The 72,089-nt window shown below is 36.5% G+C and overlaps 1 pseudogene; it reads left to right on the forward strand.

The window, feature by feature from the left end:
- Positions 1–38,099: 38,099 nt before the first annotated feature.
- Positions 38,100–38,809, forward strand: LOC144250716 (serine/threonine-protein phosphatase PGAM5, mitochondrial pseudogene; annotated as a pseudogene).
- Positions 38,810–72,089: the final 33,280 nt, after the last annotated feature.

The following is a 72,089-nucleotide window of genomic DNA, read 5'->3' on the forward strand; positions in this document are numbered from 1 at the left end:
TGAGTTACTGTCTTCATGGTTTTAAGATACTGGCTAAAATACTAATTTCTTTTGTGCTAATTGTTTATAAAAAGTATATAATGCTGCCAAGCATGAGAGTATACTCCTGTAATCCCAGCAGCTCAGGAGTCTGAGGCAGGAAGATCAGGAATTCAAAGCCAGCCTCAGCAATTTAAGGCACTAAGCAATTTAGCGAGACCCTGTCTCTAAATAAAATATTAAAAAGGGCTGGGAATGTGGCTCAGTGGTTCAGTGTCCCCGGGCTCAATCCCCAGTACTCCCTCTCAAAATATATATAAATATAAATATATATATATTTATATTTATAACATATATTTATACATGTGAATACAAATAGCTATATATATATTATAAATACACTTATTTGTCCTTTTTCTAAAAAAAGAAATACTAATTACCATTATATGATCATTATACATTGTATACATGTATCAAAGTACCACACTGTACCCCAAAATATATACATTTATGAATCAATTAGAAATAAATAAAGTATAGTTATCTTCTTTCCTGCATAGCATGAAATGTCCATGATTATAGTGACTTCTTTGAATGAAACAATAAGAATGGGCATTGCTTCAAATGGTTCCAATTAACATATATACCCATTCATTCCTTCAAATAAGAACCATTCATTGAACATGTCCTGTGTTCCTGAAACAATGTATTACACTTAGAATACCAAGAGTAATTTTAGAAAAATAGACATAAATAATCAGATGTGATGGCTCCTGTCTGTGATTCCAGCTACTTGGGGAGCTGAGGCAGGAAGGTCATAAGTTCAAGGCCAGCCTAGCCAACTTGGGGAGACCCTGACTCAAAATATGAAAAAGGTCTGGGGATGGGGATAGAGATGGGGATGGGGATGTGGCTCAGTAGTTAAACACCCCTGGGTTCAATCCCTGCTACCAAAATAAAAAGAAAGAAAAGTAAAAGAAAAAAAAGGGACAGGGTGTAGTTCAGTGGTAGAGTGTTTGCCTATCATGACTAGATTCGACTCAAATCGGTACTGAAAAGAAAAAGAAGACATAAATAGTTGGACATTAGGATTTACATATCTGATCAGAAACATACAATGAAAGTATATTTTTTAAAGGGGGAGGCAAGGGTTCATGGCAGTGAGGGGGGTCACATTAACAGTAATACAGATTCCACTGGCTCTTACTTCCATATGCTCATCAAAAATTTTATATTCCTGTCAAGTATGCTTTGAACATCTCTGGAAGTCCCAGTGGAGCATCTGGCATGTACTCATGAAGATATGCACTCTGACCAAGGACCATTGTGTCTTGGTGGACTGGAGTTCTCATGGGAGCTGCTCACTAGTATAGCCCATCTCTGTTTTCAAATTTTGGGTTTTCTATTATCTTATAGGATATTTGGGGATTCCGTTTTTAGTTACTCTACAAACCCTCTGCTCCCTATGAGTGTAATACTAATGCAAGAGACTAATCCAAATGACTACCACCATGCTATTCTTAAAATCCTAGTGTCTTTTTGTAATACCTAATCTATTACTTACTGAGCCAACTTTATTGGGCCTGTTTCCTTCTTCCTTTAAGGTTACCTGGGTCACACGAGGGCCTCCCCTCCAGCTGGCAAGTCAAGATCAGGAATATCTACAAAGTTCTAAGACTCAAACTAAGACATTTGCTACTCTCAAAATATTTAAACAGGCTGAGCACAGTGGTACACAGCTGCAATCCCAGCAATTTGGGAGGCACAGGCAGGAGGTTCACAAATTCCAGACCAGCCTCAGCAATTTGGTGAGGCCCTAAGCAACTTAGTGAGATTCTGTCTCAAAATAAAAATGTAAAAAATGGCTGGGGATGTGGCTCAGTGGTAAAGCAGCTCTGGGTTCAACCCTTAGTACCAGTCTGAATCGTACAATCTAGGGGAAGAAGCAGAGAAAGTTTCCTATAAGAAGTCACATCCAGGCTACGAACTAAAGGGTGAATCAAGAAGTTTCCCAGTAAAGATAAGAAGTAATCATGCCAGCAATAAGGCAAAGTTCTACATTTCACTTTAACTATTGCATCATAAAAGCTATCATTGTTCTGTAGTACATATGAGTCTCATTTCTAGATAGTGTTACATTATCAAACCACCAATCTAATTGGCGCCAATAAGTTGATTCAGTTTGAATGTACCAATTATGATGCTTATTTGAATACTTCATGCAGACAGTACAAGTTATAGTGATATCTATGTAATTCATAATTGTTAATGAAATTAAAATACTTTTAATGATAATACAATTAAATTATTTTTCTAGTTGCAGAAAAAAAGTCTGGGTGATTTTTTAAGTACTAAGTGAATGTATTTATCTGATTTAAAATTGAGAGGAAATGCAAAACTGATTCTATAATGACAAGAGGAAAGAAACAAATTGGAAGAAGGTATGTCACAAATTTCATGATGAATGATAATTGCAATTTGCTGCAGCAGAGCAAAATGAAAAAGGTCTTCATGCATAAAATATTTTAGAATATAATAAAGTGAACAATATTGAGATGTTTTCAGCAAGTATGACATTTTCAGCAAGCATATAGTAAATATGATAAAAATTTTGATATAATAGTCAAAAAGGAATAAATGGAATTGGCCACTTGAAATCAGAAAAAAATATCTAACAAAATTTGTTAGATGATTTATAACTTTGGGCAGTGTGTAATAACTTGAACTCCTGCATAGAAAAGAAAATCAATTTTAGATGGAGAAATGGTAAAATATTTATTATTTGAATTGCAGAAATTATATTAGAGAGTTGGAAGGAAAAGAATTAAAATAATATAAAAAGATTGTCAATTATACTACCAAACAGTTTCCCATGGAATACCAAGACCATTCTAACAAATATCAAAGATCATTTGATTAAAAAATTTTAAAACTGCATGTACTTTCCTGTAGCTTTAGATGAGTCATGAAATATAAGTGATATTACTCAATTAATATTTTGGGAACATTTTGTCTCAAAGGACTTATAAATTCACAAGGAAATGGTGTCAATTAGTGGCCTAAAAATCAAATTTATGGCATAGATATTTTTTAATATTTTACATGTGTCAAAGAAGAATTTCATCTAGATAAGAACAAATAGTTTCTATCATAACAGATGATGCTCCAAATATGTTAGCTTCAAAAATATGGATTTATTGAATTTTTAAACAAAAGACTGATGTTTCCCTTATTGCTTTGTTTCACTGTATCATATATACTGAAAATATTTGTGCTCAGTTTTCTGAAGCAAACCTAGGAAAAGTGTGATGGATACGGTTATTAAGATGTTTCTGTACACATGCAAATGCTATGAATCATCACCAGTTTATGGAACTGTTGACAGAAATAGAAGACAATGATCTTCTGTTCTTTGCCAATGCTTATTGGCTAAATTGTGGAAGAGCTTTGCAAGGATTTATTGTACAGTACTTTAAAATCAAGTGCAAGATATTCTTAAAGTAAAAGAAATACTTGCCAAATATCCAGTAATCAAAGACAAAAATGGCAGTGGCATTTATATTTTTTCACTGACATCACACTGTATGAATAAACTAAACTTTTCACACTGACTTTTTAGAGTTGTAATTCACATAACATATAATTCACCCATTCAAGTGGCTTTTTAGTATATTTACGGAATCGTGTAGTCATTCCACAATCTAATTTTAGAATATTGTGATCACCCTAAAGGAAACCCCATACCCATTAGTGTTCACTTTGTATTTTCCCCCAGCTTCCCTCTCTCTACAGATTCTGGGATCCACAAGGTTATTTTATGTCCCTGTGGATTTACCCATTCTAGATGTTTTGTATAATTGGAATCATATAGTATGTGGTACTTTGTTATAGGTTTCTTTCAATTATCTTAATGTTCTTCAGGTTCATTCATATTGTAGCATTTTTTCAGTCCCTCATCCCTTTATTGCTGAATACTATTCCATTGTATGGATGAACCCATAGAACTTGTATTGTTTCCATTTGGGGGGCTATAAACATTCATGTACAAGTCTTTTGTTTAGAACTGTTGTCATTTATTACGTCTATTCTAGGAGTAGAATTGCTGGGTAATATGGTAATTCGATGTTTAACTTTGTGAGAAGCTGTAAATCTCTTTTCCAAAGTGGCTGCACCATTTTATATTATTACAGCAGTTTATGTGGGTTCCAGTTTCTCCATATCCTTGCCAAAACTGTTATTATTTGTCTTTTTTAGTATAGCCATCCTAGTGGGTGTAAAGTGGTATCTCATTGTGACTATGATTTGCATTCCTCTGATGCTAAAAATGTCGAGAAATGAGCCCAATTTTAACTTCCAAGGAAAAGAAAAGCTTATTTTAAGTTAGACAGGTATAAGAATTTATGATGAAATTGAAATTTTTGTAATGGAAATAACTAATAGTGACTTTCCACATTTTTCGAACATGAAAAATATGCAGCGGATTTATATTGCTATCAACACCATTATGTAAGTTGACTGATAAAAAACTACTGGAAATTTTTGAAGAATTCTTTTTTATTTTGAGAAGAGTTGTTTTTCATTTTGTGCAATATTCCTTTGAACTGATTAATCATACTGAGTTAACACAAGTTTTAGTGAATTTCCTTAACTTAGACAAATGTAGTTTTAAAACTGATGTGCTTTTTATTCAAAGTCAAATCAATTTTTCTAGAAACAAACCCATTTTGTCAATGCAGAAGAAATATTAAAGAAAGATAATTTTTGGCATTGGAAAACTTTTAAAGTATGTTTGGAACAATTTGGGTATTAAGCTATATATATATATATATATATATATATATATATATATATATGAGCGGAATGCATTACAATTTTTATTACACATATGGAGCACAATTTTTCATATCTCTGGTTGTATACATAGTATATTCACACCAATTCGTGTCTTTATACATGTACTTTGAATAATAATGATCATCACATTCCACCATCATTTATAACCCCATGCCCCCTCCCTTCCCCTCCAACCCTTCTGCCCTATCTAGAGTTCATCTATTCCTCCCATTTTCCCCTCCCTATCCCACTATGAATTAGCCTCCTTATATCAAAGAAAACATTGAGCATTTGGGATTTGGGGATTGAGTAAGCTAACTTTTTAAAAACTGAAAATTAAATGTAAATTCGGATCAAATATGCTCCATGAAAACTCAGACCACAAGTTGAGAAGTGTAGTAAGTTAAAACTTTTTTTCAAAGATTCAGTATGAATAAAGAATATAAAATATCTAAATAATATTTTGTAATATATTTTTCATTTTGATGACATCGTAAAATGATAATTAGGATGTATTAGGTCTGATAAATTGTTATTTAAATCATTTAAATTAATTTGATCTATGATTTGCATTCCTCTGTTTTCTTTTCCTGTTTATAATGATTGATTTTATTGTTTATATAGCTAAGACAACAGAATTCTGTGTATAAAAAAACTCTGATAAAGAGAAACAATAAGGCAGGCTTAACAAAGATGCTCTTTCAAAACTGGATCTTACCTGCTGATTTACTATTTGCTTAATCCTGGTACAGCACTAAATAGAGAAATCCTCCTGGCAGCTAGAAGTGGATAGAATCCTTCTACCAATAGGAGAGGATTTCAAACCAATTTAAGTTGTGATATTTTGGTGCTTTTGAATATTCTCAGCCATCACCATATTTCTTGATTCTCCAGGATGCCAGATCTTGTTTGAAATACACACACACACACAATTCACACAATTATTGAAGCAAGTCTTTGTAAGCAACTAAGGAATGTACATGACCAGTATGCATTATCATTTCCAATTGGCAACCAGTAGGATATAACTGGAGGACGGAATGAGAATAACAATTGATACAATCAATAATTTGAAAATTTTAGTATACAAGCAAGCTGATTACTAAATAGAAGAGTACAAAACCAGACAGCAAAGAAAAATCCCTTTTTTATAACATTCTACTATTAAGTATATATTCTAAAATGTAGGTATGAAAGCATAGACATATATATGCATATATACATATATATACACACATATGAAATGATACATTACACAATGTTCACAATATTAAGAGTGGTTATCTCTGGGAAGCAGAATTTCAGATGATTCATATTCTTTTCACTTGACTGTGTTTTATAAATTATCTAACATGAACATGTATCCCTTTTATTAAGAAAAAAAATCTTTCTAAACATAATCTGAAGACCTCCTACCTAAGTAATTGAAAGCTGTAATCTTCTGAACAGAGCATAACCAGAAATGGAAGAAATTACAAAGAAATAAACAATCATCACCTCCCCTTGATACACAGCATAAAAATGAAAAGGCCTTCCAACAAATTAAGTCTCAGTGAGATTCTCCAGCAGCCACTTTTGGCTCAGCAGAAAAGTGCTTATTTTCTCTTTGTTGCTAGCCTTAAAATACCTGGTCCAAGCCTCAGTGAAACAATGTGATACCAGACTCTCCCAGTCTTGCCTAGGACATGGTTATTTGTGCAGTGCAGTGTAGCAGGTAGGGTTAAGCTTTGCAAGACACCCCCTACTGCCTCTGCTTAGGAGAATGTCTGAAAACCCCATTAATAAATTCTGAAAGTTTCCTATTTGGTGCTGACCTAGCTCATTGTTCTTATTCTCTTAAAAATACAAACATCATGAATTTCTTTGGGGGAGTAAAATGCACGAAAAATGTTTTAAAAGTCAGGGGTGACATGTGAGATTCATTTTAAGTGTCTGGAAAATTTAGATTTCTGTGGTGAAGTATACACTGAAGAATTTGTCCAAATGACCCTCTTGGTTATAAAGCTGTTCTCCCTCAGCTCCAAACCACTCTGCTCTGGTTTCTGAGGCAGCAAGAGCTGGGATTTGGCCCACTACATTTCTACTTGGCCAGACCCTGTTAGACCCTACCAATAGGGGGCACAAAAAGGGGGCTATATGAAGGGATAGGAAGGATTTGTTCATTCCCCATTGGCTCACTGTTTCTGTCACTGACACCCTTTTGTGGTTTCTTCTCCCTAACATGACATTCACTTTCTTAGAGATATCACAACCCACTGAGACACACCCTGTCCTCGGAGTTACTTTTCACCATTCCAACCTCTTCCCTGTGTTCCCCCTACTCTAGGGGTAATGTAGCTTCCACGAGCTATAACTTCTGAATTGTCTTAGTGTCCCCACTTTACCTTTTTGAATATCAAATGCTAGGTTAACAATTCATTAAATTACATTCTCTCCAATGAAACAGCTAATGTAGTTTCTATCTTGTAATTAGATCTGACAGATATGGGCAGACAATTCAGTCCCCAAAAGGTGAAGGCCATATTATCAATAGGTCATACTAAGCAACTATCTTCTTTTCCAACAGTTGGGATTGTAATTGAGGAGACCAAACAAATAATTGCAACCATGTATCTCCACAACAAGTATGTATTATGTAGGGCATCTATACAGAGATTTTAAGAATATGGGCCCACTGTGACTAAAGTAACCTATGCCATGTAGTAGGTTCAAGAAAACTTCAAGAAAAAAAAATGAATTTTAGAAATGAGTGATACAATGTCTCTCAGAGAAGGAGGAAAGTCATTTCTGTTGTGCGGAATGGCATTTGCATAGATTTGAATTGGAGAACAAATGAGTAACATGTACAAGGAAAGTAGGACTGAAAGGCGAGTAACTCACCTGAGATGGAGATTCAACCAAGAGATTTTATTGAAGGGGCTGTCCGAAGGGGAAGAAAAGGAGAGGAAGAGAGCAGAGATCAGAGAGCATGAGCTTGAAAGCTTCAATTTAAGAAGGGTTGCTTGGAAACTTGGTAGGTGCTGATTGGCATACTGTAACTCAGGAACAGAGGAACAGACACTGTGTCCCATGGGGATTGGTTGAGAAGACTTTTGACTTTGGTACCCTTCAGCTTTGGTGCCCTTTGGAGAGGAGGGGAAGGGGTAAGGAATTATGTGATGTACTCTAGAGGCAGAAACTTAACTTCAGCAGGGAAAAACCTATGGGGAAAATAAAACCAAAAAGGCAAGGTCTCCAACATACCCAACAAGGATTGTGCCTCCCTTCATTATCAAACTCTTCCCCAGCACTTAGAATAGAGCCTTGGATTTTGAAGATAACCAATAGATATTTGCTTAATTATTGGACTCATAAACTAAGTTGGTTTGTTTTGTTGGTTTGAATCTTGCCCTTAAAAGTCTTATGTGTGTGTAGCTATTCTGACTCATAGCAAGTTCACAAATAGGTCCAGCATTTCAGAAGAAGACACCCTTTTTTTTTTAAGTCTGCTGCTTGGGGAATAGTAGGGGGATGGACATTTGGAGACAGCTAGGAACTATATTGCCTGAGTGCAGAAACAACCCCTAGACTTTAGCACTAACCATGGAAATGGTAAGGAAATGGAAGAAGGGGAAAAATAGAAGGAAGACTATAATACCTGGAGATCACTATAAGCATAAAGGAGAAGAGGAAAGACCATCACTCCAGAGTTATGAATCTTAGGAGGAGATAAAAAATGTGTATGATGTGGGGAATTAATAAGGGATATCCAAGCCCAGTGTTTGGCTCAACATATTAGCAGAATACCCAAATGAAGATTGCATGTGGACAGGGTGAGAAAATGATGCTAAAAGACAGAAAAAATATTTCAGGTCTGGAAAGCAGATGTGTAGACATATACAAATAAACTTCAATTGGGTGAATGGGTAGTCAGCAGTATAAAGAGAGAGGGAAAGGGGACCCCCAAAACAGAAGAAACCAATTGTCTACCTAGAGGACTCACACAATATACAATGACCAGTTATTCTGTTAGTAAACTGGGAAAAAGCAAAGAAAACATAGGTTTAAACTAAAGCTTGAAGGATTTAGATTAAATTCAGTATTTACTGACAATAAGAATGGTTACAAAATTGCCTTCTCTAGACTTCTTTAGAAACAAAATTGATTCTCCTATGTCTAGGGTGGTGCGACTGTGGGTCTGCATAAACTTATTGGAATAAAATTTATTGTTTGAGCTTGAGCTTCTTTCCAGTCTCATGATTTCCTAGAAGGACCTTTAGTGGTTGGTTAATTCACTCAAGGTCATGTACAATGGAAGCCAAATAGAAATCAATTCACCAAGTCTAAAGTGGGTTTCATGTCATATCTATTGCCTCCAAAAAATAATCAATTGAAGGAGTGCAACCTCTCAGATGTCTGGTGCTTTCCATTGTAATGCCCTATACAAAACTGTCCCCAGCCAGATCTGACTAATCTCACTGACTGGGAGCAGCAGAAAAAGTGGGCAGTTAAGATTAATGAGAGAGATGTCAACCAGCTTACTTCTTTCAAAATGACTAAAAGTTCAGTACTTCCTGACATTTCCAGTCAATAAAATGCAAACCTTCAACACTAATAAGAATAAATATCTCTGAACCATAACACTCTACAGTATTCTCATAAGATTTTTCAGACATCATTTTCTTTAATCTTCACAGTAGCCGATGAGAGACAATGAGAGACATACTGTTATAATATAACAGTATATATATATATACACACACATACTGTTATATACTTCCCCCAAATTCATATGTAGAAGTCCTAATCCCTGGTGCCTCAATATGTGACCTTATTTGGAATTAGAGTTGTTGCAAGTATAATTGGTTAGGATGAATCATAGAGTGGGCCCCAAATCCAATATGACTGTGTCCTTATGAAAAGAATACCATGCAAAGATACAAACACACAGGCAGAACACTATGTAAAAGTTGGAATATGCTGCCACAAGCCAAGAAGGAACTACCATAGTTAGGAGAGAGGACTGGAACAGATCCTTTCTTAGTACCTTTAGAGAAAGCATAATCTTGATCTTCTGGCTTCCAGAACTATGAAACAGTAAATGTCTGTTGTTTAAGCTGCTCAGTTTGTGATACTTGGTTAAGACAGCTCTGGAAAACTAACACACTATATTATCCCTAGTTTATGGATGAGGAAAATAAGGAAGCAATAGTTGGTAACTTGGCTTCAATACCACCTGTTCAGTATTGACAATGGTGACAAGAAAGGGTTCTAGTGATAAGATTATGATGATAGAAATAGTTCAGTTCTGAATATATCTTTAACTAACATAGAAAGTATTTTTGTAGATGCCTCATACAACACCCTTAATTGCTGTCATGCTCACGAGTATTTTGAACCCTTCACTGAGAACTTGTAAATTTCAAGCCTCAGCACCAATACCAACTGAGACCTTCTTGTCCACTCCAGCCTCGGTTCTCTCATATGTAAAAGGTGACAAAAACTTCCTAGGGTTGACATTTATGCAAAAAATGTATAATAAAGCATTTTGAAAACTATACAGTGCTGGGCAAACATATCTACAATTTGAGCTGTGTTTTCCCCACAGATGACATAACATAAATGAAAGCAATAGCGATTTTTAGTGATATCAAACATTTCTAGTTTACATATCTCCATATTATTCCTAGTTCACATACCACAGTGCATCCTTTCATTTCCAGTGGAGTACAGTTATTATAATTAGAAATTCATGGCAGCCCCATCACTATCATCTCCAACATACACACACAAAACCTGGCTTTGAGGGTCTACCTTGTGGTTCTAATTGGAAATCACTTCTACCATATTTTGTAAGAAATTAACTCAGCTTTGTAGTTAAGAAAACAAAGGCTTTGTTTGGGATTCTTTGGGAAGCTAGGTTTTCAGACTCCTTTTCACTGCATTCCAATGACCAACCAGCCTAGACCTGAATTGGACCTCCCACTGCCTCACACATTTCTGATGTTTTCTAATGCAGAAGGGAAAGCAAAGAAAGCAGCCCTTTTGTTAATACAGAGGAAGTTTTCCATTTTCATTGTAGGACAAAATCCAAACAGGAGAGAAAAAAAACGAACTATTACTGGGCTTATCTTCCAAATGCACCTGTTTGTGACAATCTAGGGAATGTCAAGGTTGCTGGTATTGAACTGGAAACAGAATTCCCTTTGAGAGGCACTTTGAGATCTTGTAGAAGTGGAAAGAAAAAAGAATCCAGGCTGGCTTGCATTTACTTAGGAATAATGCATTGAGAGTGTCATATAGGATTTATCATGGGATCAAAATCAGGAGTATATCTTGAAGAAAAACATAAATCACAAAAATCTTTTCTCATAAAACCATATTTCAAAATCCCTTAGGCTCATCCTCTTTCCAACGACAACAACAACAAAAAATTATTACAAGAAGGGAGAAGGGGCCTGGTGCAGTGGTGTTTGCCTGTAATACCAGTGGCTCAGGAGGCTGAGGCAAGAAGATCACAAGTTCCAAGCCAGCCTCAGCAATTTAGTGAGGCCCTAAGCAATTTAGCAAGACCCTGTATTAAAATAAAAATTAGAAAGGGCTGGGGATATGGCTCACTGGTTAAGTGATCTTGGGTTCAATCCCTGGTGCCAAAAGAAAAAAAAAAGAGAAAAGGGTCAATTTATTGACTATCCCCTAATTCATAGATTCTTATTCCCTGAGGCCTCTTCTTATCTTCTGCTTAAAAGGTTTTGATACCCTGCAACATTTAGGACCCAAAACATACCCAGCAAATAAAATAGGAAAGATCGGGGTACAATTCAAGATGTTGACACTAATAGTTTCATATCCATCCTTGTCCAACAGCATATTGAGCATCAATATATTAAACAATACCCATAATTTATATACATACTAACAGTGAAATAGAAAATCAAAAGAGAAAGTTTTTCAGAATATACCTATTTAACTGGTGCCTTAATAAAATTAATATCCTAACAAATAAATCCTAACATTCCAATGGTTTAGCATCCAAAAATTTGCTTCTCATTGACATGGAAGTTCAACATTGTGGTCCCTGCTAAGTATAGTAGGTACTACTCCACACAGTCACTCAGGAACCAGATTTACATAGATGCTGACATCTTTTGCATATGGCTTTTCAGATTCCCCTGGAAAAACAACCCACTAACAGAGAAAGAAAGAAAGATGGAGTCACACTTGACAGGTTTTAATGATCAGACCTGGTAGAGAAATATATACTCCATTGGTTTGAAATCATCACATGGCAACATCTAACTGCAAGGGAGTATAGAAAATTGGTATTTGTGCTCAAAATAGTAAAACTAAATAACAGGAAAGAGACAGAGAGAAAGAGACAGAAATTGAAGGAGAAAAACAACAAAGCACTTGATTAAGCAGCAGTCTGTGCCATAATTGACAAAAAGTTGCAAGATGACAGACATGTATCTAATCTGGGAAAGCAAGATGGAAAGAAAATTAACCATTGCACACTGACTCAAAATCCCTACTCCTGAACTAGAGTTTAATACAGCACTCCTATCAGTTAGCTATTGCTATATGACATACTACCCCAAACCTGGCTTAAAACAACATTCATTTATTATTACAGCTCACATGATAATAGGTAGGCCAAGGGTCATCTGACCCCTGCTGGGCTTGCTCATAATGTCTGTAGGTTAGCTGGTTTGTTGATATGTCTGTAGGCTAACTGGAAACTCTGCTCTAGGATTCACTAGGCTAAGCAATTTAGGGGGCAGCCCTTTTCCACATGCTTCTCATTTACTTCCTTGGACCAGCAATATGGCCTGGGTATGTCTTGCTGACGGTGGTGGAAGAGGTGCAAGAGAGCTAGCAGAATCACATGAAGCCTCCAGAAGCCCAAACTCAGAACTAGTGCATTGGCATTACAACATCATTCTATCTATCAGTCAAGCAACTTACATGGCTAAACTGAGATACAAAGGGTAGGGAAACAGACTCTGTCTCTTTAGTGGAAGGAATAGTAAAGGTGCAGAGCAAAGGACATGGGTACAAAAAGGAGTGAAAAATGGGGCCATCAATGTAATCTATCTTATCTCCCAATTCTAACTGAAGCTACTCAAATAGAGATGATCTCAGAGGAAGCATTGATGGTTATATTTCTGATGAGAATGAATTAATTGACTTTTCATCACCTCCAGTATTCAGTCTCCACAGTAGACATGCAAACAGGAAAACAACATTGACTGGTGGGAAGTCAAAGCTGCCTACCTATTGGCAAGCATTAGTCATCTGTGCTAACAGAAATGTTGTTGCTGGTTCGGTTCTAATTAAAAAAGGACATTTGAAATGTAGGCTTACTTTTAACCACCCACAACTTAAGGGAAAGGCTTTCTCTCATAGGACCAAAGTTTCCATAAGCAATTGCCTCTACTAGGGTGAGGGTGTGACAGTGCAATGGTTTATCTTGTGTCAAACAAATTAGGCCACAAAGTGCTCAGACATTTGGTCAAATATTGCTCTGGGTATGTCTGTGAGAGTGCTTCTGGATGAGATTAATGTCTGAATCAGTAGACTTCAAAAAGCAGATTGTTCTCCCAATGTGGGTGGGCCTCGTTCAATTAAGAGAAGACCTGAATAGAACAAAAAAAGGTGGCAAAACAGGGAACTCCTCCTGCCTGACTATTTGAGCTATCTTGGTCTTTCCCTGCCTTTGGAGTCAAACTGAAAAATCAGCTGCCATCTTTTAACTGGAAATTGAGCCTGCCATCTTTTGACTGGAACTTACATCATTGCCTCTCTTGAATTTCCAGTTTGCTGATCACCTATCTCGAGGCATCTCAGTCTCCATGGTCAATTCCTTATAATCAACCAATCAATCACCTATTGATTCTGTGTCTCCGGAGATCTTTGACTTGTATAAGTGGCAAGGGGTAAAGTTCAATTACAGCTTAAGTAGCCTCTGAAAGTTGCTCAGGAAATTTAAACCATGCCCACAAAAAGTAAAGCTTCAGTTTGTTTTTCCCACATGTCTAGCTTCAAAACACCAGCGGCTATTAACATCGATCTGTCCAGACTACATTTATAAAGATCTGTAAACCGATCAGAGGGGAAATTAAATTAGACTGTAATTCTGCAGTACTCTAAAGAACATTAGCTAGCAAGAACACTCGGGAGGGCCAATTAGAATCATCATGGCCTATCTAGCTATGGAATACAAACATGTTCTCTCTCCTTCCACAAGACTTGAAGTGCTACTTGGGTAGTGCCTGTCTCATTTGGAGGGTTATTACTGCTTGTGTCTAGAGGTACTGATCACACATCAAGATTAAGAAATGCCTAAAGTAATCCTGTTAGTAGCACTGGATGGGGGAATAAAGCCAGCTCAGTGATGCAGCTAGGATTAATGTCAGAGAACTGGTGATATAAGCTCCAGTGGGGAGGAAGAGCTGAATTCTGCAAATGGCCAGTGGGAAAAGGAAAATAAGCAATACAAAAGCAGCAGGGCCAATAACTCTCATGAGAAGGAGGAGCACTCTTTACCTAGTTCAAGTCCAGGACTAGTTTACAAAATTCTAGGTTAAAAAGGAAATGGACATTAATCTGTCCTGTTTTATTTCAACTATGTAACATCCCTCCCTATTCTGTAAATAAGTAAACTAAGACAGAGAGGTTAGGGAAGTGCCCAACCTTACATCAGTGGAAAGTGATCCCCTGGGATTCTTGTCCACATCAGTCTGAATCCAAAGCCCATTTCTTTTTATTACATCACATGATCTATGTGTTTAAGGAAACGAGTGAGATAAACAGAAAGTAGAAATCACTTAGAGCACACACAGGGGTGAAACTCTTGCATTGCATGAAGGAAAAAGAAGCTTAATTAAAATAAGGACAGTTGTCAACAAAAGTGAAAGAAAGTATGTGCCTGTCCATAACTAAGAAGTGCCCACCAGAGCCACACCCCAGGTTGGTCTCCACTGGGAAGCACAGGGTCAGAGATCGGTAGCTGATCTGGCTGATGAAGAAACACATTGAATTTGGAAGAAGGTCACTAAGGATAATAGTGGTCCTGTGCCTACTGTACTCCCTGGTAGAGAGAAATGGGTAATAGGAAGTGATATAGCAGGTTGGGATTGACAAACTTTGGGTGATAGTCTGGGATGGCTTCCAGAAAGATTTAACTTCCACTCCATTGTCTCCAGAAACAAGTTGACCACAGACATGCTAACGTCTAAATCCAGACTGAGTTCCCAAGATTCATCTCCTGTCTTTCTAGAATGTAAACATATCTCTTTGACCTCATGCTTTAATTAGACAAGACAGGACTATTTGTTTTGGGAAATGTCAAACCTTAAAGCCTCTTTCCCAATCTACTACAAATCACATGCTCCTTTGTTCACTCCCAATTCCAGCTCTAATAATGATTTAGGGCACAGCTGTAAGTACTTCTTGGGGTGAACTCTGTGAGGTGTCACCCAGATCCTCCTTCAAGGAAATACTCTCCTTTGGTTGGCAACAACATTAGGGCCTGCTTCACATGAAGAGAGCCTCCTTTCCTGAGTTCATGCGCCTTCCTACAATGGCCTATATCCAATGACTGAGCAGTGTCAGAATACTAAGGCCTGGCTATCTTTGATCAAACTGGGACAACTATGAAGGATGCCATATCCTCTAGTCCTGCCTATGGAATTGGCTACAACTGCTCTTAGGCCTGAACTATAGTTGCCCTCTCTTTGCCTACTTCTTCTGCCTTTCTCTCTCTTTAACAGGCATTGATATTATAGTCACTGTTTGATAAATACCCTGATCACAAAGCTCCATCTCAGGGTCTGCTTCTTCAGGATCCTAATCTGTGATACTTCAGGCCCAACAGAAGAGTGAGGTGACAAAATCAGGGATGAGAGAGGTTTGTGACTCACATATCCATCAAAATATTACATAGCTTTACAGACCACTGCAAGTCCAGTAAATTGAAGAACTTCTGTGCCCATCTGGATTTAGTTAAGAAAACAAAGGCATCTCATTTATAATAAGAATAAGAAATTTAACATAGAAATCAGGACTTGGGTAAATGTGGAAGGAGTCAGGGGAGTGAAGATATTGAAAGGACTAACTGTAGCCAGAGGATAGAAAGTTTAAAAATTTCATTGAAGTGGCCAGAGAAGCAGGACATGAGGAAATCCAAGCTACTGATTTCCTCTGTCCACTGAAGTGGAATCTTATGGAGAGACCTATGAAGGTGCTGACTAAGTAAAACCCACTTCATTTCACAAAATTGCTATATCTAACCTTCTCATTTTATTTCTATGTTCCAAATTTCACAATAATACTTCTCACTGACAAACTCTAACTTGGAGTCACATAGGAAAAAAGATTCTGGGAAATATAGTTCCCAATCTTAGATAGGCATTGTGGTGAGGTCATTTCACTCCGCATCCAAATAATTAGGCTGATCTTCCCAAATCCATGAGTCATGTCTGTCTTCTTTATCTCTTCCCACTTCAGATAGCTTCAATGCCTTTCTGTTCTCTACATAAGTCATTGTTGCTGAGTAGAGACTCTGTTCTCTCCATGTACAATGGATATGGCTCAACCCACAGTGATCAATGTTGATGGAAAAGAGACAAAAACCAGCAAGTGGCTTAGGAGTGGGAGAATTTAGAGGAACTAAGAATAATATGTGACATATGGTCAGCTTTCCTTCCTTTAGTCTTAATTTCTCAGAATAATGAGCATCTATTATCCCAGACACAGCCTTCAAAAATCACAGTCATGATATAGAATTTATTCTCTAGTATCAAAATCAGAAAGCAAAATAGCTCCTATGAAAATATCTTGCAGTCCAATCCACATGAGACTTCATCTGCACAATCCTTTACAAACCATGTTAAAAAAGGCAAGCCTCAAGGTTTCTTTTGCATCATTCCCATTTCTGAGGCCTTGCAGATGGGTAACATGGAGTCTACAAAACACCATTTGCTAAATTATAACTTTAATAACTCAGTTTGCCCATTCTGGCAGAGGACAGATTAGCAGATGGTCCACTAAATGGCTTTTAACTTCATATATTAATGGTTCTCTGAGAACATCCTTTCTTAAAGTTCCTCTTCTTGGAAACAGGAATATCATCTCTCCCTGGTATAACTCTCCTTGAATAACTTTAAAAGAAGAGGTAGTACCAGTCTCCTTTGCATTCCTTGCTTTATAAAAAAATATTTATTCTTTAATTGTAGTTGGACACAATATCTTTATTTTATTTATTTTTTATGTGGTGCTGAGGATTGAATCCAGAGTGTCACATGTTCTAGGCAAGTGCTCTACTACTGAGCCACACCCTCAACCCTTGTGTTGGTTTTTGTTGTGTTTTCACTTTAAGTATGCCTCAGGACCTTGCCATTCCAACTATGGTCCATATACAATCATGGGCTCCATCTCAGAACCACTAGATCAGAATCTGCATTTTAGCATGATGATCTGTATAACCTAGGAAGTTAAATTGGCTTTAGTTAGTTATGGTATGAGATTTCCATATATCCAGAGGCTTCCTAACAGAGATTTTTTTATGCCACAAGTCTCCTTATTCTAAGTTAGTATTTTTTACTTTATAGGAGAGCAAGTGAATCCTTTCCCTTCAAGCTTAAGTTTAAATGAAAATGCATAACAGAAATGCATACATATGCTCAAGGAAAGACATTGCAAGAAGATTCATGGCAGCAATATTCATGATATTCAAAAATTGAAGAACAATACCAATCACAAATGTCTGCAACGGAAAAATAGATAAATCAACTATACCATATTCATATGACATACACACATACATGTACATTCAGCCTAGATTCAAGAAGGATGAAATTCATTAATATAATTTTGAGTGAAATGAATAATTGAGATATGACAGTGTACATAATATAGGCTCTATTTTTATAAAGTTAAAAAATAAACAATAGCATTTGGGACTGGGATTGTAGCTCAGCAGTAGAGTGCTCACCTCACACATATGAGGCACTGGGTTCAATCCTCAGCACCACATAAAAAGTAAATAAATCAAATAAAGGTATTGTGTCCTTTATATATTGTGTCCTTTATATATAAATGTTGTTGTTTATTTTTAAAAAATGAACAACAGCATTTATATCAAAATTTTGTTTTTTTATATTAAAATTATTAGAGGTTTATTCTGAAATAAGATGTAGGGTGAGCGAATTCAAAGTGATTATAATTATTTTTTTTTAATTTCTAGCTTCTGTTTACACAGATGTATTTATTATGTGAAATTTTTTCAAACTGTGTATTTATGATTTGTATTTTATATTATAGGGAACTTTAATAAAATATTTTGTATATTTTTAAAAAACAGATTAATCAACCTTAAGCACTCTCATGATCCTATTACCCCAACTCAAGAGGCCTGATTTCATAATTGAGGGAAATATGTTACCTTCCCCATATTCAAAATGCCTTGACGGAACTTTGGCCCTATTCCTTCTACTCTTCCTGCTGCAGGTTGAGTCAGGGACATTTGATTTTGCAGTAGTGGTATATGAGTGATCCCTGGATGTTTTAAATGATCCAGAGTCCTGAAGGAAAATTCCATGTCTAGATTTAGACAGTAATCATTACAGCATGTGTTGACAGTACTATGCCAGTACCATTTTTATTCACACCTGCACCTGGTGGGCATGATTTCCCTCTCAACAACTACCACCTGTGTATCCTTGTTGGCTGACTGCCCTCATCTGTCAGAACCTGCTTTGCCTATGTGCATGGAAAGCCATAAGTGCCCGAGAATTTATAACTCCATCCACAGTCCCTAACCTATGCTTGACTGGTAGAGAGAACAATATTCCAGCTACCTTTGTCACTGATTAGACAATTCTGAAGTGTACCAATACTGTTTCCAGAATGTTCCCTGTGGTATATTAATAGCATTTACTTGCTTGATCTCCTTCCCTTCCTTGTCCTGTTGCCTTGGTGTTTTTTTCTAGAAATAGTTCCTACTTAATCACTTCCATATGAATCCTTCTCTGTGGCTTTGCTTCTGAGGACCCCAACCTAAGACAGTACTTTATTGGCCTCCCCTGAAGTATACTGTGGTTTGTAATTTGAGATGAAATGTATTGCTTCTATGTATCTTCTGAATACCCTCTCTGACCAGACAATGAGCTAAGTGTGGAAATAACAGTGATCATGAGAGATATGGGCCCTGTCTTCAAGGAGCTTACAACTGAGCAGAGAAATCAACTTTACTGTCTGGTGACAGCTATAATCAATTACATGATACTAGTTACAGGAGAGGCTCTTATCTTCTGATTAATACAAGAATAATGGCTTCCTGAGGGCCACAAACAAGACACAGCATATTGACACATGCAATTTTTTTAAAGAGAGAGACAGAATTTTTTAATATTTATTTTTTACTTTTCAGTGGACACAACAAATTTATTTTTTATGTGGTGCTGAGGATCGAACCCAGTGCCCCATGCATGCCAGGCGAGCACGCTACTACTTGAGCCACATTCCCCAGCCCCAATACATGCAATCTAAAAAAAAATTCACACTTTTAGTTCATTAACTTAACAAAAAAGTTTCTTGAATACTGTCAGGCACTGTGGAAACAAAATGAATGAGACACAATCTAGGAGACAATTCACTCAGAGAATGAAGTCAGATCATAAGAAATAAAAGAAATAAGTATAAAGCAATGTGGTGAGTGCAATTATCAAAATCTGTCCAGTGTGTTTTAGAAACCCAGAGAAGTGACTGTTCCTCTGAGGATGTCAGAAAAAGGTAGGAATGTTTAGTTGAGTCTCTGGGAGTTTGCCAGGAAAGGACACTGAATACTGAAAGAACAAAGGAAAGGCCAAGCAAGGTAAATTTCTCTGCATGAAATACAACATAAGGGAGGAGTGGGAAGAAATGAAGGTAGAGATATAGACAAAAGGAATCTGAGACCAAACCTCCTACCAACAGTGTTGTTGACTAAATTTAACATAGACCAGTTAAATACTAATAATAATCTAGATTCAAGATCATAAAAGCCTATTTCAGAGATGAAGGGAAAGGAATGAACTTGAGAAATATTTAGAAAACAATTCATTACATCCAAAAAGAAATACGATTTGCCTCTAAATATGTGATATACCAAAAATTGTAGCAGTCACATGGACCACAAAAATTGTTCCTTGGTGAATCTGAGTTCTCATCCTAAATGATACAAGGCCTACACAAAATTATCTCAAGACTTGGAAAATCTGCTAGACTTGTTTTGGTAAATGAGCCTGTAAGGACAGCCTAAGGCAGGTTATAGAGAATAATAAACATTCAGGGCTACTTTACAAGCAGGCGTACACTCCCCTGGAGAAAGAAAAAAGGACTGGAGACTAAGCTACAGCAAACAAGAAATAAGGTCAAAGCAGCTGAAATAATATGAAGTGAACAAGTGTCAAGAAGATCAGAAAATGATGTGTTAAAAGAAAAGATTATTTTCCCCAAGATTATTGCTAATTCATTTGCACTCTGAATGACCTTATTTAAAACAAAGATTTTTAAAACTGCCAGATTGCCCTCCAACTAGCAGGCATCATGAAGAGATTTCATTTCCTATCTCTTAGTCCTTAGCAGGTGGGTATTGAGCAATATTTTTCAGGAGATTTACAAATTGATTTTTCCCCACCTGTGAGTCATTGGTGCTAATACTTTCCAGTAGCATCTTAACGTCATACTAAATTTGACAGGGCCAAAGGAGTTAGAGTAGTGATTCTCAATCTTCACTGCACATTAACATCATCTGAGAGCTACCAGAAAATCCAATGCCTGTAGCCTAAACCTAGAGATTCTAATTGAACTGATCTGGGGCTTTGAACATCAAGATTTTTTAGAAACTCCTGGCTGGTTCTATTGTGCAGCTAGTGTTGAGAATCACCATATAGAACACAGCCCCAGCCAGGTGTGATGGCGCATGCCTGTAATCCCAGCAGCTCAGGAGGTTGACAGGAAGACTGCAAATTCAAAGCCAGCCTCAGCAATTTAGGGAGGCCATAGGCAACTCAACCAGACCCTGTCTCTAAATAAAATATAAAAGGCATTGGGAATGTGGTTCCATAGTTAAACATCTTTGAGTTCAATTCCCAGTACCAAAAGAAAAGAAAGAAAAACAGTAAAATAGACCACAGCCCCCAAATGGTCCTGGGGTGGAAAAGGGAAGTAACTACCCTCTTTTCCATTCTCCACAAATCCTGTAGAATCTAAGTGGAGGGTGGTACCCACCTTTTAGCATAGTCAAGCAGAAAGAAGACAGTATGTCTGAATTACTTCAATTTAACTCAGATGACCTTCTTCCCAGCTCCTCAGGTGCCCTAGATGTAAATTAAAGAGACAGATACACAGCATGTGTAATTTTGTCCAACTAGGAAGTGAAATGGACACATTTCCAAACACCAGAAGGGATCTCAGTGCTCTTCTCACTGCACATTACAAGTTTAATAAAGTGAGCCACTTTATCTTGAAGAAATTACCACCTTGGTTTTTGGTAGGGAAAAAAAAATCACTAAACACAAAAATGTAATGATCATACAGAAATGTAAAGTACTGTAATTAAATAGGAAATATGTAAACACATTATGGTGGAATGAGAATGTTGGAGCTAAATATAGCCTTGATATCAGTGAGGATGGTGAAATTGAGAGACAATGCATTTGATTGCACAATATTAATGAGACTGCTCTTCAAATGATTGGATATTAACATTTCAATGAGAAGAATCTGCCATGGGAGATAAAAGAGTCTAGGAATTCCAGGTCTATAGTGACTCTGAACCAAAGCCAAACCAAAGTATAAGTGCTAAAATTTAAGGAGTGCTATGTGTGCAAAGCACTGTGCAAGATATGTTATTCCCACAACAACTAGAATGTAGATATTACTAATCCAATTTTGCAGATAAGTAAACAGATCCCATGTGGAAGGAAAGTGAGGAACCGGGAGACAGGTAAGCGAGAAATGAAAAATGGAGACCAGGAAGAGATACACATGAGAGTTTATTTGTCAGAGCTGACAAATAAAGGCATATCTCTCCATAGGTGAAGAGAAGCAAAACAGGCTTGGGGTTCAGGGCTTTTGGGGGGCAGGCTCAGGGATTAGCCAGGCAGGTCCTAATGCAGGTGGTTAAGGGTAAGGTTGGTATGAGGGAGTGGTGATACACCCTAGGGTGGGAAAGAATGCTGGCATGAAGGGTTGAGTTGGTATGAGGGAGGGGTGAGCCTTTCCCAGAAATGCCCTTGTGTGGGAAAGCTAAATTTTTCTTAAAATGGCAGCCGTCACTTAAGATGGCCGTCCAGATGCTAAGCAAGGACCTTACACCATGAGTTTTAGTAAAGAAAAGAAAGTTTACAGGTTATTGATAGTGAGCTCTGAAAATTGAACTCTAAAGAAAGGAATTCCCTTGTTCATCCCTGATTTGGGTACAAGGGCCTAAAAGAAAAGTAGAGTATGAGGGAAGTCCAGTTTCCCAAAACAGACATGGATACAACAAACATAGCCAAATCACTGCCTCCCAAAAGGGAAATAAACTAAATCCTTCCATGGGCCTGAGTAAATCCTCCTTCATTTGGCAAGTAGTAAGGTCCACCACAAACCAGGATGCCTGACCAAGGCCAGTAAGTACATGTGAAAACTGGACATCAGGAATGATTTTCAAAGAAAATATCATTTACCCCAAACTTACACCACAAGTTATAGAAAATCTAAGTCAAAAACTTGAGAAAATTATCAATTAAACACTAGACTTAGTTGGTTTTGCAGAGGAATAGCAGGTCTAAAGAATAGGTAATTCAAGGGCTGGGGAATATAGCTCAATGGCAGAGTGCTTACCTAGCTTGCACAAAGGACTAGGTTCAATCTTTACCACAACAAAAATAATAATAATTTCAATACTATCTAAACACCTCATTACACAGCAAAACAAGGAAATTTCCCATGCTTTTTTTTTATAAACTGAGCCAACAATAATATCAAGATCGAACAAAATTGTACAACAAAGAAAACTAGAGACCAAAGTCATATATGATTTAGTGATGAAAAATTCTAAATGAAATATGAAAAAAATCTAAATAAAATATTAGCACATGGAATTGAACAGGACAATTCTTCACCACTAATTGAGGCTTTATACTTGGGGTATGGAAAAATCTATTAAAATAACCTACCGTATTAACCCATATAATTAACTCACATAATATTTCCTATGTGCTAGTTACTGGTCTCTGTGCTCTACATGTGTCACACCATTTAATCCTCAGTGAAGCCCTATGAAGTAGGTTCCATTATGTATCACAACTTACAGAGAAGAATACAAAGGCACAGAGAGCTTAAGTTACATTCCCCAAGGTGACACAGCCAGAGAACATCAGAGTTGGAATTTAAATATAGGCAAGGTGGTTCAGAGATTGTGCAATTCTCCACAAAGCTGTATCATCTTTGGAATAAGGAAAAATGTCATATTACCATCTGCATGAATGCTGAAAAGACATTTGGTAAGATTCTTCTTCCATCAAGAAGTTTCTTGGCTACATTTTTTTCTTGGTAAATATATATATATATATATATATAAATAAAATACAAATTTTACCATTTTAACCATTTTAAGTGTGCAATTCAGTGGCATTAAAACATTCACATTATTGTACAGACATCACCACGATCCATCTTCAAAGAGTTTTGAAAGACATGATCAAATATATGTGATCTCATACATGTTGGAGAACACTAGAAGCATTGCCATTAAAGTCAGAAACAAATCAAGGGTGTCAACCGCTATGGAAGCACGATATATATAAAATTAAAGACAGTTAAAGGCATAAAATTGCAAAGAGGATAATATCATTATTTGCACCTCGTTTCAGGATATTCTTGTGAACAAAAAAAAAACTGAAAACACTCATGTAACAATAAAATGCAACTGGGCATAAAATGAATGTACACCAATAATCATATTTACAAACCATAACCAATTAGAAGAAATGAAAGAAATGGTTTAATTTATAGTAGGCTTAGACATTTGCAAAATATGTAAAATAAACATAACAAGAGTTGTAGTAAAAGAAGTCAAAGAAGACCTTAGAAGATGGAAAGATCTACCTTGCTCTTGAATAGGCAGAATTAATATTATCAAAATTACCGTACTACCAAAACACTATACAGATTCAATGCAATTCTGATCAAAATCCCAATGGCATTCCTCATAGAAATAGAAAAAGAAATCATGAAATTCATCTGGAAAAAGAGACCTAGAATAGCTAAAGCAATCCTTAGCAGGAAAAGTGAAGCAGGTGGCATCACTATACCAGATCTTAAACTATACTACAGAGCAATAGCAACAAAAACAGCATGGTATTGGCACCAAAACAGACTAGTAGACCAATGGTACAGAATAGAGGATACAGAGACTAACCCACAAAATTACAACTATCTTATGTTAGACAAAGGTGCCAAAAACGTACATTGGAGAAAAGATAGCCTCTTCAATAAATGGTGATGGGAAAACTGGAAATCCATATGCAACAAAATGAAATTAAACCCCTATCTCTCATGATGCCCAAAACTTAACTCAAAATGGATCAAGGACCTAGGAATAAAACCAGAGACCCTCTGTCTAACAGAAGGGAAAGTAGGACCTAATCTCCATCATGTGGGATTAGACCCCAACTTCCTTAATAAGACTCCTTTGGTGCAAGAATGAAAATCAAGAATCAATAAATGAGATGGATTCAAATTAAGAAGTTTCTTCTTAGCAAAAGAAACAATCTGTAAGGTGAATAGAAAGTCTACATCTTGGGAGCAAATCTTTACCCCTCTCACATCAGAAAAAGCCCTAATCTCTCGGGTATATGAAGAACTCAAAAAGCTAAGCACCAAAAAACAAATAACCCAATCAACAAATGGGTCAAGGACCTGTACAAATCCTTCTCAGAAGAGGATATGCAATCAATCAACAAATATTTGAAAAAAATGTTCAACATCTGTAGCAATTAGAGAAATGCAAATTAAAACTACTCTAAGATTTCATCTCACTCCAGTCAGAATGGCAGCTATTATGAAGACAAATAACAATAAGTGTTGGCGAGGATGTGGGGAAAAAGGCACACTCATACACTGCTGGTGGGACTGCAAATTGGTGCAGCCAATATGGAAAGCAGTATGGAGATTTCTTGGAAAATTAGGAGTGGAACCACCATTTGACCCAGCTGTCCCACTCCTTGATATATACCCCAAAGACTTAAAAACAGCGTACTACAGAGACACAGCCACATTAATGTTTATAGCAGCACAATTCACAATAGCTAAACTGTGGAACCAACCTAGATGCCCTTCAGTAGATGAATGGATAAAAAATGTGGCATGTATACACAATGGAATATTACTCAGCAATAAAAGAGAATAAAATCATGGCATTTGCAGGTAAATGGGTGGAGTTAGAGAAGATAATGCTTAGTGAAGTTATCCAATCCCCCCCAAAAAAAATTCTAAATGCTTTCTTTGATATAAGGAGGCTGGTTCATAGTGGGATAAGGAGAGGGAACATGGGAGGAATAGATGAACTCTAGATAGGACACAGGAGTTGGAGCGGAAGGGAGTGGGCATGGGGTTAGAAATGATGGTGGAATGTGATGGTCATTATTATCCAAAGTACATGTATCAAGATACAAATTGGTGTGAATATCCTTTGTATACAACCAGAGATATGAAAAATTGTGTTCTGCTGTCATATATAAATTTAAAAATAATTAAGAATTCAAATGCCAGTAGAAAATGTAACAGAAATGTCAGACAACTAAAGACAAACACCACATGATCTCACCCATTCTAGCATCTAAAAAAAGTTGACCTCATAGAAATTGAGAGTAGAATAATAATTACCAGAGACTGTGGAAAGTGGAGGGGTGGGTAGAGGATGAGAAGTTGGTCAATGGGTACAATGTTACAGTTAGATAGGATGAATAAGTTGTGGAGTTCCATGACAAAGTACAGTGAATGTAGTTAACAATAGTGAATTTGTATTTCAAAATAGAAGAGAGCATTTTGAAAGCACTCAACATAAGAAAATGATAAAAAGTAAAGTGATGGGCATGATAATTACTGAGTTGACCATTACCCAATGTGTACATGAATCAAAACATTACATTGTACCTCATAAGTATGTACAAATACTATATGTCACAAATTAAATTAGTTTTTAAGAATGTGAAAAGTTGAAAGATAAACCATATTCTATGATAATTTATCATAAAATTGTCTAAGTACTGTGATCTCATTAACAATAACAACAATTTTTTCCACTCACAAGCATATTTTAAAGTCCATTTAGAAAAAATAGAACAAGATTATATTAAAAAAATTAGAAAGCAGACACAACGAGTAATTAGAATTTACTAGACAATATGTTATGGAGATAAAACAACTTAAACCATTAATAAAGCACAATTGAAGTAAACCAACTACATATGGAAATTTCTTTTAGATAAAGGTGACACTTTATTTCCATGGGGAGGAGATGGGTTATTGTAAATTTTAATTAGATGATTAGTTAGACAATTTTAGGTAGCTATCTAATCTGTAAAACAAAATTTGATGTATATGCCACATCTTATATAATTCCAACTTGGAAAATATGCTTATTTTAAAATTAAACTGAACAGAGATTTTGAAAATACTTTCATAATCTTGGAAAAATTATAGTAATTTTATAAAATTTATATAAAAATTCTTGGGGCTGGGGATGTGGCTCAAGCGGTAGCGCGCTCACCTGGCATGCGTGCGGCCTGGGTTCGATTCTCAGCATCACATACAAACAAAGATGTTGTGTCTGCTGAAATCTAAAAAATAAATATTTTTAAAAATCTCTCTTTCTCTTTCTCTCTCTCTCTCTCTCTCTCTCAAAAAAAAAAAAATTCTGAAGCCATAAAATAAAATACTGAGAAAAATGTATAACCTCAATTTTTGTTTTAAAGTCTGCTTAGCAAAAGGCACCAAAAACAAAACAAACAGACAAACTCAACTTGGAAAGCTATCTACAATTCATACAATAAAGTGCTAATTTCCTTAATATGTAAAATGTTCCTACAAAACAAGAAGAAAAACGCCAACAAACTAATAGGAAAGAATATGAACATAGAGTTCACAGAAAAGGAAATTTAAAAGACTCTTAAACATATTTTATAGATTCAATGAAACTCATAATGAAAAATGTAGAGCAAATGTATGCAAATATGCAATAACTTTCCTGTGAGATTGGGTGTACTGAGAAGTTTGATAACATATTCTGTTGAATTTATAAAAAGAATGACACGTTCATATGTTGCTGTTGAGAGTATGAACTATTAAACTTTCATAGAGATGACCTGGCAGTATTTGTCAAAATTACAAATTCTCTTCCATATATGACAGAAAACATATGACCTTTGACCTTCTAAATTTGGCTTATTTCACTTAACCTTGTGGTCTCAATTTCTACACTTTTTACTGCAAATGACATAATTTCATCTTTCTTTATGGCTTAATAAAATTCCATTGTGTATATATACCACATTTTCTTTATCCATTCATCTGTTGAAGAGCACCTAGGCTGGTTCCATAGTTTGGCTCTTGTAAATTGTGCTGCTATAAACATGGGTGGGCATGTATCACTATATTATGTTGAAGAAAGGTGGGGAGTGAGGATATGAAAACCACAGGGAAATCAGTAGAGGAAAGGGATCAAGGGATGGAAGGAAGAGGAGGGTATGATATTGGCCAAATTATATTGTAATATTATGTGCATATATGAACATATAACAACAAATCCCATCATTATATACAACTATAATGCACCAAAAAAGTGGAAAGAGAGAAAATAGGATTAAATAAAATTTTAAAATAAAATAAAAAGGACAGAGATTTCAGCTCAATAGTAAAACACTCCTAGGTTCAATATTCAATACTGGAGTGGGAGGGAGAGACCTACTGTAGTAAAAACAATTTAAAAAATTACAAATTTGCATGACTGATGAACCAACAGCATGATGTTGGGGAGTTTATCCCAATTTTTATCCCATTTGTATATGCTTATTTATTGTGGCACTTTGATGACAAAAGATTGGAAGCACTTGAAATATTCAGAAATGTGGATTAAACAAATTAAGATACATCCATACAAAGCAATATTATATAACTATAAAATAACTGTGTCAGTCTTTCAGGTAATAATCTGGAATGTCTGTCAGGATACAATGTTAAATAAGAAATAAAATGACCATTTGTAAAAAATGAAAAAGAGAGGGGAGGGATTCTAGAAATAGTGTTTACTAGTACCTGTATGTTTAGTGATATATATTCATAAAATAATGCTGGAAAGATCCATATGAAATAGATAGCATTTATCTCTGGGAGAGCAATTGGGTGGCAGAAACAAGGATGAGAGAGGTGAATTATAAATTCAGAACTCTAAGGATAGCTTCCACATACAATGAAAACATTCAACCTTTGGTTTTGAGGGATTGGTTTATTTCATTTAGCATATGTAGGCTTCTGATCCATCCATCTACTAGCAAATGTCATAAAGTCATTTTTCTTTATGGATGAGTAATACACCATTGTGTATATATACCAAATTTTCTTTATCCATCCATCTGTTGAAGGACACCTAGTTTGGCTCCATAGCTTAACTATTGTGAGTTGATACCTAAGAATTGGGTCCTAATTAGAATAAGACATATTCCGTGCTTGTATAATTATATCAAAATGGACTCTACTATTGTGTATAACAAAGAACCAACAAAAAAAGGAATGTTAAGGATAAAAAAAAACTTTGAGAAACAGTGGAATGATACTTTTAAAATTCTGAAGGAAAGTGATTAAGAATCTATTTATGCTTAACCATACTACAAGTGAAGGAATAAAATACATTTTCAGACATGCAAAGTGCAGATAATTTGCATACATATGTATGAAAATGCCTTACAGAATTTATTCTTACAAAAAAGTAAAACATTATGCATGGAAACTTTAGATAGAAGAAACGACGGTGGGTATCTATGATCTGGAAGAAGCACTGGAATCAGATGCTTGTAAAATTATCAAGATTGTATAGGAGGAACTCCCTGGAGTGAACAATATTTCCATAAATCTAATACTGCAAGTATTGTCTTATTTGTTTTAATATTTTAGAATTAATCTGAAGGCAAATCCAAAGACAATTATGGTTACAAAATAAAATCATATAAAGCTAAATTATGTGAAAACAATACAACAAAATCAAGTTGAAGTCAAGTGGTGTAAGTGAGCCAAATTCCCCATCTTTCAGAGTGGAACATCAACATTATATATAAGGCTGATAATTCAAGTAATAAAATTACATGCTTATTACCTAAAATAATACTATTGAACTCCAGATAACTGTTTTAAAAGGAATCATTTCAAAATGTTTACTTCTGAGTAGAAGATGTAGAAATTGGAGTAAAGGCTTTTATTTTTCATTTTAAGGTTTTTAATGTGGTTTATTTTTTACCTCATGCAGTTAATTTTTTAAATAACATACAAAAGATTAAAAGGGGTGGGCAGTAGGAGTAATTTGCTCAAGATCATACATATTGTAAGTGATAGAACTGCATTCTAACCCAGATTAATCTCAGCATGCATCAGAATCCCTTGTCAGTTTGTTAAAACACAGATTTCTTTTTTATTTATTTATTTTATTATTTTATTTTTTTATTGGTTGTTCACAACATTACAAAGCTCTTGACATATCATATTTCATACATTAGATTGAAGTGGGTTATGAACTCCCAATTTTTACCCCAAATGCAGATTGCAGAATCACGTCGGTTACACATCCACAATTTTACATAATGCCCTATTAGTAATTGTTGTATTCTGCTACCTTCCCCTACTATCCCCCCTCCCCTTCCCTCACATCTTCTCTCTCTACCCCATCTACTGTAATTCATTAAAACACAGATTTCTTATTACCATACCCAGAGTTTCTGATTCAGTAGATCAGAATGGGGCCCAAGAATTTGCATTTCTAATCAGTTCCCAAGTGATGGTGATGCTGCTGATCCAAGAACCACCCTGTGAGAATAAGACATTATACTGTAACTTCCATTTTTTTTAGGTCAACAATTTGGAAAAAGAATATTTATTTTTAATGTATCATGAATTTTGACCACAGTGCTTTGGCTAGTGTCTTTTTTTTTTTTTTTTTTTGGATAGAAGAGAGTTTGGTCTATAAACACTAGAGAATAAATCTTTTGAATCAACATATTTTTACAATGATTATCCCACCAGGAAAGATGGATCTGTTTCCAACTTCCTTCAGTTTTTTCATTGCCCCTTATGAGGCCCATGTAACTGCCAGGTGCAGGAGTGAGTGCTTTACCCAGCAGACCTAGAACAAGACCACTTATCTCAGGATGAACATGTATTCATGCAAATTCAATTTTTGAGAAGTAGAGGTTACCATATTATGATGGAAATCTCTGGGCAATCTTAATGCACTGGGTAGGAGGAAACCTCCTCCCTAAACAAAGAAGACACTAGAAAACATGATCCTACAAATAGGATATCCATCTTAGCCCTTATCCTTTCTCTTATGCCCCCACATTTCTCCCTAAACAATGAGCCATTTGGTCACTGATTTTTTGTTATGTATCTCATCACCTCCTGTGGAAAATATCACCCTTTATAAAATCCCACATCACAAAAGTAAATGCTTTAATCTGCAGTTAAAACATGCTGTGAATTAATTTAAAGGGCTTACATCTAAAAGGGGTTATATAAAATGTCATTGGCACTTTAATAAAGATTAGTTCAGCATGTTTGTTCTGATTACACCAAAGGCTTCACAAACATTCACACATGGAATGCCAATAAATCAATTACTCTATAGGAACAAATCATTTTAGAAGGTGCATTAACTTCCTTGAACCACTAGGCTACTAATTAAGTAACAGATTGCTTCTTTGTGCTTATTGGTGACCCACAGGAGATAATACCATCCCTGAGGTGTTTAGTACATTCACAAGGTAGGATCCAACAAATCATCATCATTGTTATTTATTAAATTTATAAAATTGTCCCTTTCCTAGCCCTCCACCACAGGAAGCCAGTGCAAAATTGAAAGCATTTGCAAATAAATAAATTGGAATTACAAAAAGTAATTGGTACATTTTTTGTAGTCTGTTAGTTAAGGTAATGCTACCTGCTGACAAGAAGAAGTATAATGGTTGAAATAGTGTAGAAGTCATTTTTTGAGAATCCATGTTTTAAAGAGCTGTCCCTAATCAACAGGTGGTTGTTCTCTGTGATGGTTAATTGTATATATCAACTTGGCTTGGCCATGGTACCCAGATATTTGATGAAACACTAGTCTGAATCTTGCTGTAAAGATGTTTCTTAAAAGGGATTAAATAGACTTTGAGTAAGGCATATTATCCTCCATAATGTGAGTGGGCCTCACCCAATCAGTTAAAAGTCTTAAGAGAAAAAGACCAAGGTCCCCCATGAAGAGGGAATTCTACTGCAGATTGCCTTCAGATCTTGAACTGCATCATCATGTTTTCCCTTGGTCTCTAGCCTGTGGGCCAACTCTGTGGATTTTGCACTTGTTGTCCTCTACAACTGCCTATGCCAAATCTGTAAAATCAGTGTTTCTCAGAGGAATTAGAAAAAAAGAAAAATACATGTGTACACACACACATCCTATCCGTTCTTATTCTCTGGAGAACACTGAGTAATATAATACACCCTCCAAGGCAAGATTTGGGCATTATGACAACTTGTATCCTGTGGCTCTGCAACAGGATAAGCCTTCAAGGTTTGTATGTTCATCTCCTCTATTCCTGAATAAGAAGGAGTATGAAGGAGTGTACAGAGGAATTGTCCACAGGCTACTCTGTTCACATCCCATTGACTAGAATTTAGTAATACAGCTACTCTTACCTGCAAAGGAGGCTGGGAAATGTAGTTTAGTTGTGTTCCTGGGAATAAAAAGAGGATGAATTCTAGAGGGCAATGAGCACTACTTTGCTCATATCAAAGAAACTTTACAATCCCAATGCTCTGAATTCCATTGCCAGATCAATGTTATATAAGGACACACAGATCTAATGAGTACCAAAAATCACTGCTTTAGACAACAGGTCTTCACCCCCAGCAGGGGAGTCTGGTTGTCATTTTCTGAGGCCCATTCACCACCTTGTCAATTGTTGCAACATTTCTCATTTATTGCACTCAATCTCTTCTCCAAAGATCAGAGTGGCTTGCTGGAGGAAGATAAGAATGCTCTCATCCTAGTCTCCTGTAAGGCAAGGATCTCTCTTTTTCCTTACCATTGTATTTACCATCTCTTCTCTGCAATCAACTACAAATCTGAGTACACAGAAATAATTACATCCATATGTTTAGGTAAATGAGTAAATGAATGCAATATCACTTGAATTAAGCAATCTTATCTTTAAATCCAATAAAAATTCTAGGGGCTGGGGTTGTGGCCCAGAGGTAGAGCGCTTGCCTAGCATGCGTGGGGCACTGGGTTCGATCCTCAGCACCACATAAAAAATAAGATAAAAATATTGTGTCCACCTACAACTAAAAAATAAATATTAAAAATTCTAGAAACCCACTACCAATTATTTTTATTTTGCAGAGAAGGAAACAAACTCTATCCTAAAAAGCATTTTTTTTCACAAGGTGTTTTAGCTTTTAGTCATTGTGACCAAAATACCTAATAAGAACAACTTAGAGGAGGAAACATTTATTTGAAGTTCATGGTCTCAGAGGTCTCAGTCCATAGACAGCCAGTCCATTGCTCTGGGCCCAACATGAGGCAGAACATCATGATAGGGAAGGGCCCAAAAGAGGAAAGCTGCTCAAGTCACAGCAAAATCAGGAAGCAGAGAAGGGTTGTTCAGGGAAGATGTACCTCTCCAGGGCATACCTTCAGTGACCCTCCTCCTCCAGTCATGCCCCACCTGCCTAAAGTTACCATTGCAATCAGCCCATTCAAACTAAGATGAACTGATTAGGTTACAGCTCTCATAATCATTTTACCTATGAATTCTTCTGCATTGACAGGAGTTTTGAGGGGACATCTCACATACAGACCACAACACAAGGTAATATAACTAGTTGTCAGCAGAAAATAACAAATAAATAGATCAATTTACATCATTATATAAATAATTATTACATTGTTATGTCATAAAATCATATAATTATTAGGTGATAAAGTTATTATATATGAGGATATATAAAAATATCATCATTTATTTCTCTCTTCCCCTAAAAGTCTTTCTCCCTCTATCTCTTGGCATCAGAACTTCATCCATATTCTGTTTGATATTGTGTCCTCTATTGCCACTGACTTCTTGCACCCCCAGGCCGCATTGTGCTTCCTGCCATTCTTCTATGCAGGTCTGCTCAGAACTCCCTGTCTGTGCAACTGCTCCTAGCAGAGCTAGGAGGACAGGAGGGAGGGTTGGTGAAAAGGGGCCAATGATGCCTGCTCAAATGTACATCATCAAATGGAGGTTGGTTTGGCCATGTTTTCACCTTCAGACAATTCATCTCAAGCATATTATCTGCTTTTCTAAAAGCCCAGTAAACTATTTTTCTTAACCATTGAAGGAAAAAAATAAATAAAATGGTCCTTTGTACAAAGGTCTTTTTGTTTTTTTGGTTTTTTGGTACTGGGCATTGAACTCAGAGGCACTCAACCACTGAGCCCCAGCCCTATTTTGTATTTTATTTAGAGTCAGGGTCTCACTGAATTGCTTAGCTCCTCACCATTGCTGAGGCTGGCTTTGAATTCTCGATCCTCCTATCTTAGCCTCCCTAGCCGCTGGGATTATAGGCATGTGCCACCATGCCTGGCTGTATATAAGGTCTTATACAGTCAAAATGTTGGGGGTTTGTGTTCATCTGTGCTTATGTTGTCAAAGAGTGGTGATGATAATAACTGCTAGAATTTTTGAAAGCTTACTTTGTGCCAGGCATGAAAAAATTCCATTGACATATAACATAGTCTCTCAGGATTACCCCAATAGTGTATATTTATTGATTGGGGATAAAGGAACAGTTTTGAAGGCAGAGAACAGAATTGGACCACATCAGAACTGATATTACAACCTTAGCCTAACTGAAGTCATAAACATTTTTGTGGATATCCAGGGGTTCTTAATTGTGTGCCAGGGTGCCCCAAGGTATGATAGAAAATTTATGGAACCACCATGGGACATTTTAAATTTTCTTGGAAAATTCTGTCGCCTATGTCATATACCATGTAAACTACTAGCTTGAGATAATTTAATTTTATCATTAGATTGCAACATCCCTTTTTATGATATATTGCTGTGGCAAAAAGCAATTACTTCATAAAAATAAATGTGAAGTAAGAAATGAGGGTGGGAGTGACCAATCTGATTCCAAAGGTAGAGAAGCTGTTCAGTGCCCAGTAGACACTAAGCTATTAGAATATAAGCACTTATCTTGTTTTGGACCTAGCTACTTCATAAATAAAACTGTTAGGTAATTGTTTGGGTCTGTGAAAACAAAAATCACTAAGAAAACTATCCAAGCTGATGCCTCCCCTCTACAATTAAATTCAAATAATGAAAGTAATAAGCCTTCCACAAGTCTTAAGGATTATATCTCTGACCCAAACCGTCTTAGTGCCTTCAGATCACCTTTTCAGCAGTATTCAAGCAGTGGTATGCTCAGTGACTTTGCTAATTGGCCTTTATTTTCTTTCAGCAGTGTTTTTCTCCCAAGAGTCAAACTCAATGCCTAAGAGCACCAGAGCTAACACTTTCAGATTCTTTCAGCTTCCATAGTTGCATCCCTTCTCCTGCTTGAGAGCCAAACTTTTGAAACAAGAGCAGAAGCACAATTTCTGTTCCAAGGAATTATGGAAATGGATTCTGTATCTGGCCCTTATTCTAGTATTTCAAACAACCAGAATTTAAAATTATTGTATTAATTAATGGCTTAATGCAATGTCCAGGCAAGTTTTAAAGTGATAAATTCCTGGTGATGAAAAACTTCATTAATTTTGTCTAAAGATGAGAAGAAAAAAATAGAAGCAGAAAACATTGAAAGAGATGAGACTGATTCATTTTAAGCTTCCCATCAAGTAGAACAAGTAATGAACTCCTTTAGCAATGGGCAGAGAACTTGCTAACTTATAGAACCACGAATGGTAGAGATGAAAGGAGTCTTACAGAGTTCCCAGAGTGCTTTTGATTTTGTTGTTGTTGTCGTTGTTGTTGTTGTCATTGTTGTTATTTTGGTTTGGTTTTGGTTTTATTTTTTTTCAAATGAGGAAATTGACATTGAAGGGATACTAATGAAGTGTGATGATATAAAGGAAACATCATTTTAGCATCAGAGAAACATAAGTAGAAGGGTACTTGTGTATGTGAGTAGAATTAGCTTATTTATACTTTTATTTTAATGTCCTTGAAGCAATCCTCCACAAAGGAATTGTTACACACACTATTGCACACATGCACAAACACACACTAATAAAGAAAAGAAAAACCCTGTTGTAACCTCCAGTCTCTCAACTGGTCTCCTGTTCTTCAGCCTTGCTGCCCTAGAAAACCATAAACCAAGAGGATTCCAATTCTCCTTTTAGATAGTCCTATGTTTAGGGACCCAAATGCTGGTTAAGAATATCTCAGAAAATTGTGGGTTTGTACCATCAAAAGACTTCTGGTTGGGGGCTGGAAATATAGATCACTTGGTAGAGGGCTTGTCTTGCATGCACAAGTCCCTGGGTTTAATCTCCAGCACTGCGAAAAAATATATATATATATGGTTTCCAACATAGCTGGGCTAGAGTAGCCATTTAGCCATTCTTTTCCTTGACTCTGGTCAAAGTCCCTGGTGATGGCTGATTAAAGAGCTCTTAAGAACAGGGAGATCTAAAGTTCATTTTGAAGTGTTTGTGCTGCTATAGTGTTATGACAAGAGTTCTTTTCTTATTGGGATGTGTGCATGAGTGTGTGTGCATGCACACAAGTATCTATAACAGAGTGAAAAATTCCCTGTGACAAATTGGTTGAGGACATTAAAACATAAAAATAAACTCCTCTATCCTATGTTTCTCTCAAGTGATAGCCTCAGGGCTTTCCTTTTCTTCACCAAGACTTTTAGTAAAAGAACCTATATATTTTTCCTTCCCCTTCTTTCCTCCTATCCACTCCTCAGCTTATTGAATTTGACATTAACCCCTCCTCTCCACTTCACTGTAACTTCTCTTACACCATCAAAGTATTTAAATTCCTAATGTTCTACCCCCAACCTATTTTAAATTATGGAGGTATTTAATTTTTTTGAAAGTTCCTTCCTTCTTGAAATTTCCACTCCTTTTTACATTACCATGCCAGTATTCTATTTTTCTTTTTCCCTTGCCTTGACTCCTCTTTCATAATCTCTGTAACAGACTTTCCTTCTTCCACTGGAACTTTAAATATTAATACTCCCTGGAGTTTCTAGAAACCATGGTGATTCATGGCTCTTTTTTTTTTTTTAACATATTGCTGGAGAGATCTTTAGAAATCATAGATCTGATTGTATTCCTTTTTTACTTAAAAGCCATCAATCTTTTCCTAGGATGAATTCCCAACTCCTTGGGAACACCAAGGAGTTCAAGAGTATTTATCATCTGTTTCCCACTTATCTCTCCTGCTTTGTCGCTCATCAATCCATAAGCCGCATTCAGCAACATTCTGCTATAGTTGCACAGAATTACTTACAGTTCTTCAAATGTGCCTTGCTCTCTCATTTCACGCTCTGCTTATTCTGATGAGGAATCCTTTCCTTACACTGCTACCTAGCTCAGATGTTATCTTGCTTGGAGGGCTTTCCAATTCCCACCCCAGAGTTAGGTGCTACACCTGAGTGAACCTGATGTTTATCTCTATCATAGCACTTATTTTATTCTATTGGAATTGTAAATTTATTTACTTATCTGCTACAAGAGACTGAATTCTTTACTGGGAGGAATTATCTTTTATAATCTCTCCATCCCCAGTACCTGGTTTAGTCAGGATAAGATATGTTGTGCTGCAGTATAAAATAAACACCCAAATCTCAATGGTTTAATGCAGCAAAGATTCATTTCTCACTGTCATGGAGTCTAATACAGGACAAAAGACTTTCCCTGGCAATTTCTCCACACACTAGAGGCATCTTCCATCTTTTCACTCCAACATTCCAATACATAATTGGACCCCAAGATACCCTGACTTTTACATGCTTCAGAGTGGAAATTTCATACATCACTTCATTCACAACCCACTGGCCAAAAATAGTTTCATGTCCCCAATTTAGAGCACATAGGCTATTTGTTGAATACTAACAACTTAGTCACTGGTTTTAAATCACTAAATCCTAATAAGAAAGGTAGAAAGTTATGGTTTGATTCTCTTATCAATGATAAAATTCCTGTTGATGCACTTTTTTTAAAAAAAAAGGAGCTTTGTGAGTTACTTGAGAATTTTAAAATGAAAGAAATACCCATCTTAAAGTTCTTTTTTTTTTTTTTTTGAGGAATAGGTTTTAATTGATGAACACTGAAGTGACAAAGGCTTTTCAGAATAAGAACATGTGAATGAAATGAGTTGTTTAGAAAGCTTGTCCTGCTGCACCAGCTTGGGCGGAGCCCAGAGTCACTTGCTGCTTTGGCCACCCATGCAGGCCTGCCATGGTGGTCCAGAAGGATGGCAAGCAGGGCTTGTTCAAAGCCCAGCACAGGCTGTCCTCTTGCCTGAGAAGGTCCTCATCCCACACCCATGGGGCTGTCCTGGCAGGCCAAAGGAAGGAAGTCAGGCTGTTTGGCCTGAAGGTCTCCCTTTCAGTGGGCCAGACACAAGTGTCCCCAGCATCTGAGACGTTCCCACAGCATCTTCCTCAAAGCTGCACTGCAACCTGGACAAGGAACAAGAGGGAAGGCTGAACCAGGCTGCACGCAGAGAAGGGTGGAGTCCCAGAGGGGCCCTCAAGACCGGGTGATCTTGTTGGGGGGCATGAACCCCGTGTCCCCAAGGGTCCTGAGTGCTACTCGGCCATCCGGTCGGATCACGAGGTGGGTGATGCTGCCATTGTTGAGGGAGAGACGGAGCCAGCCTTCTGGAGGGAACTGCAGCGCTCTGCAGACAATGTAGCGTATAACATTGGCATGGCATATGAAGATTTCATAGCTGTCCTCCTCTTGCTTGGCATCTGCCCTGTGGATGTAGTTCCGGAAAGCAGCCTCGACGGCGGACGGCGGCATGGCGTTCCAGCAGGCGTTGCAGCTGGCGGCCTGCGGGCTGGCCGGGGGCTCGGCTGCCATGCTCTTCTCGGCCGTGGCGGTGGGCAAGCCACGTACCGGCGGGGACTTGGAGCCGCGGGCGGCGGAGGCGCCGGCCTGGGTGCGGGGGGGGGGGGGGGGGGGGCGCGGCCGTGCCTGGGCGTCTGGGACCCCAACTGGGACAGGCGAGAGCCACTCTCTCTGGTCAACCTGCGGAAGAGGAACGTGGAATCTGGAGAGGAGGAGCAGGCGTCCAGGCTGGACCACTACAGGGCGAAGGCCACAAGGCACATCTTCCTCATCAGGCATTCCCAGTACCACAAGGACGGCTGCCTGGAAAAGGACCGCACTTTGACCCCACTAGGTCGGGAACAGACTGAAATCACGGGGCTCCGACTTGCCAGCCTGGGGTTGAAGTTTAGTAAAATCATCCATTCCTCCATGACCCCTGCGGTGGAGACCAGAGACATCATCAGCAAGCACCTGCCAGGTGTCTCCAGAGTCAGCACAGACCTGCTGCGGGAAGGTGCACCTATCGAGTCCGACCCTCCTGTGTCTCACTGGAAGCCAGAGGCTGTGTATTACGAACATCTTAAAGTTCTTAAAACATCTCTCCAACCATTAGATTTCAGCTTCAGCTTTTTATCTTGGTTTCCATTTAAAACTGTGGGTGGTGAAAAGAATAAATAAATGTCACCATCCAAAAACATGTATCTGTATAACTGGCTTCTGAAATGTGAATAAGTATAATCTGTAACCCCTTGTCATCAGCAGCCATGGTCAGCAAACACCATGGAGACACCTCTGCATTAGTGCTCCTCCCATAGCCAATGTGATGACCATCACTCCTCATCAGCCCTACATATACTCCTGTGCCACAGTCTGGCTGGGCACAATTCAGGAGCCACTTGTCAAAAGAAACAAACTTTATTTTTAGAACACACACACCACACCACACAGCTCCTCAGGAAAACCTTCAGAGCCCAACTGCCACCATCTGCTTCCCACAAGCCTCTCAACCTCCCCCATTCCTCCTGCTCTTGAGGCTGATTGGCTGGGTCGCATGGGCAGAGCCAAAAAAAGTCCCCCAATGAGCAGCTCTGAGGTCTGAAAGGGTGGGGAAACAGCCCAATGAGCATCACTGCAGAGGAGCCAATCAGTTGGCAGCTAGAAGTTTGCTGGAGCCGCTGTGAGCCAATCATCAGCTGGCAGCTGAAAGTTTTCTGGCAGCTGGAAGTTTGCTGGGGCCCCTTTCAGCTGTGGCTCTCAACACTCCTGTCATTTAGTCCTCATATCACAGCCAATCATTCTAAACAGACAAGATCAAATCAGTCCTAAAACAGAGGAACAGAAAACCATTTCCAATAATCCTATAAAACCAGCAGGAAAAACAATAAAATATACCAAACTTTTCTATTTCATCTATTAACCCCTTCATTTTCTTCTGAAATCCATCTGTATCCCCAATTTTTATTATCCTTCCAAGTAAACATCAGGAATAATAAAAATTCCCCCAATGGCATTTGCCTCATAATGAAGAACTTCCAGAAAGCCAGAGTGACAGTGGTGGTACTACTGGGAGCAGAAATGTTATTATCATACAAACTAGAATTATCACAAAATTCCATAAAGTACAAAGAGAATATTATAGACTCATAAAAATACATCAAAAATATTTAATCATCATCAACATATATACATGTAAGCATAGACCCTCATGGTATATGTAAAAATAACTAGTAGAATCAAATCAATAATTCTACTTAGAATTTTTTGTGGTTCAACTAAAAAATGAGCACAGATATTATCCAATTAATAAGCTCAAAAACTACACACACACACACACACACACACACACATATATACACACATAGTTGGACAATGGTGAATAGCCAAGAACCTAAACCAATATTTGGCTAAAACCTGAATTGATTCATTATAGGATGAACTTTTGGAACGCAAGGATTATATCTTAAAATGTTTTAAATGAAATATAATTAGTATTCTACTTTTATTATTAAAAATTCATAGTCTAATATTAGATCTTTGAAATAATAATTTCTTAGCCTTATTATTTACTATATCTCTCCTGCAGTCACTTTTATGCACATTTGTGAGATGAAATACTCATTCAATGTATTAGTTTCTTATAGTTGCTATAACAAAGTAACACATACCAGGTGGCTTAAAACAACAAAAAAATATTTTCTCAGAATTGCCAGAGGCTAGAAGTCTGAAATCAAAATATGTATGGGGTTCATGCTTCCTCTGAAGGCTTTAAGGAAGAATTCTCCTTTGCCTCTGTTCTAGCTCCTGGTGATTGCTGGCAATCCTTGGTATTCCTTGGCTTGTATTATGTTACTCCAATCCCTGCCTCCATCTTCATGTGGCTGCCTTTCCTCTGTGGATGCCTTCACAGGCCTTCTTATAAGAACACCAGTTATTGGGCTACTGTAACCCAGTATGACTCTTCTTAACTAATTACATATGCAAAGAACCTATTTCCAAATTAAGTATATTCTGAGGCTCTGGATGGACATAAACTTTTAGGGGGACACTATTTAGTCCAGTAGATTTAGTTATAATCAATTTTAGTGGAGAAGCAAAGTGATTTTGGGCTAGTTCATCTTGTACAGAACATTGTTGTTGATGATGTCACCCCAAGATCTTGAGATTTCCTTCCTAATAGCAACTGAATTAGAGAAAGAATTATCCCATTTTCAACTCTTTTGTTCTACCTTGTATTTTTCTTTAAAACTTTATAAACAGTTTAGCTCAAAAATCTATAATGTTTTTCCTAAAATTATCTTATTAGTGTACTTACTTTATATATTTCACTATACTTTATATATCTTATATACTTCACTATTTATTAAAATGTTTAAAAGGTATTAATAATTGGTTTTGTGTGTAAGATAACTAGCTTTCATAATCTCAATTATTATCACAGCAATTGGTTTTTTCAATATTAAATATATAATTATATCCCAACCGACTGTTAAAATTGCAATGTATAAAGTATGTAAGTAGATTTTTTTCCCTCCAAGTTCCTGTCAGTATTTGACCTGTATTTTAAGGGAACAAATTAAAAATAAACCCAAATGGTGTACCAAATTTTTATTATAGGTATTATTGTGCTGATTAGATGTGATGAGAACCCATGTAATCAGAAATCATTTATCTCAAAATTCAGTGCTGATAGAAATGATGGTTAGACAGTGTTTTAGTCAGCTTTTTCATTGCTGTGAACAAAGCACCTGACAAGAACAACTTGAAGGAGGAAAAGTTTATTTGGGGACCACAGTTTCAAAGGTCTTAGTGCATAGATGGCCAACTCCATTGCTCTGGGCCCTAGGTGAGGCAGAACATCATGGAGGAAGGGCCCATGGAGGAAAGCTGCTCTGCTCAGCTTATTGCAGGGTCAGGAAGGAGAGAGAGGGAGAGAGAGAGAGAGAGAGAGGGATGGATGGAGGGGAGGGGAGGGAAAGAGAGAGGGAGGGAGAGAAAGAGAGGGAGAGAAAGAGAGGGAGGGAGGGAGGGAGGGAAGGAAGGAAGGAAGGAAGGAAGGAAGGAAGGAAGGAAGGAAGGAAGGAAAAAAGGAAAGAAAAAATGAGAATAAAGGGCCACAAGGAAGAATAACAACTCCAGGGCTGTCCCCAGGGCCCAACCCCCTCCAGTCATGCCCCACTTGCCTGCAGTTACCATGCAGCCAGTCCATTCAAACTAAGTTACCAATTAGGTCACAAATCTCATAATCCAATCATTTCACCTCAGAATATTCCTGCAATAACACAGGAGCTTTGTGAGGACACCTCAAATCCAAACCATAATAGACATTCTACTATTTGGGCTTCATAAAGACTGAGGCCAAAGCTGAAATTGACTGTAGGATTTTGACAGAAGGTGAACTTTGGCTCACATGCAGCACTTATTTAACTTTATAGTAAGCAGAAAATACACACCCTTTTTTTCACACATAGAAGAAAATTTTACCATGTTCTAGGCCAAAGGGAAATTTTAATACATTCCAAAGAATCAATATCTTACATTCCACTTTCTCTAATCATGAAACTAGAAAATTAGTTATCAATAACAAAAGATTGTTTTGATAGTTTCCATATGTCTGGTACTGAAAAAGAATATTTTTAAGTGATATCTGAATTAAGAAATCATGGGAAATCAGGAAATACTAAGTGACAACATTAAAATCACTACAGAATAAAACATGTGGTATACAGCTAAAGTAAATTATAGATGTAGTTATAGCTATGGTTTACACACACATATATACACAGGAAGAATGTTAGAAATGAAGAAATCAATTTGAAAATTAAAAGGCACATTGTAAAAATCAAAATTGATGGAAGAGAGGAAAAAGATTGATAAAATCAAAAACTGATCCTTTGAGAAAAATTAATACATCAAAACTATGCCAAGATTTAGAGGGAGGGAGGGAGAAGGGAAGAAGGAAAGAAGAAAGGGAGTGAGGAGGGAGGGAAAAACAAGGTGGAAAGGGGAAGTAACCATAAACATTCTTGCCATTTGGGTTCTGCTTAAATCTTGCCAAAAGGAGACACTCATACCAAATAGAAAGTAGGAAGAAGATTAAAAGAACATTCAACTGCTAGGGGAGCTTCCACACCATCAGTAGCAACAGCAAGCAAGCAGTAGTGGATTCCTGCAATAGTCTATTTGGTTCCTGTGATGGCAATTGCAGCAGAACATGACTGCAATTGTGACTTGAGCACTTCTGAAATAAAGCTGGGGCTTCCAGTGATGACAATGGCAGAAACAGGCTCCTAGAAGAGTAGCAGCTGGCAGATAACCAGGGGCTCTGGAAATGGCTACATGTCAGTGCTGGAACACAGAAGTGAAGGTGTCAAAGAGCACTGGTTCTTTGGCTATTCCACTTTCCCCCTTTCCATGATCCTTCCAAACTCTTATAACCTGATTCTCTGTATTAATCCCTCTCTATTGCCCTATTTGGAGTGGTTTCTGTTTTCCTGACCTGCTGTTAATTAATACCAAAGATGAACCCTCTAGAGCAGATATACATCAACATTTATCTTCCTGCAGCCACTTTTGTTAGGATTTTCAAGGTGATGATATGGGGAAGAATTGAAATGAGACTGAAGATGACATCATTTTAGAAAATAAAATTCCCTAAAATGTTCATTTTGTGTGGCCACTTTAGACCTGCTAATAGCTGACCCCAGTTGCTATGATGCACCTTGTAAAATCTGACAGTTTTCTTCAAACCAAAAGGTTCTCTGTTTGCTTGCACTGAATGCCCAATTACTAGGGAAATACATACTGATACCAGTAGAGTCATGGTTATTTTCAAACTTACTTGTATATTGTTAACTGTATACACTTTGAAATTGTTAACTTTTATATATTCATTCATTCAGCAATAATGTTTTTCATACCTACTTCTGTATTTCTCATTTTTAAATGAGAAACTTATTTCATTTTTTCTTCATTTATATTTACAAAGGAGTGGTCTGGTTTTCATTGGATTGCTGTTAAACTTTTTATGATTTGTTCTGTTTACTTTGTATCTATGAATATAATTTTATCAAGAACCTTATAAATGTTAACATGTATTAAATTTTAGTATTTCTAAAGTTCATAACTTTATTTTGAGAGCATTTTTGATCCAAACATTTTGAGGGAAAGTTATTAATCACTCTTTGGCCTTGTTCATCCTTTATAATTGTACTAACTTTTAAACTTTTATTATATAATACTTAGAGGATGTTACCTATACAATTTCATTAGTTTTTTTTTTTTTTTTTTTTTTTTTTTTGTGTGTGTGTGTGTGTATGTGTGTGGTGTTGCGGATTGAACCCAGGGCCTTGTACATGCAAGGCAAGCACTCTTCCAGCTGAGCTTTATCCCCAACCCCTTTAGTTGTTTTGTGATAAGCATTTGGTCAGTTTTTGTAAATGCATCATGGACTTTTTTTTTTTTTTTTGGTACTGGAGATTGAAACCAGGGCCACTGAACCACTCCCCAGTCTCTTTTTTTTAAAGTATTGTATGATTTTTTAATACTTTTATTTTATTTTTATGTGGTGCTAAGGATCAAATCCAGTGCCTCACGTATGCCAGGCTAGAGCTCTACCACTGAACCCCAGCCTCAGCCTTCCCTAGTCCCCTTTTAGCCTTTATTTTGAGACAAGATCACTCTAAGTTGCTGAGGCTGACTTTGAACTTGCTTACATTAGCCTCGCCAGCCACTAGGGATTACAGGCATGTGCCACCATGCCCAGTTCCCATGGATATTTAATAAGGAAAACAACATTGTGTCACATAGTATCTGTTATCTTTGTAGGAAATAAAGTAAAAAAAAAACTCTTTAATAAATCCTAATCTTGGTTATATTACTGAAATTTTGTACCTTTTTGGCCTACTTTACCATACATACATTGGTAAAAGAGTATCAATGGATTATGTTCTATGAACTACCTTTATATTTACTAAAGATATTTTTACTTCTATATGTTGATGCTGTTATTCAGTACCTAAATGTTTTGTGACTATTATATCTTCATTATGGATTATATCCTTTATCAATATTAAGTCATCCTCTGCCTCTAAGGAAAGCCCCCCCATACCAATTCTGTACTGATATAGTATCCTGGTTCTTTATGATAAAATTTAGGCCATTTACCTTATGAAGACATGACTATTGAGAAGAGTGTGTCACGAAACATCTGAGGTAAACCCACTCATTTTGTATGATCAGGACTTCAATGACTGTAGAAGCTGAACATATAGGACAGTCAGATAATCAGAGCAATATCCAAAGGGGTCATTTGAGCAAGTTCAAGTTCAAGATTTAGAAATAGGAAACCTTACAAGTTAAATCAGATGGGAGAGTCACTGTATGAAGGAATCCAGGCAATGAGCAATGATTAAGGCTGTAACCAAGGACTAATACAAATAAATGGGGAGTAGAGTGACTGGCTCAGAGGAAGCATCAAATAAATATTTGTTGAGTGGTTGAATTAATATATAAACATTTCATAGATGACAGGATTCCAACTGTTGAGTCAGAGTAAGATTGAAGGCTTCAGTATAGCACCTATATTCTCTAGAATTCAGGATATGGATCAAGAAAAAGTACTTGACCCTAGAGCAGAGTACTTGAAACTTCAAAGTGAAAAATGATCAGAATACAGATTCCTGGCCTACTTGCTGAGTCCTGGACAGGGGTCCAAGAATCCACATTTTTTGTTTGTTTGTTTGTTTGTTTGTTTGTTATGACACTGGGATTTGAATCCAGGAACACAACCACTGAACTACACTGTAGCCCTTTTTCTTTTTTATTTTGAGACAGGATCTTGCTATGTTGCTGAGCCTGGCTTTGAACTTGCAATCCTCCTGCCTCATCCTCAGGAGTTACTGAGATTGCAGGTGTACACTATCACACTTGACTAGCATTTTAAGTGTATATCCCAGGGGATACTGATTCAGGATATCACAGATTTCCCATTTTCTAAACATTAGCCTAAAGGCAGGGACAGACCTAAAACAGGATGATAGGTTAGAACCAGAGCAACCAAAACTGGTTTCCCATAGGACCAGTCCAGCAGGTGGGCAGACACAGCCAGCTAATGGTACTGCATACTAGATGGATGAGGTTGCTAACCAAGAGGCTTAGAGGAGAAAGAAAACTAAGAAAACACAAACCAAATATTCTTCTTTTACTCAAGCCTTCACTGCCTGCTCCAGACCATGTCATCTCTGACTCACTGGACAATAAGCCAAGAAATGTGAATCCTCATCTAAGCTATATCATTGGAATGGTGCAGGCTTCAGCTGCTTCATGTATAAAAAGAGGAGCTCAGATTATGTTGTCCAAATTCTTCTGGCACTGTGACTTTCAAAATCGAAAAGGTTGAGTTCAAATTCTAGCTTAATCCTTTACTGACCATATAACCTCATGCAAGTTACTACATTTCTCTAAAGTAGTTTTCTGGGAAAGATAATATCTCTTGGGAGGTGGGGGGTACCAGGGACTGAGCTCAGGAGCACTCAACTACTGAGCCACATCCTCAGGCCTATTTTGTTATTTTTATTTAGAGACAGGTTTAGCTCCTTGCTGTGGCTGGCTTTGAACTCGTGATCCTCCTGTCTCAGCCTCCAATGGGTTTAGAGGTGTGCTCCACCACACCTGGCTGGAAGATAATATCTTACTCCATAGAAGATATCCAGTTCTTGAATTGCCTCCCCAAGATTCAATGTTTTTAAAAACTAGTACTTTATATAACAATGATTTCTACTTATTGATATGTTTTTATCAGTAATATAATTTTATTTTGTTATTAAACTTTCATTGCTTATATTTATCTCCCCTAGTAGACTAGATTTCTTGAGAGTAGATTTTATGAGGCACTTTTACTTTATTTAGGGTAACTAAACATCACAATTTGCCTGGGGCAGAGGAAGGTCTCCCAGATGGGATTTTCAGTGCTAAGTCCCAGGTAAGCCAGATATGTTGTTCACCTTGCTTCACCTCTGCCTTCATATTTAATTAAATGACTAGTAAATATAAAGTGAAAGAATGATTTTTTTATTCCTCACCTCAATTTGAATCACTGACTTCAGCTTATCATTACTTAAATAGGACAACATATTATAGGGAAGTGTAATTAATAACAGTAATAATCAAGTTACAGCTATTTTCTATGAAAGAAACATTCCATTTTTTCTATAATATATTTGCTTTATTTTACTAAAAGGGTAATCTTTGTGGTGACAGATTGTTAATAGAAAATGGTATTCTCAGTCATACAGCCCGAATGATTGTTTGCTCCTCAAGTTCAGGGATTATGTTAATTGTTTGCAAACTATATAAAGCATACTGTTAAAGACAAAGCCCCAAAGCAACATAAGAATGAATTCTGAAAAAGAAGTGTGAATTATTGTGACTTTTTTGCATAATGTAGACTTCTGAATTCCTTCTCTCAAGTACTTTTTTTGTCCTCCAAGAATACATTTCTTAAATTTTTAAAACTGGTTAGGCAATTTGGGATTCCTCTGGGATTTTGATGCCAAAGCTCCACTGACATTTTGAGGAGTTAATGGTTATAATTACTTTGCCTGTAGCAATATCACTGCCTTTAAAATAAAAGCCTTGGGACTTTTTTAATGTATTAGATTATATTCTACTCAAAAGGACAGGATTTATTATACAGAAAAATGCACTAAGAGTACACTGATCTTTCTTCCCAAAGTCTTTATTTTTCTAACATGAATTTTAAAACTGTTATCACAGATTTATGAAAAATTTTATTCTTCTCATCCTTCATTTAAAAAAAATTCAAGATTCCACTGGTATATTAACTTTTAATTTTTATTTCTTTTTTCAATGAGTCACTATTCTTTGTGGTATAAAACTCTTACCCTTGCTCTTGGCACCTATGAATATGCAACAATGAAACCTACTATTCTGTATAACTAATATGTACCACCAGGCACAGTGGTGCATGCCTATAATTCCAGCTACTTGGGAGGCTGAGGCAGGAGGATCCTGCATTCAAAGACAGCCTCAACAACTTAGTGAGACCCTAAGCAACTTGATCTCAAAATAAAAAATTGAAAGAGCTAGGGATGTGGCTCAGTGGTTAAGTGCCCTAGGTTCAATCCCCAGTATCCCCCCATAAATAATATGGACCAATAATTTTTTTGAGAAGATGATACTTAGTATACTGGGTCACAGCAGAGGAATATCAGCAGAAAGACCCAGTATTTCATCCCAGTGCCAAATGACATTGTAGAGTGGACACTATGACTGCTTCACAGAAGTGAGGCCCAAAATTGTGGAAATGTGACCCTTACAATCAAACTGCCCTCACAAAACAGAGAAGTATAATTGAATGTCCAGAAAGGGGTAATCATGAATAAAAATGGCACATCCTATGAGTATTTAGGTACTTGAATATATAGAGTTGGTCTTGGGAATGAGTTGAATAGTGACTGACATATGGGATGATGTGAAATTTCCAGAAAAAGAAAAAAACAGGAAAGAACAAAGACAAATATTATATGACCATTTTTTATTGGAAGCAACACTTGTTCCAGGTCCTAGAGTAAGTTGGTCAAAACAAAAAGATAAGAGCCCAGCTCTCCTGATATATATTCCAACCCTCTTACCATTACAGCACAGTGCCAAAGATTCTTCTATTAGCATTCCTTTCCTATAGAAAAGACTACTAATAAAATACAAGAATTCCTGAGAAGTATGTAAATCAAACTGAGTATTAGTTATTACAGGAAATTATATATAGGGAGTCAAGAGCTTCCTGCAAATTACTTTGTCAAGTTTTTTCTAATTTCTGAACTGGGTAGTTTTGATGATGGAGAAAGTGGGTTTAAGGGCAGAGCTAGGGGCCTCCCAGGGATAAGACTCAGAGAATAAAGCTCTATGAGTCAGGGAACTTTTGTGTGTGAGGGCTGAGGACTGAACCCAGGGCCTCACACAGTTTAGTCAGGCACTCTACCACAGAGCTGCATCCCCAGCCCTGAGTCAGGGCATTCTAAACATCTTCCCTGTCCTGAGAGGAGATGTTACTGTAATAGTCACAGTATCTGTCTTTCCCACAGTTTCATCCAAGATCAGCCCTGAGCCTTACTCAGCAGAAAACGAACAAACAAAAGGACTATGAGAAAATGGGAAGCAGCCAGAGATAGCAGCCACAGAGGCTTCCTTTAGGTGAGGTTAGCCACGAGAGGAGACTGAAACTACCTCTAGTGGAGAAGGCATCTATACTTCAGCTCTAAGACTAGTATGATTAGTACCCTGAGCTCATTCCTCCCACTCTGTAACCATAGGCTTTTTCCTTCCCCAGTTCTTTTCCTCATTCTTCCATTCTTCCAACACTTTTCTTTTCTACTAGTGGGTGCTTCTTTCCCTGCCACATGTGCATGCACATACATACACATATACACTCACACATACATGCACTGTCCCCTAAAACTAACACATATGAAGGGCCTAGTATGTCCCAACTGTTCTGTGAGATGCATCATGTACACATAACTTCATCAGAGGCTACTGTGCCAGAAAGCATTGAGAAGTTATAAATTTCCCCCCAGGTCACAGAGCTAATCATTGGCAGAACTAGGATATGTATCCAAGACTATTAACTGCAAAATTGGTTTTCTTCCTTGCACAATGCATTGACACTATTAGGATCCTCATTTAAAAAAAAAGTCCTTATTTTACCAAGACTCTGTTAAATATAAAGTACATTATTAAGTCCCAATGGATAAAGATCTTCATTCAACAATACTCATTTCATACCAGAGAAGTGGCTTTGTACAGTAGAAAGAAGGTTAGTCTGGGAGAATGAAATTCAAAGCTGTGGTCTCAGCTGGTAAATTTCAAAAGCCTTTTAAGCTCTCTGTGGCTCTAATTATTATCAGAAATATTATAATGACAATATTTTCATAATAGGACATAAGTGAAAGTAAAAAGCTTTGTAAATTGTACAGATAATATGAAAGGAAACATAATAAAAGTAAAATAAGGGCAATAACCCAAATGTCCATCAGCTGTTGAGTGGATAAACAAACTGTGGTACAACCAATACAATTAGATAATGCTAAGCAATTCAAAGGAACTGATATGTACAACAAAGATGAATCTCAAATGCATTATGCTAAGTGAAAGAAGCCAGACTCTAAAGGCTACATCCTGTATGATTCCATTTATATGACAGTCTGGAAAAAGCAAAACTGTTGAGACAGAAAGCAAATCAGTAGTTGTCAAGAACAGGAGGTAGGGGAAGGGGTTGAATACAAAAAGGCATGAGGGTGAATACAAATGTGGTAATAGAAATATTCTATATCTCCATTGCAATAGTGGTTAATGACTACATGCATTTGTCAAAATAGGTAGGACTGTACACATAAAGAGGGTGAATTATACCTCAGTGAACCAGAGTGAAAAAAAGTTTAAAAAGGATGCCAGACATTTAACTCAAATTAGTTATACAATTCTGATCATTATTACTTTGAGGAGCCATTTGCATCCTGATTCACAAGATGCTTTAGTTCCTTTGGAACAAATGTTTGCTTTAAGTTAGAGAGCATCTTCGTGATCATGAATGATTAATAGGGTCTCCGGCTCAAAGATTTCTGCAAATCCTTTGCTATGAGCCATATTCCCGGTCAGCTTCTTTTTAAAGCAATCTCCATTTGGCAAGGGTTATACCTTTACTTGAAGCTATGAAAGTGTTCTGAGCAGAACCGCTTTCCAAATGCAGAATGCAGTCAGCCAACCAGCACCTCCTGGCTCCTTATAATATGGGAAGACCCGACCTTGTTATCTCCCAAAGAGAATATTCAAAAGCTCAGCCACAATTACCTGACTCTAGAGTCTGGCTTGTCCTTTCTTAATGCTAAGCAGGCTGCTGCTGAATCAGAAGAAAGCCTATAGAGGCTTTTCTATTTGAAATGGCAAAAAATTTCCAGGGTAAGCATTCAGCTGACATTAGCAGGGCTTCCCATCTCAAAATCAATTTGCAACATTTCAGTTTTGAAAGGTAAAGGCCAAAGGAATAAGAGCTTGGTTTTTGACAACAGAACTATATTACCTTTCTGATCTAAAGTAAATTTATATAAAAAAAAACCCAAACATACTGATTGAGGATTTCCATTGTGTGTATGTGTTAACTTGGGAAAATTGCTTCAATATTTTCTACATAGCTTGCAAATATTTATTTTTAAAATCGTGACAATGGCAATAATGGAAGCTATGGATTTGAAATCCAGAACCATCAGACATTATTAAATGAAATAGTTGGCATTTTTATTAGATTTCTAATCTGTTCTTTTTCAGTGCAGTAAAGAAATGAAGCAGTTAGATCTTATAATATTTATAAGGAAGTCTCAATCTCAAACCCTTGAGTCTTCTAATTAGCAACTATAACAATCTTGAACCTGAAGACAAAATTCCTTTTACTTTCTTAATCCTTTTTTAATCTCTTAAAAATACACAGAATCTGCATTGACCAGTTTTTTTTTGTTTGCATGTTAATTTTATGTGTTAAGGGAGCCCCATTTCTTTAGTGGAGAGAATTCCCCTTTCATTCCTGTGGAATGCTTTTCAAATAATTTTGCTAATTCCCCCAGCCACATTCCATGCAATTGGCAATCTCAGAAATGCAAAGCTTCCATCAGAGCCTTTGCCAGGCACACAGGCAGCTTTAAGATTCAACCAAGCATTGAGACAGTGTTCCCACTTTGGAGAAATGACTGATTGGATGGATTAAATGTGCTTCCGAAGTGATTTCCAAACAGCTATAAAAAAACGGAGGCTAATTAAATATAGTCATTGAAGAGCAGTACTTAACTCGTCAAGCTCCTCCTGTATTATGCATTCTTCTCAAAGAATCCATGTGCTCCGGAATTTTTTACAAAAGGGTAGAAATGAAAAAGAGTGTAATGTAAGTGTCCAGTGATAAAGCAAAGGTTTAGCAACTATAGGCAGCAACCAAAAGGAATGTTATGTGGTTATTTAAAATAACCATTAGGAACACTTTAGGAATATATAGAGATATTCTTATAATACATTAAAGGCAAAAGAAGATTGTTAGGTAGTATGTACATTACAATTAAAATACTGTAAAATGTATGTTTGTGAACAACTGGAATCTGATAAAATACACAGAAATTGTAATACGTCTGCTTAAATATGAGTGAGTTTTGTGGGTTTTTTTCTTCAGTGCTATGATTATATCTTTTTTTAAATTTAAAGAATATTTAAATCTGTACTGTTCTTACTGGAGATAGAAATATGAGTCGTGAGTTTGTGTGAGGCATTCTGATCACCATGAATTCAATTCAAGCTGCAGTGTTGCCTAGCAACTGGATAACTTTTCTGCAGTGAAATACCCTAGTAGTAGCAACCTATGAAGTGTCTCCTGAGGAATTCCCTACCTAAGGTGCATCCTATACCCTTATTACCTTGTCATCATATTCCACCGCTTTGGGGGAATTTCATAATCTAATCATGCAAAGATATTATAATTTAGAGGGCTGCATTTTAAAATCACATCCTTGGATATTTGCCTCTGCCTGGAAGCAGGAGAATGGAGTATAGGGCTTTTCTAGATTTCCTCCAGTCTGTAATATTCCCCAGATAAGAATAATAAGGAAGGAAAATGGTGAGAGCTTTGATTTATAAACTTTTATGGATATAGCTTGACATAACTCCAATTGAATGTAATGTTTCCCTTTTTATTATTAAGTTTCGTTTTTGAAATATAATGAAAACATTGACCTACTATAAAATTGATTTTTTAAATTATACAATTCAGTAGATTTTAGTATACTTACAGAGTTGTGCCACCATCACCATAATCAATTTTAGAATATTTTCATCACTTCAAAATGAAACCCCATATCCATTAGCATTAGCTCTTTATTTCTTCCAATAACCTCCCAGCCAAGTAACCACCTATCTACTCTATCTATATGTAGAAATGCCTAATCTGGGCACTTGATACAATTTTTGGTCCTTTGTGTCTAGCTTCTTTCACCTAGAATGTTTTCAAAGTTCATCTATGTTGTAGCATGTATCAGTACTTCATTCCTTTTCATGGTCAAACAGTATTCCATTATAAATATAATACCACATTTGTGTTTATCAAACATCCATGGACATTTGCACTGCTTCCACTTATGCCTATTATAAATAATGCTGCTATGAAAATTTATTCACAAGGTTTTGTATGAACAGACATTTTCATTTCTCCTGAAAATATACCTAGAAGTAGAATTTCTGGATCATTGAGTAACTTAGCTCTATGATTAACACTTTGAGAAAATGTCAAACTGTTTTCCAGTTTTGTATCATTTTATAGTCCTACCAAGGGTGCATGAGGGTTCCAATTTCCCCACATCTCACCAACACTTGCTCTAGACTGTCTTTTTTAATATGGCCATCCCAGTGAGTGTGAAGTGTTATTCTCATGGTTTTAATTTGTGTTTCCCTGATGACTAGTGATGTTGAGCATCTTGTTATATACTCAATGGCCATTTCTATATCTTCTTAGGAGAAACATCTGTTCAAATTCTTTGCCCATTTCTAAATTGGGTTATTTATCTTTCTATTTTTGAGTTGCTTTTTCTCTCTTTATTTTTTCTCTTGGATTCATTGTGGAGATACGTTGACATCAAGGCTTTCACAGGCCCCAAAACACTCAGCCCAAGACAGTTACCACCAGTTAGGAAGGAAGAAGGAAGGGCAGTCACTATACATCAGTGTCAAAGAATGGAAACACAGAATGCCCCAGGGGATGCTCCCTCTGAATACACTCAGTTCTGTCTGCTATCCTCGCATCACCCCTGAAATCAGAATCCTGCTGCTCTCTCTCCACAGAGCACAATGCCTGCTCTTGCTCTTAAACAGCACTGAGGTATAGGGTAGAAACTCTCTACTAGAGCTTTGTAATGTTGTGAACAACCAGTAATAAAAAAAAAAGGAAAAAAAAAGAAGTAAAGAATAGCTATTAACACCTCCCACTATCCCCTCCCCACAACCATGGTCAGGTTCTATGCCTCTATGCCTATGATATTACAACTATTTACTTACTATGTACAACACAGAAGTGCGACTATTGGCAAAAAAAAAAAAATGAATGCAAAAGTCTCCTTTCTTAATTTAAGTAACAGCGGATTGGAACAGGGTGCCTATAGTTTCTAATCCTGCTTGGAAGTTTCCAATATGTCACAATCTTGTTTAACATGTATTTAACACTTATTGCTCTAAGAATTTTACAAATATTAATGAATTAAATTTCACAACAATTTTGTGAAATAGGCATTATTATTATTATTATTATTTTCACTTTACAGATGAAGAATCTAAGGTATAGAGGTAAACTAGCCTGTTCAAGGCCAACAGCTCGTAAATGGTGAAGTCAGATTCTTACTACCACTGGCCCACTGGCTCCGGTGGTTCTGTACCAATTCTACTTTGGTTTTTTGTTTGTTTGGGTTTTTTTTTTTTTTTTTTTTTTTTTTTTGGTACCAGGGATTAGACTCAGAGGCACTCAACCACTGAGCCATATCCCCAGCCCCATTTTGTGTTTTATTTAGAAACAGGGTTTCACTGAGTTCCTTAGTGCCTTGCTGTTGCTGAGGCTGGCTTTGAACTCATGATCCTCCTGCCTCAGCCTCCAGAGCTGCTTGGATTACAGGTGTACACCACTGTGCCTGGCTCCAATTCTGTTTCAATATATGCCCATTACTGCATTGTGGGGCAGAGGGCATAATGATAAGCCTATTTCATGCAAAAGGCATCTTTTCTTAATAAGTCAGTTCAAAAAAGTCACCCAAAACATGTTTTGGGGTTTGTTTGTTTTTCAGTTTTTATTTTTGTTTTTGTTTTTTGGTAAATCAGATCATATTAAACGCAACTTGTTTGAAGTGTTAAGGGAATCCTGACATGAATCCATTCCCCAAATAAAGAATATTGTGATAACGCAATGTTGAATTTCTCTTCCATATTTTAGCACTTGTTTTCCTTAAGGCAGGTCACCCATTTATTGTTGACAAAGTAGTAGACCCTACCCAGTTTTACACTTGGCCAGCATTCTCAAAATGTTGAGTGGCATTGAATGAATCAATTAATTAATTAATGTGCAGTGTACAAGGTTGCAGGCTACTTGCCTGAAGCAGGCCTCTTTCAGAGAAAGAATCCATTCAGGCCTACAACTCAAGGACACTGTCCTTGTTCTACCCCCAACTCCAGAGGACTGCTAAGCTTCCCTCACATCCTTGTTATCCAAGGGCTTCACCAAAATAGAAACTTTCAGGTCATTTGTACTCAATATTTTCAACTCCAATTGTAAGCGCTCCTTTCCCTAGTACAACCTTCCACTGCTCCCTGTCCTTCCCAAACCTCTCCCCCATTATCACAGCAAAAGGAACTCCCCTTCATCTCCTACTGTCTTCTTTCCTCAACCTACCCTCAGGGGACATGTCTGCTCTTAGACGCTTTTTATTGGAGGCTGACCATCTTCCTCCTCTTGCTCTTCCCATATCTCTCCTCCTTCACCTTCCTACAAAAATGGCAGAAATCATGAGCACATTTTTCCAACCCACAGTTACTGACATGTCATCTGTCCATAACACCCTCTTATTCCTTGCATTGCATTTACTCAATGCCTTTCTCAATTTTTCTATCCCATCCTTCATTTAATTTAGACTTCATCCCTGGTCACAGTTTTTTCTGTCTACCTACCCCAAGTCTTATCTGTGTTCTACATTACCTCAGAGTCCCAGAGTTCAAACACCAAATTTCCAGTCCTCCCAGTTCCCATGTTTTCTTCTCCAAGCACCTTCTCCATGTTAACCAAATGATCAGTTAATTGCTGTGGACACACCATACACTACCCTGTGCATCAACACCATCAAGAACAATGTATTCTTTCTCTTTCTCTCTCACTCTCTCTCTTCCTAAATTCAAACTCTCTGAAAAAGAAAAATCTTGACCTTTCTGTTCTCATCATCTTCAGTTGCCCCCACTACATTATATTTTTCTTCCATTATTATCCACTTCTATTTTGATTCAACTCCACTATTTATTTCCCTTCTTGTTATCAATTCAGCCACTCTCGGCAATATCATTACCTTTATTCTGTCTACTACAATCCATCTATCCCACTCTTTCCTCTGTATCCTTTCAACACACTTTGTATCAACCTTCCAGCCTCCAATCTTGTTCTCCAACCCAGCCAGAGTGAGTTTTTTTAAAATGTAAATCTAGCCCCGATACTCCCAAGATTAAATGCTCCAGTTAAAAGTCTCCAATGATGTCTTATCATTTTCAGGATAAAGTCCAAATCCTTCATATGGCTTTAGAGTCCTTCCTAATTGGCTTCTTCTTATATCTGCAGACCATACCACAGCCCCCCAATACACAACTTTCTATACTGTAACTGGGTTTCAACAATGTGCCATTCTCCCTTTGCCTGAAATTCTATTTCCTTCTCTCCTTTTACCTGAATAACTATCATTCTCATATCTTAGTTGTTTCTTCCTCCAGAAAGCCTTTCTTGACCATCTTGTATGTTTCCCCTGCCAAATAAAAACTGTACTCACCATATCCTGTACAACAGGCTTAATGAGATCAAGGATTATGTCTCGTTCATCATTCTATTCTAGCACAATTTTTGGCACAGGTCAGTTCCTCAAAAAAAAAAAAAAATACATGAATGAGTTCCTGAATGAAGGAAGAGCTTCACCTTAAGGGATATGATTTAAATCACAGTGCTTCTCAATTACAGGATTAGCATCAACTTTTCTCTACTATCATCTAGGACCACTTCAAAAACTAGTACTCATATTCCACCAACCCCTACTATAAGTACCAAGTTTGCGATTGTTCTGAAAATTTTTTCTGGTTATAGAAACATACCCATATTTAGAAGGGTCAGGGAATTAATGCCTCTATGAGGGCAATCTTCAACTAAGGAAAAGAGGAAGTTGGTAGACAGATGTCCTGGCTTCCCTCTCCCTTGGGTAAAATAATTTTGATACATGTTTTGTACAGTGTCCTAAAGGTGTCCAGCAAGATCAAGCCCAGTTTTCTCACAGCAGTAAACTGCTTATTAATGCACCTTGTATTGTTTTTTCTCTGCTCATATCCTTATTGATTTTTACAAGGATTATCCCCTACATAAACTGTTGCACTAATATTCTTTTCAGAATCTGCTTCTGAGAGAATCCAAACTTAGACATTCATGTATTTCCTTGATGTAGTCTTCAACTCCAGTTTATCAAACTGCAAGCATAGAAATACCCTATGTCTCATTGTGTGAAACTGGGATAGCTACTACATCTAAAACTCTCCATCTATGGCCATAATCATCTATCCTTCCATTTCTCCTATTCTTTTTTTTTCAGTTGTCAGTGGACCTTTATTTTTATGCGGTTCTGAGAATCGAACCCAGTGCCTCACATATGCTCCAGGCAAGTGCTCTACCACTGAGCTACGACCCCAGCCCCTCTCCTACTCTTTAATGAAAACTAAATCAGCATTTTTCTATGATCATCATACTGTTAATAATAAGTATAAAATATTTGCTATGTGCTAGAAGCTATTCTAAGTCATTAACTAGATTAATTCAGGAGTCCTATGCCTTTTTTCATCCCTATGCTTCTATTATGTCAATGTATCCTGAATTTATTTAACTATTTAGTGAGTGCATTTCTAGGGCTCTGGAAAACAGAATGATAGGATAAACCGTGGATCTGTAATTCAGAATAGTGTTTTCTCAAGACAGCCTAGGGTAGCATAGCTAAGGTCAACATGAGACTCATGGCCCAAAGGAGCCAAGACTAGAATGAAAAAGCAATTTCATTCAATTCAAAAACCACAGGAACACACCTATAGGTGAATATGCTGGATTTACTACTTATTGCAGTGCAAGGGAGCACTTACCTAAGGAACCATGGTGCATCACAGTAAGAGGATGTTAGCAAAAATCTGAAAATGAGGGTTGTAGTAGATACTTTGGAAAAAGTTTAAGGAAGAAGTATTTTACTCTAAATTGGATACTGTTAGGAGGCAGGGGTAGTTGAATATATCTCTTCATAAAACCTACATAGAAGGAGAGAAGACTAGAACAAAGCTAAATCTATGGTTAGTAAAGAAATAATTGTTATTCATATTAGCTGATATATATTGTATCATTTCTTGTGGATTGGACAATGATTATATTTTGTCTGTGTTCAAATGTGGTTATTAAGTTGTTTTGGTTTTGTCTTGATCCACTGTCTTCACCTGTGAGTGCCTGGGCAGATCAATACTAAGGACTAGATGATGGTGCTGGCCCAGCTCCCAGAACATGTACATCCTACATGTACACAAATCTTTAAAGTCATAGATATATATATATACCCATACAAACACACAGTTTGGGCAGGTCATAGTTTTCAAAAAAAGACATACCAATCACATTATTCTGCAATTTAATCTTGGAACTACATATTAATATCTATCTGCACTACCATCTAAGACAGGTCCCCAATATACATTGGATCCTATTGTGGTGATGTGCTACATTTTTTCTGAAAAAGTATTTATGTTATTTCCAATCTGGTATTTGTTTTAAACAATTCTTCAGTGATCAAATTCACAAACTCATTTGTGCACATATATGACATATGTAGATTTCTAGATGACAAATTCTTATCTGCATCAAAGTTAATGCACTGAGTAAATTTCAGTAGCCAATACTAAATTGGCCTCCAATGTTACTCTAGCATTTTACACTCTCACCAACATTGTCTGGTATACTCATTTTTCCAATCTATACCTGATTTTACCCACTACCCACTTCCTCCTCACTGCCTCTGGACTTTTTTTTTTTTTGCTCATTCCTAAAGAAATCTCTAAACCACTCTCAGAAATTACAGTTCTAAACATTTAATGTTTTCCTCATTTCTAAAAACCCCTCAGAAAATAGCTTTTTACTTATCTAAGAAAATGGCATTCACCCAATAAGCTCTACCTTGTCGATTTATCTCTCATCATCTTCATCTTCTGCTTGCTACATTATATCATAGACAGAGGTACATTTTCTATCTTGCCAAGGCTGATACTTTCACCAGTGCTGGTTGACCAAACTTTCTTCTTTTCTTCTCTTGGATTATTATAACTGCCTCATGATTGGGTTATCTTATCATCTCTCCCATCAAAGCCAGCTTCCATATGGCTGGAACACTGATCAGATTATATTAACTATTTTGTTCAAAATACTCTTTTGTGGCTTCCTAGTGTCTATAGAAGAGCCTAAAAGCAACAGCTCCTATCTTTTCCCCTCTGTGTCTTTGCTTATTTTGTTCCTTTTTTCTAGAATTTTCTCTTTATTGCTTCATCACTTGTAAATTTCCTCAGGTTTCAAGAGTCAATTCAAAAGCTCCTCCTTCCTGAAGTTCTCCAGGATACCTGTGTGAAATTGACCCATTCTTACATTCCCAGAGTCATACACTGCTGCTTTACTTTTGGCCCCTACACATTGATAATAATCACTGTCTATATACATACATATCTATTTATCTCTACAACTCTGGGATTTGTTCCTTAAAGCCAGGTATAGTAATGCATGCCTGTAATCCCAGCTACTGGGGAGGCTGAGGCAAAAGGATCACAAGTTCCAAGCCAGCCTCAGCAACTTAATAAAATCCTGTCTCAAAATAAAAAGGGCTGAAAATGTGGCTCAGTGTTAGAATACTTGCCTAGGATATGTAATGCTATAGGTTCAGTCTCCAGTACTAAAAAAATGAGGGGGAAGAAATATTTGTTCCTTATAATTCATAACCATAATTGATGTAAACTATAATACTGACACAGTGAGGATACATAAAAATCCCTCAAATACTGTTTTTAAAATATATTTATTAGTTCCACAAAAATAAAAATAACACTATCATCTATCAATATCAAATATCTAGATGGTATATCATAAAAATAAAGTCTGATAAAAATCACAAAGATAAGGAATTTTCTCTTTTGTGGAAAAAAGCAATGGTCTCATACAATTTTTTAAATTCTACAATGTGTAAAAGATTACATCCATCTCTTCACATCTTCATCATGATACACTATTATGCCTCCAAACCTAATGAATGGAGTATTCAAAAATCTATGCAGTTATACACATAATGTCTTAGTCTTATAAACAAGAAACACAATCATAATAACACAGCACACCTTCCTTCTCTTTCTATGCCCCAACCATCTCTGCACCTATAATTAGAAGTAAGGATAATGGAGATGATTCAGTATTTAGTGGTAGGAAACCAAAGAGAACTTCTTAAATCAGATCCTCTATGACTACAGAATTATATTCTCTGAATTCATTTCATCAAGAAGAATACCACTTGTAAACCCATTAATTTTTTTCCAGCTTGGTTAAGGTATAATTGACAAATAAACAATGGTATATATTTAAGGCATATAACATGATGATTTGATGTACATATAATTGTGAAATGATTATTGTAATCAAAGTGATTAACAAATCCATCACCTAACATAGTTACCTTCTACACATTTATCTGTGGTGAGAACACTTAAGATCTTCTCTCTTAGTAAATTTAAAGTATACCATGCAGTAGTATTAACTACTGTATATTAGATCCCCAGAAATAATTCATCTAATACATTCATTTAATAACTAAAAGTTAGAAATCTTTGACCATCAACTCCCTTTTACATCCTATCCTCAGCTCCTGGAAACCACTATTATACTCTGATTCTATGAGTTCAGCATTTTCAGATTTCCACACATAAATGAGATCATATGCTATTTGTCCTTCTGTTTCTGGCTTATTTCACTTAGTATAGCATCCTCTAAGTTCACCCATGTTGGTGCAAATAGTAGGATTTCCTTTTTAAGGTTGAATAATATCCCATCACTTATACCATTTTTTATTCACTCAGTAATCAATGAGCACTTAGGTTGTTTCCATATCTTATTCATTGTGAATAATGCAGTAATGGACATTGGAGTACAGATATATCTTCAAGATCCTGGTTTTATTTCCTTTGTACATATACACAGAAGAGAGATTACTGGATCATTCGGCATTTGTATTTTTAATTTTTTGAGAAACCTCCACAATGTTAAAACCCAATAATTGTTAAACCTATTAAATAATTCAAATTTAAAATTTTAATATTTGATGCATATAAAATTAGAAAATATATGTTCATATTCACATAAGGGAAAGTTGTAACAACTATTTGTTACTGAGTACTTACCATGGGTCAGACATTGTGCTAACACTTTACACATAGTCTTTTATTTAATCCTACAAAGGCAATATATATTTGCCTCTTTCCCCAGCCTATACCCTTTGCCACTACTCTATAGCTCCAGCCACCACAAAGCAAGCACGTTCTCAGCAGTGAAATACCTGTTCATGATTTTCTAGTCTTTCTTTTTTTGCCATAATAATTGCCCTATATACATGCTACAAGTGATAGCTGCAATATTGTGAAGCCTCAATTAGCCTGGTATGCCTCTCTCCATTATCTCATCATAAACATGTGGCATGAATGAGTAACAAGTTATTATTTCATTAAGCCAACCTTATTTAGGGGTCAGTTTGTTACTGAAATGTAAACTACCCCCATCTTAACAAATACAACTGCCAAGTAACAAATATTTTTAAATAGAAAAAAAAGAACCTTTATGTACATGGGGTTTTATCGCAACATTAAAACCAGTTAAGATCATAAATCCCTAATACACAAATAGTCAAATAACTATAATGCAAGTTAACAAATAGTAAGGTTGCCAATTAAAAGACACTTACAGTATAGTACTAAGTGGAGAAAGCAAATTACAAACTGTATTGTCTTTGATATGTGTTCTAAAACAGAGTACCTATACATACAAATAAGGCTGTAAAGTAACCTGGAAAAAGAAAAGTAAAATCAGTGTTTTAGTAAATGGTGGAATAAGAAAGTAGGAAACATTTTGTTGTTTTGTGCTATTGTTCATTCTTTTATAAAACTTTTATTTTATAAAACTTTATTAAAATTTATCCTTTTACCCTACAAATAAAATTAATACTTTCCTTTAAATAGCACACTTTTTAAGGTAAAAATTAGGAAACCAAATTAGAATAGTTAAAGGAGAGTTGTAAGTTCGTATTTGTTTTAACATAGTTATAATTAATAAAAAAGAAGTCAGAATCTGGCAAAATAAGCATTCATTTCTCTTCATTTAGCCAGTTGAGAAATTCCATCTTCAGGTAAATTCCCTCCTTAGTGAGATAAATATTTTACCACTTTGTTCTTTACATTTCACTTCAATCCTGTAGTCACCTAATCTAATAGGAAAGTCTCAACTATAAATAACACAGTAAACATCCTTAGAAAATTTTTAATTAAATGCAGACATTTTTCTTTCTGTTCCTTTTTTGGGAGGGGGAAAACCACCCCAGCTTATAAATGTGGAAATATAATTTTAGAAGAGTTACTGTCCCTGTTCCCCTCCCAAAAGTGCTGTTTAACTGGGTTTTGACATTTGAAATAGGATTGAAATTCCCACTTGTTAATAATTTGTAAACCACCAAATGAGAATGACAGGCTCAAGAGATGCCATAGAAGGAACTCTGAGCACAAGACTTGCTTCTCATGTACCCTTGTGGCATGACTCACATACAAGCATAATTACTAGAGACAGCATCACCTGTTTAATTATAACTGCTATTTCCACACTTTGCCATAAGGCAAATTATAGGACAAATCTCTTAACAGTGAATTTTATCCCAAATGGAATGCCTTACAGTTTTCTCTTCTTGTAAGTGTTATCCCAGTTCTTCTTGAGCCATTTGGAATCAGAAGCAAGCTTTGCTTTTCCCTAAGAGCAAAATGCTCACTATGCAACTCACAGGTAGTCGTGGCATAGAGATCTAGATATGGTTCTAGTGAGTCAATAGGAAAAATAATAATAACTAAACAAAAACAAACAAGCCTACACAGACCAGGCAACTGAGAAACTTTAGCTTCATTGAGATTTATTATCCATAGATGAGCTAGTGGAAAGAGACAATCTCTTCTTGGAGATGAATTTCAAGGGCCATCTTCAAAGAAAATAAATCACAAATAGAAAACACTCTGGAGAAAAACAAGAAATGCATCCTATTGACATAATAATTTCATCAGTGATAATGCTTTACTATCAAGGCAGCTGCATGAAGAAATCCTCATGTCCATCAAAAATTAGAAATTAGAATTAAATGCCAATTAAAACTACTCCTGGCAATACTGAAATACTGCTCAAAATATATTTTAATAAGACTGCAGTTTTTCAAAATATAATTTTAAGTTTGAAAAAGGCTTGGCATTATGGTCCACATTGAAGATGATGCACTAGAAAAAATATTTAAGCATCCAGTGATTTTTTTGTCATTTAAAATAAGAGGTTTGTAGCATACACTATTGATCACTAACAAACATTTCCTCCTTCATCTTTTATAAGAAACCTTCAGCTAGATTCCTTTAGCTATGTGATGTTAAGAAATAGTATCTCAAACTTGGAAATAAAACAAAATAATGACTGCCTGTCTTTCAAAGTCTAACAGGCCCAACCAAAAGGATCTAATTATTTAGGAAATGTATCTTTGGGCATTTACAATTTACTTTGTAAAGATAGATATTAACTTGTAGAACATTAATAAGTTGCAAGGAATTTCTGTCTGGTAGAAAAGGTAACCCCTAAGGTTATAGCTTTATAGTCCTCAAGGATATGAGTCAGTTTTACCTAATTTGGCAATTGCATTTCAGCATTCTTTCTTTCCTTGACCCTATATATCTGTCACTCTCACTCAACTACTTTTGAACCAGCTTTACTATTTTGATGGCTCCCTCATTAAGGAGTTACATTTGATGTGTATGCACTGTGATATATTCATGATGAGTCATGTTTTTAACCATTTAAAGTCTAGAATTTGATTCAGCCTGAGAAATAAATTTGGATGACTCTTGGACATTTATTATATTCCTGTATCCCTTTGTCAGTAATTATTCTAGGAATAAGCATATGGACCAGTTCTGGTCAATAAAACATTAAAAAAGGGTGCTGGTGACTTCTAGGAAAAAATAAACAAAGATAATGAAGAGATAGATAGCCTCTTTTCCTACCATCCTCTTTGGTTTTGCTTTGGATGATGTTGTCCAAACCTGAGGTAGTCATCTTACAACCATGAGAGGAGACATTACTGAATACACTGAAGATGACAGAACAGACGAATACAAGGAAGATCTGAATCATTGACAAATCACAGAGCTACATAACTGACCCCAAACCACCTGGTTCTGGGATGCCAGTTGAGTAAGCAACATTGTCTTTATGATACTAGATATTATTAGATAAATGTTCTGTTACTTGCAGCTAAAAGCATTCCAGACATATAGAAATTAACAGTAAAAAGTGAAATACAGCAATAAAGTCAACCCTTCCTATATGTGGGTTTCACAACCAAGGATTCAACCAATTATGGTTCAAACATATTTGAAAACAGTTGTGTCTGTAATATATATAGACTTTTTCCTTGTTATTATTCTCTATACAATACAGTTTAACAATTTCTTACATAACATTTTCACCATGCTTGGCATTATAAGTAATTTATAGATAATTTTAAATACACAGGAAGATGTATGTAGGTTACATGCAAAAACTATGTCATTTTATAGAAGTAATTTGTGCATCTGCAGATTTGAGTATTCTAAGGGAGTCCTGAAATAAGTCTCCTAAAGATACTGAGGAATTCTGGCATATTATTTGAGTTCTTAGTTGCTACAATGAAAATAATTTCCAGAAATCCTTGTTTTTAAATTTATTTTATCCCCAGACTACAATTACAGAACCTGGAGGCATATCCAAATTTACTCACTATGGCAATGGACTCGAGTCTAATAGGCATAAGGGTATAATGAGAATAAATAGTTTATTACCCAGAAATTTGCTTGATTCATTTCAAATAGGATATTTTTGAACCATTTATTGAATTAAGAATATTTATCTGGTTCGGTAGCTTTTTATCCTTGATTGTCTTGCTCTACACTGTCAATAGCTGCTCTACAACTCTTTTGGTCTGACATGCAGACCTTACAAGCCCTCATTTGCATTATTGCTGTTACAACAAAAATGCCTTCACTGGGTACTTTATGAACACTGACATTCCATTACTTCAGTTAGTTCAGAGTTTGCAGATGTAAATTATATTGTACTCTCTATAATAAACTTAATTACAGAAGCTTGTGATGACTGTGATTTACTTCTCAAGGATGACAGAATTCTTTGAATTTCCCAGCAATGGACACACATTCTGATTAAACAATGAATACACTCTATATTTTTGAACATTGTGAACCTGAAAGTATTTTTATAAAAGTATTAAATAATTTTGATTAATGCTCAAGTGAAATATATACAGAGATAGAAAGGTCTTTGAGAGATCATCCAATGTTACTGTTGGTTTGGAGTTGAAGAAACTGAGATTCAAGGGAATTTTATCATTGATCATTTAAAAATGCAAAGTGCTTCCATGTTTTTAAAACCAGCAGAAAAATAAATTAGCTTTAAGATATGCTTAAGGGCTGGGGTTGTAGCTCAGCAGTAGAGTGCTCACCTAGCACGTGCAAGGCCCTGGGTTCAATCCTCAGCCCCACATAAAAATAAATAAATAAAGTAAAGGTATTGTGTCCAACTACAACTAAAAAAAATTTAAAAAGAGATATGCTTAAGAAGTTTGATGAGGTCTACGGCCATACCACCCTGAACGCGCCCGATCTCGTCTGATCTCGGAAGCTAAGCAGGGTCGGGCCTGGTTAGTATTTGGATGGGAGAAGTTTGATGAGAAAGAAGCAAAATAAAAGAGACCTCTAGAGTTTCAATTCTCAGTACAAACCTGAGACACTGTCTGAGAATTCCCAGAGACCTTCAGGATAGATCTGAGTAGCATTGAGAGGAACCAAGAATGTATAGTATGGGAACTACAAAGGTGACATTAATTATTATCTATGGACTATAAAGTGTATGTTATGTATGCAGATATGGCTATTTACTCTAAGTGATACAGGCCCTCATTTGTGTACTACTCAGAAAGCATTATAACATTGTCACATCAAAATGAGTCCCAAATGTCAAGATCTCATTTGTCAATAGCTAATGTGACACAAATCAGTCTTGTTTTCTCTGTAGCACCATACTCAGGTAGACATAGCAATGATACACACATCACTCTTGATCTCAATCTCATATTATTCACTTAGTGGCTAAGTTGCAACTACTCACCCTCCTACCACATTAATCCCATCACTATAAACATACACTTTTCTCTTGCATAAGATGGTGAATAATATGAAAATATAAAATTCCAACATATTTTTAAATTACCTTATATTGGACCAGGAGAGATAAGCAATGCCCACAGAATGTTAAAATAAAGACATTTAATGATTAAAGAAGTTCAAACTAAAAGTGACACCCTCAAGTTGGCTTAACTCTTGGCATAGAAGAAATAAATTTAATACACATATATATGCTTATGTCTGTGTGTGTGTGTAATAAGTTTTGAATGTTATCCCATATATTACCTAGAGATGCAAAGAAAAAGAATATCAGCAGTCAACTAGGCCCTTGATACTCAAAGTGTGGTCCCAACAGCACTAATATCACCTGGGAGCTTGTTATCAGACTTACCCTAGATCTGTTAAACTAACATTCATTTTAACAAATCCTCAGGTGATGTACATGAAAATTTGAAAACTGCCAGTCAGATTGACTTCTTTTATTCATGAAGTCATTGAGATCCAGAGAAAGTAAATGATTTGTCAATCTCTTAGACTTCATATATTTTCATAACAATTCCAGAAGTAAAAGTGACTCCATTTAAAATGAAAAGGAGGTGTTACATTATGGGAAGATTCCCAAAAATAAAATATTAAGGAGAGTAACTAAAAAATAAATATGAATTAAAAGATTAATTATGTTACTCTTTGTCAGTGGGATTGTTCTTTATTTTCAATTGTTAGTTGAAATATGGTCAATTGTAACCAGGAAGCATCTTAAAATATAACTCTTGCTCCTCAGTCCTACAATTCATTCATCATATAAATGTAGTAAGTTCGAGAGTATCAGACCACAAACTCAGGCATGCCAGATATGGAACTTAATTCTTCAATAATTCAACTTAATCTCTATCTTGAACATACTCCTTCCCAAAACCTTAATCTTAGGTAATTTGGTGTCCCTTCCATTTCTCCTATATTATGTCAAAGTTCTAATGGCTTTTCCAGCATATCAATAAGTTCAGGAGCAAAGGGACTGACACTCTGCTTCTTATAGGATCTTGAGAAATATCCATCATGCCATTTGGTCCATGGTCATTATCCTTGTGGACTTCTCAGTGTCAGGCTAAATCCTTATTACAGCCTTTACACCACCTTTGTCTATTACTCTTGGGCAGGTTAATTCTGAAACTTAATTTTGTCTTACAAGAGCAACAGTCACAAACTCAAATGTTCCCAAACTCCAGGCAGATAAATGAAGAGTGAAGCAGGCTGTGGCTATATGGAAAATTCAGATCCCATATAGACAGCTGCTCCTTAACCCCACTGGCTGGTTTCAGTCCCAGAATGTCAACACTTAGGACTATTTACTAGCCCATAGGTATCCCCTTTTAGTGCTAGAAAAGCTCTTTTAGTGCTAGAAAAGCTCAACTCACTCACCTTCAAACCCTAGTGTAGTGTCTGGTATTCATTCATTTATATCCATTTATTTATTCATTCAACAAATAGAAATTAAGGACCTACAACATTCTAGGCATGAGAAAAATGGTTTTGACCACATTAGAGCTTACATTATTAAATGAGTCAAAATTGGCATTAAATAAGCTACAAATAAACAAATAAGGTAATATATCCATTGTGAAAAATGAAGAGCCATCTTATGACAGGGTTAATGAAATCTCCGGGGTGAGCTTATGCAGCTGCTCTTCTAGGAGTTCCAAGGATTCATGTTTTGTTACCTGAATCTATCGTATTCAGGCCATGTTTTGGCATCTCCTAATTTCATTACTGATTTAAAAGATCATAGGAGTGACTCTGAGTCCTAAGAGGACATAGGATAGTAGAATTTTCAAGTATCTCCCTGTCAGTTGGCATAAATTCTTGTCAGCCCAATATGGAAAAATGTGGCCAGAAGAATAGTAGAAACTCAGGCAACTACTCTCCATCTCATAGTTGCCTTGAACAGGGTAACTTGATGTTTCTCTAACCAGTGCTAACCCTTCCTTTCATAACACTTTCCATCTATCCCCATTTCCAAGAGAATAAAAAGTTTAGTTCACCTCTGGGTGAGAAATAATAGTGGGAGGATAACAATTCCAGTTATTCATCAAAGTTGAGTAATTATAGGTCTTAATTCATGGAGTTTACTGTATTTATAGTCAATAATTTTCAGTAGTTCTTAGTAGGCCCATGGCTCGCCCTTCACCCATTTAATCATTGCCAATTGTGTCCCAAAAGTATGGTAGAACCAATTTAGAACAAATATCCACTATTCAAGTATGAAATAAAAACCCCAAGGTCATCAGCAGGCTTAAAAGCCAGTGTGCTTTTGATTTGCAACCATAGTATTCCTAGGAGTAGCTTTGCAGAATCTCAGGTATGTACTTTTCCTATGACTTAGTGTTTTCATTTGTTTTTGTTTGATGATAAAATAGGACACAGTTTCCATTGCTAAAGCAAGAAGAAAAACTGAATTCTTCCATTTTGTTTCCAGACAGCTTGAAAAATGTTAGACTTGGCTTATCTTCAGCAATTGACATTGCATTTATGTTGTGTAGGCAGAATAAGTAGATTTAGGAAAGGGAGTCAGAGAAAAGGAGTTTTTCTCTCATATAAAATCCTAATATGAACAAGTATCCAGGGATAGCTCTAGACAAAATAATAAATTGAGTAAAGATTTTTCTTTAAGATATTCTCATATCTCCTATAGGCTTCTCTTTCCCTTCCTTACTCTTTTTTCACTTTATGTTTCCCCAAAGACTTGGAGCAAAGCCATGAATCTCATTTCTGGGAATCACAACTAAAATTATTACTAATCACTAAGTATGGGCTGAGTTGGCCACTGTTAGAGGTATTAGTAGTCCTACAAGAGCCTCACAAAAAATACTCAAAGTTCCACAAGACTCAAAGTCAGGATAATAATAAAAATAATACTCATCATTTCAACAAACATTTTTGTCCACCTAATATATGCTAAGCACTGAACCATGATAAACAAAACAAAGCCCCTGCCTTCATTAAACTTAGATTTTAATAACACAACAGCTTATAAAAACAAATATAATATAATGTTAGGTAACAATGGATGGGAGATAGGAGCCAATTTACAGTGGCCAAGGGAAGTCTTTTCTGAAAAGAAAATACTTGAGGGGATAAAACAAAGGAATAAGCCATGTGTAATTTGAGTATATGGTGTAAGGAGCATTCGTGAAAGAGATTAGTATAGAAAAAGTCCCTGAGCTGGAAAATACTTGTATAGGTGAGTACCAGCAAGAAGAAATTATGAACAGAATAAATCAAGGAATGGAAGAAATCAATAGGAAAGATCAGAGACAGGCTGAAACCAAATCACACAGGGCTATGAAGGCCATGGTAAAGACTGGATTTGGTTCAAAGTGTGATGGGAAGCCAATGTAGGGTTTTGAATAATGGAGTATCAGGGGCTGATTTTAGAAAAAAAGATCCTTCATACATCTATGTGGAGAATAGACCTTGGGTAAGAGTGCTTGTGGAGATACCTGTTAGGAAGCCACTGTAGCTGTTCAAATAAGAGATGATGTTGACTTAGACTGGAAAGGTTGACATTGATTATAACATAATCAAAGTTGACATTTATTAAAAATGTACTGGCTAAGGGTTTTATGAATATTCTCCTCATAACCACCCATCATCATTAGCCCCTATTTACCAAGGAGGAATCTAGGAATCTAAAATTTTTAAAGGGGAAATAACATCTACAAGGTCACACAAGTAATAAATAACAGAACCTGAGCTCATACAAATTTATGTAACTCAAGTTTCAGAGCTATTTTGCCCCCAAAGATACTATATGGGAAGTAATTACTGGTGTTGGGCTTATATTTGAGGTAAAATAATTATGTTTCACATTAGAAAAGAGTACCATCATATGTTAATCACAAGCAAGGAAGGAGTAGAAAGGACTACTAGTAGAAAGGCTAGTGATTAAATTAGGGTCAGGCAATCTTATTTTTGGAAAGGGCTACTTAATAGAGAAAGCCTCTACAGTAAAAGATTCTTAGAGCCACACAAAGATTTTTGGAGGCTGTTAGAAGCCAAGAAATGCATTAAGATGAATATAAATGTAAGACTGTACTCCTTCTCTTTTGGCCATGAAACAGGCTTATGTAGCTTGTCATTCTGATTCTCAGATGATTGGTTTCTGAAGTATCTTAAGTTCTTATGAGAAAAGGAGAAGGTGGGACATAATGGAACACACTTCCTTGATGGGTTGGCCTTGGAAGCCTGAGTGAGAATTGACTTTGGGAGAACCAACAGCTGACAGGGCTATTTCCCACCAAGTGAGAGTTTAATAAACAAAATCACAATTAGCCCCAGCTTGGCTTTAGTGTTTTTGAGAATGACATCCAAGATGGCATAATCACTGAGGAGAAAATCACAGCCTGGTTTGCAGTTGGAAATTACTAGGTTGGTGGCAGCTGTTTCTCACTGATGGTTGAACTGCTCTGTCATTAGATTTCAGAATAGGGTAACACAAAGGGAAAGGATGATACCATTGGCTTCCTAAGCTGTTGCGCAAATAATAGCTCAAGGAATCTTATTTATGGTAAATCAAGTACGTACTACACATGGTCAGCAGTGTGTTAATTGCCGTATAAACCATGTTGGGGGAGCAGGGAGGGAGAAGTGTGACTTCATCCTTGCCCTCAAGAGGCTTACAATATTACTAACATTCAGGAGAAATTAAAAATACAAAGGTGTGCAATTATCAATGTATTGCTTCTCAGCTTCAAATCTACACTTCTTTGTCTTGGTTTGTGATACTAGAGTTGGTCCCTCTAAACATTTTTCCTTTGCTAACTGAATCAGCATTAGGAGTTGTCAGTGGAAGGCATGGGAGCTTCATGTCCTCTTCCTGATGTGTTTTGTTTTTCTTATTTGTTTCTGCATCACATGGTAGCCAGTGGTATACATATCAGTGAGTTCACCCCTCAGTGAGTTTGGGCAGCAACACCACAGGTGACTCTTCCCAGCCAGTTTCAGTGACATTTTCATAGGCAGCTTCTCAGCAAGTCCCACTGGCAGCCCAAAGGAGAGTTTTCCAGAGTATTTTAGTGGCACTCATGGTCAGCTTCTTGGTGGGTCTCACCAGTACCCTGAAGGGCGCTTCCTACTAAGTATATTTGGTCCCCCAGACCCTGTCTACAGCATCTCCATGAAGTTCTCCACTATGCAGTGTGCCAGTGCCACACCCTCTCTACTGAGGTCTGCATCATAGCCTTGGCAAGAGCTGAGGGAAACTCTTCCACATGTGTTCCTACCTTAGGTATTCTGCCTCAGCCCTAGAGGTCTCATCTAGCCTCACATTCTTTAGACATTCTTTACCCCTTAGTAGTTAAATCTCAGTTGTTATTTAATAATTCTTTACATTAATTTCTCTTTGTTCTAATTACTATGTGACTTCTGACTTTTAATGAAGCCTGGATGATGGAAAAGTAAGAGAATATAAATGCAAAACTGGGGTATAAATGATAAGAGATGCTTTATGAATTTAGAAATGTAGGGTTTGATATGGTATTGAGTCAAGACAGGGCTTTATGGAAGAGCTATAACTTTAACTGCATTCACTCTTACAGAAGAAAAAAACGCTCAATTCAGAGTGCAAACATGTTTGTGTGGGGGAGAGAAATAGAGAGAGACAGACAGAGACATGCAGATAGGACACAGAGAGAGGAAGGGAGAAAAACATAGAGAGACAGGGACAGAGAGAGTAAGACAGGAACAGGGGTAAGGTTGAAGAAATGGTTCTTAAAGTAGTGGGATGTAATTTTAGAAGGCAAAAATAGATTAAAATTAACCAATTACTTAATTCAACAAATGTTAATTGAATACCTGCTACATATCTGGTTCTAAATGTATGTTTACAGAGGTGAACTCAACACTTGAAGGTGTCTATCATTGTGGGGTTTATGGTCTAGTGGGGGCAGAATTGAAGGCAGGAGAAAGACAATAAACAATAAACATGATAAACACATTGATACAGTGGAGATTAGTAAATGAAATGAAAAAAAAGCAGTAGAGTGGGGAGTGTATTAGTTTTCTCCTGTTTCTACAACAAATTACCTAAACCAGTGGCATAAAACAACACAAATTA

The sequence above is a fragment of the Urocitellus parryii genome, chromosome X, assembly GCF_045843805.1.
Source record: "Urocitellus parryii isolate mUroPar1 chromosome X, mUroPar1.hap1, whole genome shotgun sequence".
Lineage (NCBI taxonomy): Eukaryota > Metazoa > Chordata > Mammalia > Rodentia > Sciuridae > Urocitellus > Urocitellus parryii.